This window comes from Talpa europaea (genome assembly GCF_964194135.1).
Source record: "Talpa europaea genome assembly, chromosome: 12".
NCBI classification, from domain to species: Eukaryota; Metazoa; Chordata; class Mammalia; order Eulipotyphla; family Talpidae; genus Talpa; species Talpa europaea.
Window position 1 is genome coordinate 89,701,765 of NC_140079.1, and position 62,440 is coordinate 89,764,204.

A 62,440-nucleotide genomic window follows, 5' to 3' on the forward strand; every position below is an offset into this window, starting at 1 on the left:
CTTCAGCACTGGACTGTTGCAGTTTTTGTCATTTTACTGGCTCTGGGTGGTTCCCAGGGATACTCACCCCAATGCGGTCTGAAATGCTCCTCTCTCCTGACCGGGAAAGACTCTCCTGAGTCTTTCCCCAGACAACCCAGACTCCATCTTTTCCTGGGGGGTTCTCATCAAGGACCCTGCACCCCTCCATGGTCCTGCTGTGACCCTGCTTGCACCCGCTCACGAGACCCCAGTCGTGGTGGTGATGGCTTCCTCCCCAGGCCACTTGTCTTCATGCCAGCAGATGCCAATAATCCTTTGAGGGAGGAAAAAGAGGACAGTGACTCCAGCCCTGGTTCAGCCAGGACACTTGGTTATATTAAATACCTAAACTTTGGCCTCCCCTGGTGGCGCAGCGGTTTAGTGCTGGGCTGGGAAGCTGCCCGCAGCCTCTGCAGCGCCAGTTAGATCCCCGGCCACCAGCGAGGGTCCCACATGGCGCGCAGACCTCTCCTGCCGCCCGCTGCTCCCCTCAGCAGTGTACTTCGGTCCTTCTGCCTGCTCTGCTCTCCGCTCTGGCTCTGGTGAATTCGCTCACCCTCCCGCGCTTCTGACTGTACTCAGTGCTTATATAAATAAATAAACAAACAAACAAATAAATAAATAAATCTTTAGGAAAAAAAAATACGTAAACTTCTATGGCCACTATAAGAAAATAAAATGATAACTGCTTTGGAATAAGAATCCAAGAAAACAGAACACCCAGATGGAGCCTGGTACCTTTTTTTTTTTTTGTAAAGATTTATTTATTTATGCATACAAGAGTTGGGGTACAGGCCAGAGATGCGGGGGGGTGAGAGAATTCACCAGAGACAGAGTGGGGAACAGAACAGGCGGAAGGACGGAAATACACTGCTGAGGGGAGCAGCGGGTGAGACAGAAGAGGTCTGCTGTGCCTTGGCCGGAGATAGAACTCATGCTGCAGTGGCTGGTGATAGCTTGATAGTGCTGAGACTTAACCCCTGCACCACCAGGGAGGCCCAAACCCGGTACTTTTGTGACAACACTGGATTTCCTTTATCACTTAAAGAAAACCACTCTATTTCTATCACTATGAACAAAGTATAAATGCTTTACTTTGGCATTTTCGTGATCTCTAGGCAAAGCCTGGAGAGGACTGGCAGTTATTAGTGGTGATAAAACACTGTGAAATCAGCTTCAACTAACAGGGGAGGTGGAGGGAGCATGGCAGAGGAAGGAAAGAGAAACCTGGGCAGAAAATGCTGAAAGAGGAAGAACAATCAGAGGAAAATATAGCAAACCTCACCCCTACTCCTTCTTCCACATATTCCCTTAATCCTCACAGTAATTTTATATGGGGTCATTTGTGTTGGCCCTGCTTTGCAGATGAGAAAACTGCAGGCACAGTGCTTAAGTCCTTGTCCAAGCGGCTGCGGAGACATTGACCTGGGCAGGCCAGGGGGCTGAGCATGATGTGGGGAGTGCGGAGGGGGGTGGGGGTGACAGGCGAGTCTGGACTGGGCAGGGTGGTAGCTGTGGGTGGCGAACAGAGGCTCCTGAGATGCTGCCATCCTCTCCCCCTAGCTGAGCAGCTCACCGTGGTGGGGAAGATTTCCTTCAACCCCAAGGATGTGCTGGGCCGAGGGGCAGGCGGGACTTTTGTCTTCCGGTGAGTGGCAGCCTGGAGCCCAGGAGAGGTGGCATTCACAGGCCTTTCAACTGCTGTCCCCTAGAAAGTCACCCCTCTTCAAGAATTCCCAAGGTGTGTACCAGCTGGTGCCTGACTCACCAGAACCTTTTCCCTCACCTGCTTCTCTGAACCTCGGCCTGCCCACCTCCCAGCGGACAGTTTGAGGGTCGGGCAGTGGCCGTCAAGCGGCTCCTCCGGGAATGCTTCGACCTGGTTCGGCGGGAGGTCCAGCTGCTGCAGGAGTCTGACAGGCACCCCAATGTGCTCCGCTACTTCTGCACTGAGCGGGGACCCCAGTTCCACTACATTGCCCTAGAGCTGTGCCAGGCCTCATTGCAGGAGGTGAGGCCGGAGATCAGGGAGGCAGGAGGGGTTTGGGGAGGCCCAGGCTGCGGTGTCACTCTGTCCCTTGCTTTCTCAGTACGTGGCAAACCCAGAGCAGGCCTGCTGGGGCCTGGAACCAGAGATGGTGCTGCAGCAGCTGATGTCTGGCCTGGCCCACCTGCACTCCCTCCACATAGGTACCGATCCACCTCCTGCTCTCTGCGCCACCCCCGTCCACCCCTCCCGGGTGCTCAGCCCTGCTCTGCTCCACCCTCACAGTGCACCGGGACCTGAAGCCAGGCAATGTTCTCATCGTGGGGCCCGACGGCCAGGGCCGGGGCAGGGTGGTCCTCTCAGACTTCGGCCTCTGCAAGAAGCTACCTGCCGGCCGCTGCAGCTTCAGCCTCCGCTCGGGCATCCCTGGCACAGAAGGCTGGATGGCACCCGAGCTTCTACAGCTTCTGTGCCCCGACAGCCCAGTGAGTACGCCCACTATCCAGGCTGTAGGACTCCCTCCCAGACCCGGTGCCAGTCCTGCCCAGGCCCTGAGTCACACTCCAAGCCTTTGTCCTCAGCTGGAAGGGGGCATAATCCCGCCCCCTTACCTGGCTGGAGCAGTGGCTCTCAACCAGGGACTATTTTGCTGTCTAGGGGACAAAGGGCAATGTCTGGTAGGAAAGGGGCTTGGTGGGTGGAGGCCAGGAGTGCTGCTGAGCATCCTTCAGTGCACATGGAATTATGTGCTCCCACGTGCAACAGTGCTGAGGTTGAGAAACCCTGAGCTAGAAAACACTTTCACCCACACTGTGCTACAGAATCATGGCAGAACTTAACGCCAGATGCCCAGAAGCTACCCCCAGTGGTTCTGACCTGACTGGCCTGGGGTGGGGCCTCTGGGGGTTTTAACGTGCAGTCAGGGTACAGGCCACTGGGGCTGAGGGGCGGAGGGAGCTAATATACTGGACCACTGAGCTGTATCTGACCCCAGAGACATTGGAATTCGGGACCCCAAGATTATAGATTGGGCTGTGGGTGGGAGAAATTACAGCCACAGGCACAGTCACTAGGCAAAGCCACCCCCAAATATCCTAAAGTTGAGAGAGAGCTAAAAGTGGTAACTTGGAGGCCCAAGGACCAAGTACAACTTGGTTATGATGTGTTGAGCCTGTGTAAGTTTTGTTTTTTAATTGGTGGCCAACGTTATAACTTTGGGGAAATTCCACATAAAAACCTGGATTTCTGCATTCTTTTGGAAAATCAAAGCTCTGGGCACTCCCTGGAGGCAATCACTTAAGTCCCAGCTCCCCCTGCACAGGATCCTAGTCCTCACCAAGGCCAGCCTGCTCAGCTACCTGCTTAGCTCTAGCGAAACGAAACTTGTTACCTGCACTGGAAGCTCAGCAGGAGCAGATTTTGGAAGAAAACCACTCCTCTCAGTGGTGCAGAGAGGGGATCACAGGAGGCATCCTTGTTCGATGCTGCTGGCTCAGCCCATGGGAGAGGTTAGCCAGGCAGACTTCCTGGAAGCGGACTTCCTCCTTAACTCCCTCTGGCCCCCAGACCAGCGCAGTGGACATCTTCTCTGCGGGCTGTGTGTTCTACTACGTGCTTTCCCGTGGCAGCCACCCCTTTGGAGAGAGTCTTTATCGCCAGGCAAATATCCTCGCAGGGGCTCCCTGTTTGGCTCACCTGGAGGAAGAGACCCACGGTGAGAGGGACCTGGGCTGGGCAGAGAAGGGCAAAGCAGAGCCTGAGGCTGGGTGGGCATGCGGCCATCCCTGCCCTTCTCCCCTGCAGACCAGGTTGTTGCCCGGAACCTGGTGGAGGCCATGTTGAGCCCGCAGCCACAGACTCGTCCCTCTGCGCTCCAGGTGCTGGCCCACCCTTTCTTTTGGAGCAGAGCCAAGCAACTCCAGTTCTTTCAGGTAAGGGGGAAAATCTTGGGAATGACCCCACCAAGTCCAAAGTTTGGGTTCTGAGCAACAAGGAAGGGCAAGCCAAATTATTTGGGCAAAAAGACAACCCCCTGTTCTAGGCAGCCTGGTTCCTTCTCTAAAGCCAGATGGAGCCAAGACTGCAACATGCTGCCCTTTGGGCACTCCAGCCCATTCCATACCGGCTTCCCACCCCATTCCCAGCAGCCTGTCACTCATCCAGACAGTCCATTCCACCGTGTGACCTCGAGCACAGGACTCCATGCCTTTGAGTTCCCCACTTGCTTATCTGTAATAGGGACAAGAGTACCTACCTCCCAGGCTGGGATAATGGGGGACTGGCAGAGAAGCTGCTCCCCACAAGGGGCAGCTATCCTTATCTTAAACCAAGCAGCCATGCTGCTTCACCCCAAGCCCCAGGACACTCCTGGCCTTGGGGCCACATAGCAGTCATGAGGCTCATGAGCTGTGTGGGACCTCAGGACGTCAGTGACTGGCTGGAGAAGGAGTCTGAGCAGGGGCCCCTCTTGAGGACACTGGAGGCTGGGGGCGCTGCTGTGGTCCGATGCAACTGGCACATGCACATCTCAGTGCCGCTACAGACAGGTAAGGGCCAGACTCAGGGTGGGCCCGGGGGCAGAAGGGAGCTCAGCAGGGACAGCGCTGCCATTAATGTCCCTGCGCACAGATCTGAGAAGGTTCCGGTCATACCAGGGGACGTCAGTGCGGGACCTGCTTCGTGCTATGAGGAACAAGGTATGCTCTAGGCTGGGGTGGGGGGGCCCTGATTCTGGGGAGGCCGATCACAGTTGAATAAGGTTCCACTCTAACCCCTCCAGAAGCACCACTACAGGGAGCTCCCGGCTGAGGTTCAGCAGGCGCTAGGCCACATCCCCGACAGCTTTGTCCAGTACTTCACGAACCGCTTCCCGCGGCTGCTCCTCCACACACACCAGGCCATGAGGAGCTGCGCCTCCGAACGCCTCTTCCTGCCCTACTATCCACCGGCCTCGGGAGCCAGGGAGACATGTCTGGGGGCTGCTGGGAGCTGACAGCCAGAAAAGGAGCTGGGCCTGTGGCTGAGGCTGGTCTCTGCCTCAGAAGACTGGCAGAGGCTTGGCAAACCAGGCCAACTAGAGGAAAGATGCACCAGGCACTCCACAGGAAATACAAGAAAAAGGTTCATGTGTTTAATGTGTGCAAAGGCAAGAAAGGACAGTCCCGGATTCAATAGCAACATTCTGTACAATTCATATGGTGGGGTTGAGAAAAAGAGGCCGTGGAACCCACACCGAACATGTATAAAAAATAACTTATACAGCAACCCCCACCTGCAGGGACGATGAGGCTCCCGCCCAGCCACTAGGGATAGGGGCCCATGACAAAAAGCAGCACCTTGGAGTTAAATCAGATGGACCAAGGTACTGTGGGGGTAAGGAGGGGCACCAGTCCAGAAGGCAGGGAGGGCTACGAGGAGGCCTTGAGGCGGTTGGTGGCTGAGCGTGAGCTCAGCAGCTTGTCCACCATGGTGCGGGCGTAGCGGAGCCGGCTGGCCAGCTCTTTGGAGCAGCCAAACTCTTCCAGGAGGCTCAGGCGGTACGTGCGGAAGTCCCGCTTCTCATCAATGTAGGTCACGGCCGCCATCAGTGGGCACAGGATGAGTTTGGTGTGGTCCTATGAGGGGCGAGGGGTGGCCAGATGGAGGCTGATCAGTGGCTTGAAGATCCCAGCTGATAGGGGGGTTACCCCATTTCATCCCCTTCCTGCTGCAAAGGTCCTGCACCTCCCTGCCCCACCCAACTCAGTGGGCCTTCTGACCACAGACACCCCAGCTCCAGTTCACCAAGGGCTCACCTGGAAGAAGTTGATCTGCACGCAGCCGTTACTGAGGTGCAGAATGATGGCGCTGCGGGTGCGGAACCATGTCCGCAGGTAGGGCAGGCGGGCCAGCTCATCGCCTTCCCGGGGCGTGATGTTGGCACCTGCCTTCAGCAAGTGTTCACTCATGTAGTTGCGGAAATACTTAAGGAGGGTGATCTGGTTGGAAAGTAGGGGAGGGTCTGAGTCAGAGCCTGCCCTCCTACCCCGGCCTGGGCCTCCCTCCCAGCCAGCCCCGCGGGAGGCCAGCACACACCTTCTTCATCAAGGAGTTGGGGTGGGCACTGACTGTGAGGTAGGACTCGGTGCCATCGCGCTCTATGTACTGCAGGCTGTCCCCGTCATTGTAGAGAATGAGGCGTGTGGAGTCATTGAAGAGAACCCCCACGCTGTTGTCACACAGCTGATAACCTAGTGATAGGGGAGGAGATCTCAGAAAGGGGGAGTAGGGAGCAGGGGGGCATTGGGAACCAGAACTGGGAGGCCTAGCACGGAGACAGGAGAGTGGTGAGAGAAAAGGACCTGGGAGCCAGGAAAGGCAAGAGCCTGCCAAACACTAGGCTGACCCAGAGCCACCCGACAATTCTGGAAGACACCTACCGAGGCCGTACTTGTCTGAATAGTCCACCCACTTGCTGACCCAGAAGATGGGGATGCAGGCGGGATCCTCAGCCTCCTCTGAGACAGAAACAGAAGATTAGTTAGGACCTGCCTCTTCTCCACTGGTTCACAGAGAGGCTTAGTCAACAGAGCTGGGGCCACAGAGGACAGAGCTCTGCCTCCAACAAGCTCAGAAAAGCAGCAGGATAGATATTTAAGCAGAAAGTTGCAGCACAGCACCAAGTTCTGTTCCATTCATTCATACACTCATTCAGTCGAACCATTTATCAATGGCCTACTGTGTGCCAGGCACCAGCATAGTCCAATGAGCAAGGACCAAAACCCAGCCTACGAGGAGCTTGTTTTCTAGTTACAGGAACAGAAACCAATCAAACTAAATATGGACCAAATATTGAAGTTACTTCTACCTGGTGAGAGTCAGAGATTATCTAGTTTTCCAGTTTTGAGTGATTCAAACTTGTGAGAAGGAGACAATTAAAATACATCAAAATGTCCAGTGCGTGCAATAATCCCCTACAAATGTAACAGGGAAACTTGAGATTATGTCAGGGACAAGTATTATGGAGAAAGAGAAAGCAGGTGAGGGGGCTGAGAAATGCTAGGAGTGGGTGGGCAGGAAAATGCTCCTGAGATGACAATGGGGCAGACATTTGAAGGAGGAGAGACTGTGTGCCATGCAGTTATCTGGAGGAAGTGCTTTCTAGAAGGGAACAACTCAAGCAAAAACCCCAATGCTGGGTTTGTTAGTGTGCAACATACTACCAGAAAAAGGCAGGGGCCAGGCGGTGGAGGGCCCTTGCATGGCAAGCTCACTCATTTGAACTTAATCTTACAGGAAATGGGGGACTAAAAATACCATAGACTCAGGGGCCTGGACAAACCACCAGCACTCTGCTGGTATCTGCCTTTACCAGATGCCCCGGCCGAGCGCCAGCCACCCCACTCCAGGGCCCCCAGCACCCACCTTGCCTTACCAGCCCCCGCTCTGAGGGCTTGGAGGCGTTGACACTGTGTAGCTGCTGCAGCATGTCGCCCAGGTGGCAGTCAACAGCCTCGTTGTTCTCCCGGACCACGGGTTCCTCTTTTTCCCGAGGACGGTCGGGTATGGGGTTCTCCGTGCCTAGGAAGAAGATGAGACACTGTCATTAGCTGGGCACAAAAGGAAGATGAGGACCACATTCCCTTAGCTGCTCTTCTCTCCAGAGAAGAACTGTCAGCTGCCATTGCCTTGGGTAAACTGAGTCAGTGCCAGGTTATTAGAGCAACAGCTGCCACACTCATGTGACAGGAGCATGATACTCACTGGTACCTCCAGGGCCAGGCCACATCCTGTAGGAAAGCCTCATGGCCATACAGCCACAGAGCTTCAGGCTTCTGACCAACACTGGGCCTTGCAGGCCACCACTGCTCATTCAGAAAGGACAGTTTGAAGGCAACAGCAGTGGGGAGCTGCCCAACTTCAAGCTAAGAATAAAGAACATCTTCCATATTTAGTAAATCATAGCTTATCAGCAAGATAAAAAAAAACCTAACATAATTTTCCAACCTAAAATGCTATGTACACACAGACACACAAATATATCTCCAAAGAGAGTCTGAAAAGACACACATTGAGGGCCTCCCCTGGTGGCACAGGGGTTGAGCACTGGGCTGCGAAGCTGCCAGCAGCCTCTGCAGCACTGGTTTGATCCCCGGCTGCCGGCAAGGGTCCCCCATGGCGCGACAGATTTCTTCTGCCGTGCCCACTGCTACCCTCAGCAGTGTATTTCGTCAGTCTGCCTGTTCTGTTCCCCACTCTGGCTCTGGTGAATTCTCTCACCCTCCCGCGCTTCTGACTGTACCCAGTGCTTGTATTAAAAAAAAAAAAAAAAAAAAAAAGACACATTGAAATGTTAACATTGGTTGTATTTGGTGGCATAAACACTGTTGATTTTTATTTTATGCTTAAAGGTTTAATTCTTTCCCCACCAACATGTACTAATTCCTTGTATAATAAAATTTTTCTTAAAATATTTCAAGATCAGCATTTTCAATTAAAAAAAAACTATGCTGTGATAAGGATTCAAGGGCGAAATAAGACATTTAGGAATTTCCTTAAAGACTAGCAATAAAAGGTGGGGAGCGGAACTGATAAAAACAAGTGTGGCAAATGCTAGCTATCAAAAATGGGTCACAAAAACACAGGGCTTCACTATATAGCTCTCCCTACTTTTGGGTAAATTTTTTTAAACAAGTATATGTGTTCAAAAATGAAAAACCAAAAGAATAAGAGCAATCCTTAAAAGCTCAAATAATAAATTTGCAAGTCCATACTGACATAAATAACCCAATAAACATGTGGGAGAGAAGCAAAAGCTCTTCTTTACAGAAGAATTCCAGAGAAGATATGCAGGAAGGTGGAAGGGGAAGACTCACCATCAGAACCCCAATAATAATTGCAAGATCAACCATGGATGCTTAACCGGTAGGCAAACGTTTGAGGAGAAGCAGGAGCCTCTCCCAGTGGCTCCTGGCAAGGGTTATGAATTATCAAATACAAAGGGGGAAATGACCCTGCAGTGGAGAAATCCAGCAGATTCCACGTTCAGCAAGTGACCAAAATTATCACCAATCAAAAGAAATGTCAAAAATTAAAACCCAGGGCCTCCCCTGGTGGCGCAGCGGTTAAGCGCTGGGCTGCGAAGCTGCCCGCGGCCTCTGCAGCGCCGGTTCGATCCCCGGCTGCCAGGCGAGGGTCCCACATGGCGCGCAGACCTCTCCTGCCGCCCGCTGCTCCCCTCAGCAGTGTACTTCGTCCGTCTGCCTGCTCTGCTCTCCCCTCTGGCTCCGGTGAATTCTCTCACCCTCCCGTGCTTCTGACTGTACCCAGTGCTTGTATAAATAAATAAATAAATAAATAAATCTTTAAAAAAAAAATTAAAACCCAAAGGAAGAAAGGACTATAACTGAAATAAATGAACTTATGTATTAAATTGTGCTATATCAACACAAAGGAAAGTATTTCAAGTAACTTTTTTAAAACTATATATCCTTAGTGAAATATATCCTAAGGACAAATACAAGAAAATAAAGCAGGAAATAGCAGGAGCAAATTTACATATGCTGGAAATTGTATGTGTATTAGTGTAAGGAAATAAGATTGTCAGTTAAAGAGAAAAGAAACACAATTATAAAGTGAAACAAGTAAAAACCCTAAAATATTATGTTTGAATCAGGCACTTAAATTACCAAGAGAAAAAAGTAACTCCACAGTGAAGAAAAGGATTGTTCTAAGACAATATTGTATCAGTGTTAATGATCCTGAACTTGATAACTGCATCAAGTGCTATGGTTATGTAAAAGAATCTTTGTTTTTAGGAAATATATACTGAAGTATAAAGCAGTAAAAGCCAGGATGCAGACAACCTCAAATGGTTCAGAGAAAGAAAAAAATAAAAGAGAAGGATCAAGGAAATGTGCGAAAAATGTTAACTGATAGAGGAAAGGGGCGACAGGCTACGGATTTTTGTCTTTCTTACACTTTTTCAAGTTTCAAATATCCAAATAAAATGAAAAAAAAAAAAAAGTGGATCAGAAATATCTGCATTAATTCAGCGATGTCCCCACCCCCCAAATCTCCAAATTCTGTCCTGTGAAGAGACCTAGAAAAGACAACCTAAGTAGCATCATGTGGCTTAAAAATGCCCATCCTTTTAAAGAGATGCATACTGAAGTGTATGAGGGTGAAATGGCAGGATGCCTGGGATTAACCTCAAAAATACTTGAAATAGGGCCTCCCCTGGTGGCTCAGGCGGTTGAGCGCTGTGCTGTGAAGCTGTCTGCAGCCTCTGCAGTGCTGGTTGGATCCCGGCCGGCCAGCCGACGAGGGTCCCACATGGCGGGGCAGACCTCTCCTGTCTCGCCCGCTGCTCCCCTCAGCGGTATATTTCGTCAGTCTGCCTGTTCTGTTCCCCGCTCTGTCTCTGGTGAATCCTCTCACCCTCCCACGCATCTGGTCTGTAGCCCGGTTCTTGTATAAAAATAAATAAATCTTAAAAAAAAAAAAATACTTGAAAGAAACAAAAAAGGAGAGATGACACATGACAAAATCCTAGTAACTGCAGAAGCTGGTGGAATGTGGGGGTTCACTGTATTGTGCTCTGAATGCAGATTTGAAATTTTTCTTATTTGTCAATGAACCATCCAGTTAGGAGTTTTTTAAATAAGAAATACTAAGGTGGGACATTCAGACTCTCTCTCCTTGACCTCAGGGTCTGCTCCAGTGTTTTTCCTGACAGGCTCACAGGAAGAAGGCATCTGGCTGTGGGAGGATGGGGGCTGGAATTCAGGGAGCAGGGCCTGTCCGACTCCATCCACTCGTCTGAGGTCTGCTGTCCACCCAGACCCTTCTATTACCTTTATTGAGGACCGTGAGAGGCTTCCGGTTGCTGGGGTCCAGACTGCTGGGCGCAATTGAAAACCTGGGTGGAATGGTGAGGCAGGTAATGGGGAGTCGGGCAGGGATGTAGCCAGAAGTAAAGAACTCATCGTTGAGCAGCTCGTGAATGGTTGGGCGGGCAGTGGGGTCTGTCTGTAGCATCTTCTGGATGAGGGAGGCGGCCACAGGATTTATGTGCTGGAGCGGAGAAGGAAAGCCATCAGCTTGACAGGACAGGCCCAGCGTGCAGGAGGGAACTGCAGGCCTCCAGCCCACACGCAGCCCCCCAGCCTCACCTACACCACCTTCAGTGGCTATAAACACTGCCAAGTTGCCCACTGTCGGCTTTACTGAGTCAACCAGTGCTAGCCTCACTTGTGAGAATGCTCATTTCTCCTTCCTTCTGAGACTCACAAGATTAGTCTGAGTCATTTGAATCTGCTATTAGGTAACTCAAGTTATCACTACAGGTGCCACTGAGAACGGAACATAGGCTTCAAGGTCATAAACCAGGGTCTCAACCCCAGTTCTTTCCTTTAATAACAGTGACAGGTACCCCAACCCTGGGGTCCTAGTGAGAAGACTCAGTGGGCTGTAACCTAGCGCAAGACAACTGCGAGCTGGAATGTAGCTGTGCGCTATGTGCCAAGCTCCTGCAGCAACGGGCTGTTTGTTTCTCAGTGCACTGCTGCTGGTGGTTGTGGACTCACAGTGGCTCATACTGGGTGAGCGTTTACTGCACACAAGGCACTCTGCAAGATACTCCATTTTATAGATGGGGATGTGGCAGGGCCCAATGGAATCAAGACAGTCCCTTTCCCAAGTCTAAGCAGCACTTCTACTCCTGCCCTACTCCCACCCACCCTCCCCCCGCCTGCTTTTTTTTTTTTTTTTTTTTTTGCTTTTTACGTGTCTTTTGGATTGACTACTCAACCTTTGACAATCTATAAATTTTGTCCCCAGGAAAAAAATACTTTTGTACACAAAAGTCAAGTTCTCTAGGCAATTTCAGGTACAGACCCGCTGTGGCCACCTGAGGGGTAGGGGGCAGACCCATCTCTGTTCCCAGGATATAGCTGGACTCAGCAAAAAGCTCTTGGGGAAAAATAAATAAGTAAATTTAAACTTAAAAGTGTTTCTGGTCACCTTGGGAATACTGTATTCATTCTTCTTGATCCGGAGGTAGGTCTCTTTCAGGCACGAGGTCTCAAAAGGAGGTTTGCCCACTAACAAGGTATACCTGTAAGTACAAGGTGGGATTCAGCTCAGGACCAGAATGGAAGGAGAGCATCCTCTGGACACTCACTCTGACATTGGGGTCCCTTCGGATAGTCCCCAAGACCACAGAGCAGCCCCACCAGCCAGGACACAGATCCTGATGAGCCATCAGTAGCATACAAGCGATGAGGTCAGTGGTTTTTCAACTATTGTCTGCAGTTATCTAGGACCCCAGAAGCTGCCAGCCCCTATAAAAAGTGGTTCAAGGGGTAGCTACCCACTCCCAGAGAGGCAGCTGTACATTTTCACTTGCAAAAGCTCCACCGCAGAGAAGTATGAGAGCCACTGCTACAACCCATTTCTAACATGTCAATATCCATGCAACGACATAAAACCAATTAGTGTAACACAAAAAGCATAACACATGAAAAGGCCTAAGCCCCTGCCCACCACCCAGTCCGCTCTGACAGCCTCAATCTGGACAAACCACAGACACTGCCTCCTGCCAGCTCCAGTACCCGGCCAGGCCCTCCCACCTGGTGTTGCTTTCTAGATCAATGTGCATAGGAATCCCAGGGTTCTTGTGAAAAATCCAGATTCTCACCCAAGAGCCAAAGCTTCTGCATTTCTGACAAGCTCCCAGCTGATGCTGCTGGACTGTGGCCACACTTTGATAGCAAGAGGCTAGAGCAGATTTGTGAAGACCTTCCACCCCCCTTCCTGGAACCCACTGTCTAGGCTGCAAGAATCCTAGACCGTATACCAGTGTAGAGAAAGAGATGGAAATTAGTCTTTGTTTTTAGACAATCTGTCATCTGGAGTAGCAGAAATGTCCATGAATAAGCTCAACCAGGTAAGATGTCCCAAAGGGACCCTACTGGGGTCAGGTGGGTCCTGAGACAACTCCCAACTTACATGATGCACCCAATGGACCACACATCCACCTCGAAACTGTGCCCTTTCTTGCTCAGCACCTCGGGAGCTATGTAATTAGGAGTCCCGCACAGAGTCTTCTTCCGCTCCCCATCATATTCGACTTTGGTTGCCAGTCCAAAATCCCCTGGGACAGAGGGAGGAAGAGGGGGGTACTCAGATGCTAGCCTCTGTCATCTGTCAATGCAGACAGCTGTCAATGTTTTACCAGCAAGAACCAAGGTCATTTGAGTTTGCAAACCTATAGTCATTGCACACAGCAAGGTTGCCCAGGAATCCATCCTTCCACCATGCTGGCCCTAGGGAGGTGCCTTGCCATGACCCTCTTCGTCTTTCTCCCCTGGTAAGGAGGGCAGTTTTTTTTTTTTTTTTTATCTTTTTTTTGGGGGGGAAGATTTATTTATTTATACAAGCACTGGGTACAGTCAGAAGCGCGGGAGGGTGAGAGAATTCACCAGAGCCAGACCAGAGCCAGAGCGGAGAGCAGAGCAGGCAGAAGGACCAAAGTACACTGCTGAGGGGAGCAGCGGTGCCAGGAGAGGTCTGCGCGCCATGTGGGACCCTCCTCCGGTGGCCAGGGATCGAACCGGCGCTGCAGAGGCTGCGGGCAGCTTCGCAGTCCAATGCTCAGCCGCTGGGCCACGGGGAAGGCCCAGTTTTTCTTTTAAGATTTATTTATTTATGCATAGAAGAGCTGGGGTGCTGGCCAGAGATGCAGGGGTTGAGAGGATACACCAGTGGCTGAGTAGGGAGTAGAAGAGGCAGAGGTACTGAAATACACTGCTGAGGGGAGCAGTGGGCAAGACAGGAGAGGTCTGCTGCACTGTGTGGTTCACCTCCCTGGCTGGGGATCGAACTCGTGCTGCAGTGGCTGCAGATAGCTGCATAGAGCCGTGTCTTAACCCCCTGAGCCACCAGGGAGGCTCCAGGAGGGCAATGTTTTGAGAAGGGGATTGACGGGGTTAGCAAAACTCAAACTTCTTTAGAAATCAAGAAAGACTTACTTGGCAAGATATGGAGGATAACAGGGAGGACAGCAGCAAGCCAGAGGGTATCTAAGCAAAAGCTGCTTTTCAGTTAACAAAGAGCTGCCCTGGGGAATACTGTCCTTGCTGTAATGCTGGAGCTTTTAATTGTTCAAAAGGAGTTTCAAATCCAAAATTTCACATCAAATCTCCCAATTTACAAAATGGAAACTAATTCAAATTCTTTTTTAGAAAAATATTGTGTAGGCTCCCCGACCCCACCCCCGCCAATGCATCTGCAGCCAGATACCAGCTTGTGGCTCTTTGTTTTGAATGTCTGTACTGAAGGGTTCTAGAGACAACAGCCCAGAATTCCTGCCCTCGCTTCCTCCCTCATCTCCTTCCTACTTCCTCTCTCCCAGTCTTCTCATTCCCACTTCCAGTGTGTCGAGCGCCCCTGCAGCCCAGCACCTCACCTATTTTCACCTCCAGATCCTCGTTCAGGAAGAGGTTACCCAGCTTGAGGTCTCGGTGAATCACCCTGTTTCGGTGCAGGTACTGGCAGCCAAGGACGATCTGGCGCAGGTAGTAGCGGGCCTCGGGCTCGGTCAGGGCTTTCCGCCGCTTGTGCAGCTCCAGCAGAGACTGCGAGGGGATGAAGGGGAGGAATGAGGGCTCCGTGCTGGGTGCAAGGTGAGGGGCCGGAGCCTTCAGGTAAAGCAGCGCTCCCTCCCATTCCTTCTCCGGGACAGGATCTGGACTCTCCCCGAAGCCTGGCCACAGCCCCCCACAGCACCACCTCTCCTACTGGGCCCCTTCCCAGCCGTTTACCTTGGAACCCCGTCTCAGACCCACCCTGGAAGCTCTGTGCACCCATTATCCCCTGCCAGGATCTCTCAGCAGCAGCAAATTCCTTCCAGGGCCCTCTCTCTCCCGGAAGCGCCCAAAGCCGCCCGCACCACCCCTTCCCGACCCGCTGCGGAAGCTCCGGATGCGCAGCACCCGGGCCGGGCCTGCTCCCGGCGCCGCCGGAAGCCCCAGCGTCCATCTCCAGGGCGCCCCGGCCCCGCGTCTCCGCACCCCCCTGCCCCAACACCTGGCGTCCGGGCGCCGCCGTCCTCAGCCGCAGGGCTCCGGGGCCGCTGCACGGGAACCGCTCCCCGGGCCGGGCACCTCCACCCGGGCACCTCCCTGCCCCGCAGCGCCGGCTCCGAGCTCCCCGCCCCGGCCCCGGCGGCCCCGGCCCGCCGCTCACCCGCCGGCGGCAGAGCTCCAGCACCACGAACACGAAGTCGTTGTCCTCGAAGAAGCCGTGGAAGCCCACGACGTGCTGGTGCGCGAGGCTGCGGTGGATGGAGATCTCCATGGACATCTTCTCCTTCTGGTGCGGCTTGAGCAGCAGCGACTTGGGCACGATCTTGCCCGCGAACACCTCCCTGGAGTCGGCGTCCGAGATCTCGAAGCACTTGGCGAAGCCGCCCTTCCCGAGGAAGCGGCCCCGCAGGTAGCGCCGCCGGCTGCGCGGGTCCACCAGGACCTCCGGGATCTCCTTGGCCGGCGGGGCGGCCGGCGGGGCGCCGGGCGCCGCCACCTTCCCGGGCTCGGCCGGCGCCCGCGCCAGCTTCCCTGCAGCCGCGGCCGCACTCATGTCGCCGGGACGCGGAGCCGCCGAGCAGGTCCGCGCAGGCAGGTCCGCGCAGGGTGGCTCCGCTCTCCGCTCCTCCCGAATTCAAACGCGGCGCCGGGAACGTTACAGCAGCCGGGCGCCCCTGATTGGCCGCGGGGATTTAAAATCCAAACCCGCCCGCCGCGCGGCACCATGGGAGCGCCCCGGCGCCGCCTCTCCCCACCGCCCCGAGCCCCGGCCCGGGGGGCGGCGGGCGGCGCACTCGGGGGGCCGGGGAGCCAGGCCCGGCGGGGAGGCCGGGACCCCCGGGCGGGCCGGGCGCTCTGGGACCGGCCCTTCCTCCGCGGCCGGGGAAGCGCGCGGTCCACTCGCCACCTCCTCCGGGAAGCCTTTCCTAACTCCACCCGCCACTCCTGCCCCCACCCACCGCACTTCTAGAATATAAACTTCGAGAACGGAGACCTGGCAGCGCCCAGCGATAGTTTGGAAGAGCTTCAGCTCCCGCCTTCCATGTCATTCTTTCAAGTTACCCGATAAACTTGAAATCGAAGCATGCACAGGAGGCTGGCCAAGCCCAAGCACCTTCCTGGTAAAACCCCTATCCCCTCCCTTCCACTAACCCTGAGCCCCTCTGGATCATAGAGCAATGCGGCCCAAAGGAGGGCTCAGGGACCACCGGTATCACCATCACCTGGGAGCTTGTTAGAAAGGCAAGATTCAGGGCCCTACAGCCCACCTCCGGAGTCAGAATCCGTCTTTCAACACGACTGTCCAGCTGAATCAACACATACTGAAGACAAACGAGGAAACAGAGCTGCCCCCCACCCCGCACCCCCCATGCAAGAAAGCTGCCTGACTGGCTCCCGGCTGTATTTCCCCGCACCTAAAATAGTGGGCCCTTTATTGTTTGGGGAGGGAGAGATGGCTGTTTGGCAGAATGCCTGGCCAACTGGTAGGTCACCACGAAATTTGGCCTCCAGGGGGGTTTTGTTGGGTCTCCCACTCTAAAATTTGGATTTATGGCACTTAAAAATCAAGCGAGCTCATGGGCCTCCCCAGTGGCGCAGCGGTTGAGCGCTGGGTTGTGAAGCTGCCCGCGGCCTCTGCGGCGCCGGTTCGATCCCCGGCCACCGGAGGAGGGTCCCGCATGGCGTGCAGGCCTCTCCTGCCGCCCGCTGCTCCCCTCGGCAGTGTCCTTCGGTCCTTCTGCCTACTCTGCTCCCCGCTCTGGCTCTGGTGAATTCTCTCACCCTCCCGCGCTTCTGACTGTACCCAGTGCTTGTATAAATAAATCTTAAAAAAAAAAAAAAAAAGAATCTTAAAAAAAAAAAAAAATCAAGCGAGCTCATGTGTGGATTTTGGTGTGTGCGCATAGTGGTGGGGGGAGGGGAACAATCATCAGCTGGCAGCTCTATGCCTACATACTTCCCGAGTTTGCCAGAATTCCCAGCTATCCCTCTTTGTTAATTTGCCTGTCTACCTTCAATGTACTTGCGTGGCAATCCCTGAATGGCAAAATACCCAAGTTAGAAGCCCTTTCTGCATGGTAGCGTTCTGTGTGTTCAACAGAGCCCAGCAAAAATCAACCACGTGGTCAGCATCTCTTTCTCTGCTTCCCAACTAACTGAGGTTAAGGATGCCACCTTCGTACCCACGTCCCAATCTCCTAGTGCAATGCCTAGCTAACGTGTTTGCTGGATGAAAGAAGGTTGTTGTTTCATTAAATTATTATTTACTATGCCCATGGTGTTTGATCTTTCTTCTTGAAGTTGAATCTACATAGAGAAAAAGTGAGCATAATGTACAACTATGAGTTGTACAACTCAGTGAAATTTCACAAACTGAACACACCCATGTTAGCAGCACCCAGACAGAAAAAGTGAAAGGTCCATGCAGGGGGCCGGAATGCAGGAGCCAACCAGGAAGCCCACCTGGGGGGCAGGAATGCAGATACCTGCCTGGAGGACAATGAGCCTCCCCCCTCCCCCTACAGTCTCTTCTCAGACAAAAAACCTCTACCTGCCCCACAAACTTTTCCTGCCATACGAGCCCAACTACCCACACCTGACCTCTCCTCACCCTATAAAACCCTGCTTCCCCCTAACAACGTGCGCGGCTTCACTGACCCCCACCTTGGGTGCGTGAGGTCCGCCCGGGGCGCAATAAACTTTCCCTCCCTTTGAGAAATGTAGCCTGGCTCTCCTTTTCTTTACCGCGCCGAACCTTTCAAAAAGAACACAGCCAATGCTCCTATGTCCCCCTAGTGTGTGTGGGGGGTTCCCAGGACCACTCTGGACCACTCCCCCAAGCTGGATGGTTTGCTAGAAGACTCACGTGATTCAGCATATACTGATTATATATCTGCACATAATACTCACTGAGAGCTATGATTTATTACAGCAAAAGGCTACAAAGGCATATGGAGTCCAGACCAAACCACGAACAAGCTTCCCCAACTCCACTCCCAGTGCAGCCACACTTAAATCTTCCAGTGATGAGTTAGGACAACACATATGAAATATAACCTACCAGGGAGGCTTATTAGAGACTTTGTGTCCAGGGTTTTTACTGGGGACTGGTCAAATAGGCATGCTCTGCCTAGTGCACACCAAAATTCCAGTTCCCAGAAGGAAAGCAGGTATTCTGCAGACTCTATGGTTTGCACAGCTCAGGCACAGTGAGCAACTCTTCTCAAATAGGGACTGGTGAGAACACTCCCCAGATCTAAGCACCTAGACACCAGCCAAGTGCCAGGCCTGCAAATAGGCCTTTCTAAGGAGAGTCTCAGACCTGCTTTATTCATTCTTTTTTTTTTTTTTAAAGATTTATTTATTTATACAAGCACTGGGTACAGTTAGAAGCGCGGGAGGGTGAGAGAATTCACCAGAGCCAGAGCGGGGAGCAGAGCAGGCAGAAGGACCGAAGTACACTGCTGAGGGGAGCAGCGGGCGGCAGGAGAGGTCCATGGGACATGCGGGGCCCTCCTCTGGTGGCCGGGGAGCAGCCGGGGATGGAACTGGCGCTGCAGAGGCTGCGGGCAGCATCGCAGCCCAGCGCTCAACCGCTGTGCCACCAGGGAGGCCCTGCTTTATTCATTTTTTTCTGCACAATTCACCCCCTATTCTGAAGTTGTTATCAGTAGGAGCCCACACAAAAGGAGGAGCCCAATCTGCAGTTCTGATCTCAGCCATACATGGTAGGGGTCTTGGATTTAGCCAACTAAAATAAATCCCATTACCCACAGAAATCTATCTTAGAAAGTCAGGGGGCTTCCTCCTTAGTTTCTGTGTGACTGGTTTTTACTTGACCCAAGGCAATAGCTCAGACACAGCAAGCTCTGGCAAGTTCAAGCTGACCAGAAGCCTTCCAAGGCCGAGGCAGCATGGTGATGGGTACAAACAGACGTGCAATACCATCAGACACATCTAGTCCCCCTGAATACAAGTTTACAATGTCAGGGTACCCCAAGCAGGATACATTAGTATGCAGTAGAGGTTGTCAGGTCTCCCAGTGCAGGCCTCTGACCTGGGGTTTCTGGTCTAGAAAGGAAAACCCAGCCCGTGCTTGTCTTCAAGGGACTGCCTGAAGGCAGTCAGTTCTGATCAGTTTTGCTTGTTCATCAGAGTGGACAACACTAGAAGGTGTTCCTTGCAGAAAGCGCAGGAGCCAGGCCCCCTCTGTTGTCACATGTGAGGGCTGCCAGTGGATCGCAGGCTCAGTAGTGCCAATTCAAAGCCTAGCAGCACAGGCAAAGAGGCTGCTCTAGGAGTTGTCCTTCAGGAGGGGAAAGCCCACTCCCTTCCCCAAGGTGCTCCAGGTGCCAGGGTTTTGCTTTTTCTCCAGGTACAAAATGAGTGTGCCCCCTGCCGTCCAGGCGGGCAAACTTCACATTTCTTCAATCAATTCTTACTCTCATCCAGTCCTTTCATCTGGAAGGGTTGTATGCCAATGGCATAAAAGCACTTTTGTAGATAAGTAATTTTATACAATTTAACCAGAAAGATATATTCAGGAACTGATCAGGATGTGCTATGGGCTGAACTGCAGTGCCCCAAAATTCATCTATTGAAGCCTTAACCTCCAATACCTTTGAATGTGACTGTTGGTGGAGACAGAGCCTTCTGTGGTAATTAAGTTAAAATGAGGTCAGTAGGGTGGGCTCTAATTCAATGTGACTGTGTACTCAAGAGATTAGGACACAGACCACACAGAGGAGTGATTCTGTGAGGACACACAGAGAAGATGAGCATCTGCAAGCCAAGGAGAGCAGCCTCAGGAGAAACAAACAAGGAACTGACACCTTGATCTTGGACTTCTGGCCTCTAGAAGAAAATGTTACTGCTTAACCCCCCCCCCAACGCCCCCACTTCCAGTCTGAGATATTTTATTATGCCGTCCTAGCAAACAAATGATGAAATCCAGAATATTCAAAAATTTCAAAATGAATTTACATAACCTGCCCCTTTGATCCAGAGAGCAGCCTAGAAAAGATCAATCCATTTCTGGAGACAGCTACACTTGAATAATCACCCTACCTTGTTAAGTGTGTACACAGAGGAAGTGAGGGAGTAAGGCTCTCCGCCCAGGTGGCAAGCTGCCATGAATCCAGAAAGTCGTGCAGGAGTGAGCTGCAGTGAGATATCCCCCGAGTCTGATCTGTGGAAAGCAGGTGGAGGGGTCACAGTCTGTGATGCAGCTTGGGCAGGGACCACCAGGGAGGATGCACGCAGACTTCAAACTGGAGAGGAGGTTTCAGAAGTTCCCATCAGAGAACAAGCCATTTCCTGGGGCATTTGCAAGTGACAGGCTGGCCCAGCCAGCATCCACCATGTATGTTTTCATGGTTTAGAGCTCCACGGAAAGGGGCTGAATCTTCAGCGTTCCCAGGTCAGTCCAGGTCATGTAGCCTGTCTGCTTTCGGTTCAGCAAGGTACCTGGTGAGAATGGAACAGCTCACGGCAGCCAGCATCAGGTTTCAGGTCCTATCCAGTTCTAGGCAATTAGTCAGTGAAAATCTGGATTTCCAAACAAGCCACATAGGCATGGTGCGGTGCCAGAGAGGCCTGCTTCCAGTCGCAGTGACAAGGTTTTCTTTTCCTCTTACAGTCTTTCCATGTGGACAAATTCAAAGGAAAGCACATCAGACTGGACAGTCATCAGCCTCAAGTGCCAGGCATTTGATTTCAGCAACGCCTCACTAGCCATTTAACGGCTTTTCCAAATCCCAGATGTGTACTTCCATCCTGAGATTGCCTCTCTTTATGCTGTCTCTTTCCCAGATTCCAATTGGCATGATTCATAGCAAAAATCATCACTTATGGAGAGCTGTTCTGGTTCCAGTGCCCTTCAAATTCACACTCATACCCACTTAATGGTGGGGAAAAGCAAGGAGGCTCAACTCCACCCACACCTTCTTAGTTTAATATTTGTTGTGTATTTCTTCGACTGGGATGATCCCTCAAGGGTTGATGCAATTATAAGCCCATGACATTTTAAATCACTTTTATCACACATCCACATACAATAGCCACAAATACAGAGTTACTATTTTTACATTTTCCTTTTTTCCTCATTGCCAAATTACTCAATCCCCTGGCAGTCAATTCAGCATTTACAGGGTCATCCTCACAGGCTTATAACGCTCTTTTCTGCACAGGCCCCCTTCCAGAAACAAATCCTCCCCGCCAGTGTCCACTGCATAGAGTACTTTATAAGCATGTTGGTGTTTCTCATTCATACAGTGAAAAGCCATTAAGTATTTACTCCAATTAGGAACATTTACTGAAAAATGAAGCACTTACAGATGGCAGACTTACAGCAGGGGAGGGGAGGGCAAGGGATCACAATGGGAGGGAAGAGCACAAGGGACTGTGGTGAGGGTTCACTGGGTGATGTGGTGGTGGCAGATTTATAGGGATTGCACCTGGGGGGAGAAATCAAATTTGTACAAAAATGAACAATGAGGTGAGAAAATAAAAAACAAAGCACTGAAGAAACTTTGCTTTGTCCATTAATAGCTTTTTTGTATTATCATACTTCCTTACAGTCCTTGTCAACATAGAGTTTCAATTTATTTTTTAAAGCTATTTATTTATTTATTTAAAAAAATTATTTATGCATTCAAGAACTGGGGTATAGGCCAGAGGAGTGGGGGTAAGAGGGTTCACCAGACAGAGTAGGGAGCAGAACAGGGGGATCCACTGAAATACACTGCTGAGGGGAGCAGCGGATGAGAAGGAGAGGTCTGCTGCATCATGTGGGTAGCTCCCTGGCCAGAGATCGAACTCATGCTGCAGTGGCAGGCAATAGCTTGATAGCGCTGAGACTTAACTCCTGCACCAACTGGGAGGTCCCGAAGTTTCAATTTTATATAGCTAAAATTATGCCACGTTCATACAGTCCGTCTGCCTGGCACCAGAAATAATACTGACCGTAAACTCTTTCTGAGCAGTAACTAACTAGACCAGGCATGGGGGCACGTGGGGACTAAGAGCTTTACAGAGATGCTCTCATTTAATTCTCACAAATTCTAGGATGTTTATTCCCATCTTGCAGATGAGGAAGTCACAACTTCAGTATTAGGTTACTTGCCCAAGATCATAGAGCCGGGAGGTGGCAGAACTTGAATTCCAACCCAACTCGTCCCACTCCAAAGTCCACCAGCTTCTCTGCACACTGCTTCCAGAGGGCTTGTCTGCCTGGCAAGCCCCAAATCCCAGACTTGCTCACTCACTTGCCCTCTACCAAAAAGCAAGGTAGTGTATTGAACTCACAGACTAAAGAACCTTGGGTTCAAATGCAAGCTTCTCCCCTTACCATCTCTATGACATTGGACAAGTTACTTCTCCTTGTCTCAGTTTCCAGATCTATAAAACAGCACCTTCAAATGACTCGTTTCATGTGTCAATCTTTTAATGTACAAACATTTTAAAATGAGATCGGAAAGCAGTTTTACATTGAACTAGCGGAGATGATTACACATCACTGTTTTTGTAAGCCCCACAATCGGATATTAAGTTAAGACAGATCTTGCTAGATCTTAACCATCAAAGCTGAACTGTTCTACTCTAATCATGGCAGAGCCAGAGCATTAATCAAGGCCAACCTCCACTTCCAAATTTTTCTAAACCAAGAGCAGAACCAGGAAGGGCTGCACTGTTACCCACAGGAGACGGTAAGGACAGCACTGACAATCTCATTTACTCCTCAGGGCTTTGTGCCCACAAAATGATTTCAGAAGGCCCCCTTGTATACATATGACTGTGCCAAGTAGAGATATTTTGATCTGAATTGTGAGGTTTATGGCGAATAGAGTGGGTTGAATGGTCGAGGCCAGGACCTGAGTATGACAGAAGCAAGGGGTACACTGCTGCTTCCAAATGTCCAGGAGCAAGGAGTGACTGCCACACTAATCCATCCACCTGGGAGACTCAAACGTGAACCTTTGCAAAAATAAAATCTGGGTGTTAAGAGCCCCCTTTTTGTGAAAGCCAACAGCCCTACAATAGAATTCTAGAGAGGCTTCTATCAGTCGCCCTGGGTCAAAATGACAGCTAAGGTCATTTTAGGAAGAAGAGAAATACCAACTACCTTCCCTTCAAGTTTTAGTAGCCAAGGAATTTGGGCTCTGAAAAGACAAAAATGCTTGTTTTTCAAGATTATGAGCAACTGTGCAACTGGCCAAACTGTTAGCAGCAGAAAAGCTGCCTGGGAGCTATGGGAACATGCTCACTGGGGTAGCTTCTGGCCGCGAGCAGCACACCAGCTTCACAACCTCCACCTCAGGTCAGAGTGCTCCCAGTCTGCAGGCCTGTTCCAGGCAGAATCCACACATCCATAGGTTCAAGGTTGGGGTTGGGGCTGGGAACAGAAGATTCTGTGTTCTACAGATAATGGCTAAGAGATAAGATAAAAGCACATCATTTGGAGACAATGCCCCCAGACCTTCTGTTACTCAAGTCTCAGAGCCTGGAAAGACTGGAAAATTCTTTTTTTTTTAAAAAAAGGAGGCAGGTGGAAGGTGTCAAAGACACAAGAGCTCTTTGGAAATTCTGACTGGCTAACTTTGTCCCCAAGTTTATCTTAGAGCTCATGTGAAGTGAAGACATGAGGCAGAGATGTTAGACTTGTGTCAAGGGCAAAAACTTCTGGTAGTAGCTCTTAGTGACGTCAATCATCAGCTCCTGAGTACATTCTGGGAGCTCCCCCGAGAAGAGTCCTAGGGAAAGAAAAACCAGTCAAACCATGTGCAGTCAGGGAAGTCTGCAGCTCTGATTTCTGTCTAGGCTTCCAGAGGGCCCTTTTCTTTAGTAATGAGGAAATGCTAGGTTTTCCACCTTCAGTGCTAACAGAACTGACCATATATCTTCTAGACAAAATTGTGTGTGTGTGTGAATCAAATAGTACAGTTCCCAAAATGGAAAAATATATTTTAGGAAAAAGAGGTCAGTACGTTATTGCATGATCTGAAGAGTTAAGGGTATCTGATTACATGGGAGGTTGTTCCAGACAAGGATTTGTGCATCCCCAGGATTCTTGTGTGACACTTACTGGGCAAGCCAAGGTGACCACCCTTGAGGTAAGAAATTGCCCCGTCACTCACATAACAAAACTGAATGCAATGCCTGAACATGCTAGTTACAGATAAAACATGATGGGAGCAGAACAGAAATGTCCCGCAGAAAGACAAAAGGAGGGGCAATGAAATTTAAGAATTTCTAGGAAAGAGACACTCTTGTATACTGTGGGCAAAAGTGTACACTCACCACCATTTTGAAGAGCAATTTAGGAACATCTACAAAACTTTAATAAGTTTATACCCTGTGACCTGATGATTCAACCTCTAGGAATTTATCCCCCAGATAATCCTGCCCAATTGCACAGAAATATGTACAAGAATGTCGATGCTGCAAAGTTTCTAATAGTGAAAAGCCAGACACAACTTCTAATGACCTATTAATACAAGGAGATTGATTATTTATACAGTGGGGCATTTATGCAATGAAAATATGTAACAATTAAAATGAACAAGGTTCATCTCTACATAATTGACAAGAAAAGATGCCCAAGACATACTGTTAAGAAAGCAAGTTTCTGCAAGGGAGGCATGAGGACAAGGGACTGCGGGGTGGATCATGGGTGCCATGGTGGTGGGAGAACTACAGGGACTGCACCTGAGGGGAGAAACCAATACTACCCCAAAACTAACAGAGATGCAAGGAAATAAACACATTAATTAAAAAAGAAAAGCATGTTTCTGAAGAGAACAGAGTGCAAGTCTGTTTATATGAGTATAAACAATTTATATATCCATATTATTTACATATACACACACCTATACAGTCACTCACTCTCACACACACACACGTAATTATATTGAAAGAAAGTAACAGGGAGGATAGAAAAAATGGTTTAAAAAATATAAAATTCTCATAGGTACCTTTTACAAATTAGCCCACCGTAGATTTGCAAATACAAAGTTTGGTCTGCCCAGTGTTTAATTAATGCCAACATTTGAAAATTCATATATTATATAAAAATTCATATATTCAGCTCCTCATGAACCACTAGAAGATCTTGTAGCATCGGATCTAGTCTCAAACAGCTACAATGGGCTATCACCCCATTTCCAGGACCTGCCTGGCTCCTGCAGATCTGAGTTTTTAGCTCCCTAACCAGATCCCTTCCGGATGGTTTGCTGTTGAGCCCTCCAAAAATAGTGCCAGTTTTCCTTAAATCCTTCCTTAAATCTTCTTTAAAAGATGGAGCTTGCCAACAGCGAGAAATAGATGATTAGCACTTAATTGTGAAACTACATAAAATAAACATGCTAAATATCGTACGGCAGTGCAAAAAGTACTAGACTCTAGGTAAGGGGTTTAACTGCTGTCAAAGCTGTCCTACTAACCAGGTGAGATCCTGGACACGCAGTGTGCACTGAGGCACACCACAACTTCATAGGTAGAAGACAGTATAGAGAAATTGATGATGTATGTTAACTGCCAATGGGTGGTTTAACCGCATTTCCAATTACAGAAAATTTCATCACTCAGATCACTCGGATTCTTTAGGGAGGAAAGTGGTCATTCTGCTGTTTCATGCATCTCTGCATTTACAGAGGAGGAAGAAGAGACCCTTGCTTAGTAATTCTATGTTGGGTTCCCACTGTGAAAAGGTTTAAATGCTCTTAGCAAGTGCAAGACCAGAAGAGCCAGAGATTGTTCTAAGTGACTGTCATACGAGCACCCGACAGTGTGAAATAGCATATAGGAGAGAGTCTCGGGGCGGGGTAGGGAGTGTGAGGTTTTCTTCTTCCTCCTGCCTTTCAGTGTTTTCCAAGCTTCTGAGGATAAGCGTGCTGCTTCGTTTCCTCAAATGTTTTGTAATTTGGAACCCTGAGCTCATAAAGGGCTCTCCCCGTGGGCATTCTGCCAGCCAGTCTAGATGAGGTGTACTCACTTGTCTCAGGTGAGCTAGAACTGTCACTGGTTTTTGATCATGGTGTACACACATTAACTTTTGAGTATGGGGATTTCTGGACAGTATAGGAAGGAAAAATTCAAACCCCTTACCAATGTGAGGGTAAGACCATGGTTAGAATTCTCTGGAGAGACTGTCTTTTTCCACCCTGAGCCCAGGCCAAGAGACATCTTTCTTTGAACTTTTCCTGTGCTAGTGGCAAACTTGCTCTTCGTCAACTTTCATTGAGGGGTCGCCTTCAAGAGGGTCTCTGTGCCATGTTTGGGTGCAAGATTTTGTGTCTTCCCAACCTTTGATACCCAGGATTGAGTATAAAACCCTAAACCACCTATTCATGCTCATAGGGTAGGTTTAGTTTTCTCTTTGCTCTGACCCTTGATAATTTCTTGGTAAGCCCTATTATGCATTAAAAAAAATGCCTGTTATATTTTAAATAGCATTTCTAGCAGGAGACTTTTTAAGTTAGCTAGTCCAACATAGTTAGAGACAGAAATGGCATACATTTGTGATGGAAAATAAACATAAGTTTTAATAATCAACATGCACAGTTACCTGGGCAGCCTGAGAAGACAGTGAAGGGTGGGACCACGGTTTCTGGGGGTAGCACTGTGTTATCAAGAATTTTGCAACAATCTTTCAACACACACCGGCGTCCCTGAAAATGAAAATCTTGTTAACAGGAAACAGGTCAAAAATGGGAATGAAAGTTGTCTAGTCTGCTATGTGAAAGGCTATTTTATATTTTCTTAGCTCATGATATTAAATAACCAGGGCCAGTGACAAAAGGCTTGGCTGCAAATCCCTACTTCAGGTGGTACCTGTCAGGGAGGTGGTAAAGGGGTAGACAGCTGGGGCAGGGAGGGCTATATGCAAGGGACGGCTCAGATGATCTTGGGCATTGCAGACATGAAATCTGGTTGGTTTTCCAAGAGTTCTAATTTTTTTTTTTTTAATTTAGTACACATCTGCTGTTTTGTTTCTCCAACATCCTTCTCCTTTCTTTTTACAGTAGAACTTGTATTTTTCTTGGGAACGACCACTAGTCCCATCTCAGTCCATGTGCTGCTTTACCTCCCATCCCAAACCCCAAACTCCAACTCTGGCCACAGCTACTGGTTTAGGGAATCAGCATATGAGCCCAAACAGTCTGATGATCTCATTGTCAGGGCATCTGCTGTAACACTGGGAAAAGCTCTTTCCAGTGGTATTCCTGGAAGACAGAAGTCTGAGCCATCTTTTTTCCTTGACAGAAGGAGCTGCCTAATAAGGATCTCCCAGAGGAAAACTAAAAAGAAATGGAGACTAATTCTCATGACCTCAGTTGAACTCCTGGAGCCATTTGTGCATGAAATTAGGATCTACTTCTGTACTCCTGGTTTATACTAGACAATACATTCCATTTTACACTTAGGAGTTTATGGTTTGGTTACTCTTTTGTCCGATTCCAATTGGACCACTGTGGACAAATTCATTTGGGTATGAAGTTATTAGTTCCTTTGCTCTCCTATAGGCAAGTGGTGTTTTTGAAGCTTTAGGCTGAATCGTCATCTTGCCCTTACCCACTGTCATCATTTTTCAATTCTGTCACCACCCACCACATTTTGACAGTAAGGAATTAGATCTAGAGATTGATCTATTCATGGGCTAAAGGAGAGGCGAGGCTTCTGTACAGAGGTCAAAGTTACTTACTGGTTCTTACTACTGGCTGAGTAAATGGAAGTTTCAGTCTTTACAGACTGCATTCCATCACCAGGGTGCGCACACTCACTTGTGCTCTGGGCATATGATCTGATAAGATATACCCGGGTGAGACTGTACTCTTAACAAATACTAGGCCAGTGCTGACCTGCCCAGATCTCAGATTTTACCCAAGAATATGAAAGATATTATGATTTGGTTGTGTTCAAGTTTTCCCCCATCACTAAAGACACAAATCATATATATTCCTAGAAATGTCCAGGTGGATTGCCAAACGAATTTTTGAAAAAGTTTATACCTTTAAAGTATGAATTTTTTAAGTGGCTAATTTGTCTCCAAGTGGGTTGACTGCTTTGGTAATACTCTTGGTAATACTCAGCAACATCTTGAGCTCAGAAGCAACTTAAGACTACAGCTCTTCATTCCTTCTTGGAAAGTTCTCTTCCATGGATTACCGGCTACTGGCAGTTTCAAAATTATGGCAACTGGCCAATTCCTCTGGTGAGTCCCAAATTAACTCAAAGATGTCCTAAGATACTTACACCTAATAACCTAAGTTCGTAGGAACCAGATTGAGCACATGGGGCACGGAGAAACAGCACGGCTGAATCAGGCATGACACATTCCCAGGCAGGGATCTGTGCACAAAGGGCCCTGCACAGAATAGGGTCAGTCTTTTCACTGTGTACCAACAGTCACCACACAGCCTGTAAAAAACTGCTTCGTCTACTAGCTGGTCATTCTGCCCTCTCAGAGAAATGAGGCTTACTTGGGTTTCAGAGCATTTGAGGTAAACTGATTAAACAGGAGCAAAATAAAAAATGCAGGTACTTCTTGGCATGAATGAATTAACAATAGTTGAAGAGATAAAATGCTAAAACTTCTTTATTCTTTCCTGGATAACTTTCTAAAGAGGAGGCTAGAACTCCATGTTGCTAGTAGTACAGCTACCTATAGGTCCTCATGCAAGTGATTTAGCATCTCTAAGCCTTGGTTTCCTCTTTTATGAAGCAGAATATAAAACCAAACCTGCAAGGATGCTGTCAGGATTATAGATAATAAACGTAAAACTCATATCACAAGAACAGTGCCTATTAATAATGTTTGTTAGGTTTCCTGGAGGCATTTGGGCAATTCTGATTAATACCCATACCGTCACATATTCAAACAGAAGTCAGACTACCAATCAGTATGCTACAGGAAGGACCTGTATTTTATGGGGATAGCTGGACTATAAAAGAGCTCCTACTAGATCTGACAATCCAGAATGTTCTAAAAGAATTTTTCTCGATCTCCTCACCCCCATTAAACTGTCAGATGATTGACATAAGACAACAGAAAGGCCATGCAGTGGCATGACTACTCCTACCACTTGGGTCTGAATTCTAGTTCTACCACTTATTAGCCTTGTCAACTCTAGTATCTAAGGCCTTCAATCTTCTGATATGCAATTAGGGATAACAACAGTAGCTGCCCACCCCTCAATCATTGTGAAGATTAAGAGAAATAATCGAAGCAAGGAGTCTGAGATCATATGGAAGAGATTTGATAAAGGTTAGCCATGCTTATGAATGCTTAGAACTCCAAATCCAACAATAAATTTGGCAAAACAGCACACCGGAAACTACTTCCACCCAGCTTGGTCACGGAAGTAGAGGCCTACTGACACAAGGGATGAGAGCGGGTGGGAAAGCACGGCTGGTTGGCCAGCCAAGTCACATACTCACAATCACACAGTTCTTGCCAACGTGAACATAAGAGCCAATCTGGGCTGCGTTGACCACACAATCTTCCTCAATAAAGACATGGTCCCCGATATGTAAAGGAAAGAATGCGACACTGGAAAAGAAAAAGGAAGATGAACAAAGAAAAAGGTCAAGATGATACATACTTGGTCAAGGTCTATAGAACTATAGATCTACAAATTATAATCTCAACTTCATCATCTTGTTCCTGCAAGGTAAGACTCCTAAGGCTAGAGGAATACCATAACGTTGATGAAGATGTACATAACTACTAGCTCAAAATCAGAAATATGAGAGAAAAGAAATGTGCAAGAAAACAAGGCAGAAGGGGCAAGACATTCTAAGCTAAGAGCTGGTGCCAAATAAAAATGAACATTTGCTCCTTCCTGCTTCCTTTGATAATGCTCCCAGGTTACATTTTCAGTAGTCTGCTTTATAATGTTTCAAGAGAATAACATGAGGCTCATAAGACATAATTTCTAGCAGCCAATATTCTTAAAATTCTGTGTTGACTGATTTTATTGCATGCCTTCAGTATGCCAGATTCTATGCTAGGAACTGGAGACATAATACAAGCAAAAGGGACACAATCCTGCCCTTGAGCAGCTTATCATCAAAAGAAGAGAGTGAATGATTATAAGTAATTACTTACAAATGTGATAAGTGCCACAAGGAAAAAACACCAAGCTATGAGAGTATATAACAAGGAGACTTTTTGGAGATTAAGATTTGATAAAAGCCTGAGACGTGATATGTAAGTCAAGACTTGTACTAGGAGTTAGAAGACTTTCTTCAGGCTTCTAACATTATTCCTATCCTCCATGATTCTTCAAATGTCACTGCCAGTGGTTCTGTGATCATATTCAGTGCCCTAGGATATAAAATATTTGGACTGCAACTAATATAAAGTAGCTGATGTTCACTAGCTCTGTTGTCCAGTCCTGTTTTCTATTTTGTCATGAATGTTTTGTCAGAATTGACCTGCCCTTTACGGGCCTATACTTTATTTAAATCTTCCTTAATCTGTTTGTATTTTTAGTCTGTAACCAAGGGTCGCAATGGATTATATGCTACACAAGTCTATGGCAAGAATGCCAGTTCTTCCATTTTAAATTAAAAATTCCAAACTTTAAACAATTATCTGGTTCTGGTATTAGGATATGTAAGGGAAAGGAAATCCACATTCTCCTTCTCTTTATGTGTTGCTGTTTTCACTTATTATTTATTTCTCATCCAGACTATTCTTATTATACATCCCCTTCAATCACCAATAAATTCCTACTTCATTCTGGATGTTTTTTCCTCTGGTCCATATCCTGCCCAATAGTGCCTTTATCAGAAGGTAAAGTCAACTCTAGCAGAGATCAATCCCTATATGAAACCACAAGGTTTCCTGGTTTCCCTCCAACAGTCTTCTGAGCTAATGAGTGAATGTTTTCATGTGAATGATTTACAATGACTTCCTGCTTCTCCTCTGCATGTAATGGAAAGCCTGGAGCCCAACACCATTATAGAAGATGTAGGATTATTCCTGCATGATATTCTCCTAGGTATATCTAGTCTGAATTAGTTGCTCTTCTCTCTGTTCCTCCTTAATCATGTTCATACCCTGTGAAAGGAAGATTAAGCCAATCTGAAAGAAAGGAGAGGGAAGTAATAGTGCGGAGAGGACAGATAACAAAAAAGTATCATCTCAGAGACAGGCAGCAGTAGATGGGATGGTTGTCTTGATTCTGACTAGTTGTCTGGGGTATGGCCCTTTTATCTACCCTTAGGTACCATGGATTATGCCTACATCTGTGAACCAGATGTTTTTGCCAACTTAAGTGGATTTTGTTTTTGGCAACCAACCTTCAACTTGATGAGATAACCACCTCCAAAGCTGTGTTCATTATGGGGAATTCTTACTCAGTGTCCTAAACCACAGCATACACCTGTTCCTCACATCGCAACTCAATATATGAATAACACCACCAGTAGCAGTTACTTGCCCAAGACCGAAACAAGGCAATTACATTACATACCCTTTGCTGAATTTCTTGAATGGTGGCCTTATGACACTCCGACTTTTCACCACACAATGGCGCCCCACTCTTACATTTGCCAGATCCCCTCGGATAATACAGTCATTCATCACAATGGTCTATAAAACAAAGCACATTTAAAAACATTACCAATAGAGGGCCTCCCGGTGGCGCGAGGTGTTAAGTCTCAGCACTACGAAGGTATCGGCAGCCACTGCAGTTCGAGTTCGATCCCCGGCCAGGGAGCTACTACGCACATGGCGCAGCAGACCTCTCCTGTTTCACCCACTACTCCCCTCAGCAGTGTATTTGAGTCAATCTGCCTGTTCTGCTCCCCACTGTCTCTGGTGACTCCTCTCACCCCCACCCCTCTGGTTTACACCCCAACTCTTTTTTTTTTTTTTTTTGGTGGGACCCTCGCCAGTGGCCGGGGATCGAACCGGCACTGCAGAGGCTGCAGGCAGCCTTGCAACCCAGCGCTCAATCGCTGTGCCACCAGGGGAGGCCCTACACCCCAACTCTTATGCATAAATAAATAAATCCTCTTTAAAAAATTACCAACAGAGCCTAAAACCTAACAGAAAAAAGTAGGTAACAACATACTCTGAGATTATGCTATGCTTTACTGAGTCACGTGTTCTGTCAAACGGGATAACCCGGGAACTGCCCTCACAGTATTGTCTGCAGTTTACCATGTCTCCAGTAAATCACAAGCTTTGCCCTTAATATTCATGAACAGGACTCGTTGAATGAGTAAACATTTGTCAAGAACACCTGCAGCAGATGCAGCTTATGTACTTTCTCAGATTCACTTGATTTCCAAAGCTTTGACCACTTACTCAAGAGTCCTAACTGCTCCTACCTTTGTCTAATCAACTAACACAACTGTCTCTAATTTCCTGCTCCCAGAGGTGGACCCACTGATGTTTTGGTTCCTCTCCCAATTTCTGGACTCAGATTAAGTGCTACACCACTGGGCGTGATATCCAGCTTTCCTAGAGATTGCCTGGAGGGGTTGAATAACGCAGTCCAGAAGTTTGGGAGAACTAATGTCCCATACTTGGTAAAGAGTAGGCATTCTTTTTTTTTTTTTTTTTAAAGGGATATCATTTTATTTATTTATTTATTTGTTTGTTTGTTTGTTTATACATGCACTGGGTACAGTCAGAAGCGCGGGAGGGTGAGAGAATTCACCAGAGCCAGAGCGGGGAGCAGAGCAGGCAGAAGGACCGAAGTACACTGCTGAGGGGAGCAGCGGGCGGCAGGAGAGGTCTGCGCGCCATGTGGGACCCTCCTCCGGTGGCCGGGGAGCAGCCGGGGATCGAACCGGCGCCACATAGGCCGCGGGCAGCTTCGCAACCCAGCGCTCAACCGCTGCGCCACCGGGGAGGCCCCAAGAGTAGGCATTCTTGAAATTTTTGGTGAATAAATGAATAAAGGGGGTGGGGAGAATGACTTTGGTTGGGATTACAGGTAGAAAAATAAGCCAGAGACCAGATCGTGAGCAATTGTGTGTGCTACATGCAGAAACTTTAACTTTTTTTTCTGGAAGATACTGAAATCAATGGGAAATTTTAAGCCAAGGATTAACACAACTGAATATTCATTAGAACTATTCCTCTGGAGTCTGAAAGGAGTCAAGTAAGACAGAGGGGAAAGTGACCCTTTAGAAGACTACAGTGGTTTTAGGTAAAAATAATCAAAGTGCCTTATCTCAGTCAATAGCCATGCATAAGAGAGAAATGAACAGGAGATGGAGGAAGATGTCAAATCTCTAGATTTAACTACCAATATGGAGAAAGGAAAGGGGGATAAAGACCACATTAAGCAACTGCCTGTAAATAAAGTAAGCCAAAATCAAAAATTCTAGGATTCTATGGGGCAAGTGAGCCAGGTTTTTCAAGATATAAATGGCAAGGAAAGGGGGAAAATATAGGATAGGAAAAGAGAACTGTTAACAGATTAAAAGAGACTTGGGCCTCCCCTGGTGGCGCAGCAGTTGAGCGCTGGGCTGCAAAGCTGCCCGCAGCCTCTGCAGTGCCAGTTAGATCCCCGGCTGCCGGCGAGGGTCCCACATGGCTCAACAGATCTCTCCTGTCACGCCCGCTGCTCCCCTCAGCAGTGTATTTCCGTCAGTCTGCCTGTTCTGTTCTGCTCTGGCTCTAGTGAATTCTCTCACCCTCCCACGCTTCTGACTGTACCCAGTGCTTGTATAAATAAATAAATAAATAAATAAAAATCTTTTAAAAATATATTAAAAAAAAAAAAAAAGACTTAAAACACCTGTCAACCAGACACAACATGTACGTGACCCTGTGTGGATCTTCTCTGAATACTGCAAAAAAAAAACAAACAAAAAAAAAACAATTCAATTGGGAAATAATGCTTGAAACTGGATTTCTACATTCAAAACAATTAATTAGAACCTATACATCATTCCATAAACAAAATTTAACTCAAAATGGATCAATGACCTAAATACAAGTGCTAACATCTTAAAATTTCTAGAAAGAAACATAGGAACAAATCTTCATGACCTTGGGTTTAGCAATGGTTTCTTAGACACCAATAACTTGAGCAACAAAAAAAGCAACAAACTGGACTTCATCAAAATTTTAAAATTCTGTGTATCAATGGTGCTGGGAAAACTGGGTCGCTACATGCAAAAGAATGGAGCTTGACCACTACCTCACACCGTACACAAAAATCAACTCAAAATGGATTAAAGAACTAGACATAAGACCTGAAACCATAAAATACATAGAAGGAAATATAGGCGAAACACTACGGGATTTGCACATCAAAGACATCTTTACAGACACATCACCCAAAGCAGTGATAGTGAAGACAAAGATAAACAGCTGGGACTACATCAAATTAAAGAGCTTTGCACAGCAAAAGAGACAATAACAAAAACAAAGAGAAACCCCACCAACTGGGAGAACATTTTTGCACCCAACACTAATGATAAAGGACTGATCACAAAAATCTGCAAAGAGCTGATGAGACTCAGCAACAACAAAGAAAATAATCCAGTCAAAAAATGGGCAGAAGAGCTAAAAAGAAACTTCTCTGAAGAGGAAATGCAAATGGCCAACAGACATATGAAAAAATGTTCAACATCACTTGTCATCAGGGAAATGCAAATCAAAACTACCATGAGATATCATCTCACACCAGTGAGAATGGCACATATTAAAAAAACTAGCAACAACAAATGTTGGCGAGGGTGTGGAGAAAAAGGAACTCTTCCGCACTGTTGGTGGGAGTGCAAACTGGTCCAACCACTATGGAGAGCTGTGTGGAGATTTCTGGACCTACTAAACATAGAGCTTCCATATGATCCAGCAATTCCACTCCTAGGTATTTACCCAAAGGACACAGAAACATCAATTCCAAAGAGCACCTGCACCCCTATGTTTATAGCAGCACTGTTTACAATAGCTAAGCTTTGGAAACAGCCCAAATGCCCAAAAATAGATGACTGGATCAAGAAGATGTGGTACATATATACCATGGAATATTACTCAGCATTCAAAAAAGATAAACACATGCAATTTGCAGCAACATGGATGGCGCTGGAAGGGATCATGCTCAGCGAAATAAGCCAAAAAGAAAAAGAAAAATACCGGATGGTCTCACTCATAGCAGGAATCTAGAAAACTTAAATAAGGGACCAGGAAAATGAATATAAGAAAGTGAAAATCAAAATCAACAAAAAACTATGAACCAGAGACACTTTTTGGGGGGTGGGGGGCGGGAGGGGAAGGATTGGGGTCAGAATGGGGCGTTTGCAATTGTATGGGGGAATATAAAAATAAAATTTAATATTAAAAAAAATAAAATAAAATAAAATTGAGTTCAAGTCTTAAAAAAAAAAAAATTCTGTGTATCAAAAGGCATTATCAAGAAAGTGAAAGAACAGGGCCTCCCTGGTGGAACAGCGGTTTGAGCGCAGCACTGTGAAGCGGTCCACAGCCTCTGCAGCGTGGGTTTGATTCCCAGCCGGCCAGGGAGATTCCCACATGGTGCGGCAGACCTCTCCTGTTGCACCTGCTGCTGCCCTCAGCAGTGTATTTTGGTCATCTGCCTGTTCTGCTCCCCGCTCTGTCTCTGGTGAATCTTCTCACCCTCCTGTACCTCTGGCCTGTTCCCCAGCTCTTGTAACAAAATAAATAAATCTTAAAAAAAAAAAAAAAGTGAAAGAACAATCTACAGGGTGGAAAAATAGTGCAATCTTGTATCTGATAAGAATCTAATGTCCATGAATATATAAAGAACTCCTACAATTTGACAACAATGTAAAAATAGACAAAGGACTGAATAGACATTAAAAGGTGTTCATCATCATTAGTCATTAGGGAAATACAAATCAAAACTACAGTGAGATACCTTTACAAAAAATGGAAAACAAGTGATGGTGAAGTTGAGAAATTGGTAATCTCTTGAGCTATGTTGGGAATGTAAAATGTGAACCCTTTGTGGAAAACAGTTTGACAGTTCCTCACAAAACCATAGACTTAGTGGATGACCTAGCAATCCCACCTCTAGGTAAATACTCGTAAGAACCAAAAACAGGGACTCAAATAGATACCACATGCCAATGTTCACTGCAACATTACTCCCCATAGCCAAAAGGTGAAAACAATCCAAGTGGATCAACAGAGGAACAGACAAAATGTGTACATACACACACACTGGAATAAAATTTTCTGATCTGTGCTACAACATGGATGAACCTTGGAAACATTATGCTAAGTGAAATAAGTCAGACAAAAAAGAACAAATATTATCTCATTTCACTAATATGACATATCTAGAACAGATAAATTCACAGGGACAGAAAGTAGATTGATGTTCCCATAAACTTGGGGGGAGAAGGAAATGGGAAGTTATTCTTTAATGGGTAAAGTTTCTGTTAGGGTGGTGAAACAATTTTAGAAATAAATTGTGGTGTTGTGAATATAATTAATACCGATGATTTACATGCTTAAAATGCCATATTTTGTCTTTTATACCTTACCACAATTAAAGTCAAATCTTCCCTACAAAATTACAAAATATTCGGATTTAGCTCAGGAAATTTTTAAAAAACCTCCACACATCTTCCAGTAAGTCAGAGGAGTTTACTGAACTTTCTAAGTCTGTGCAGAAACAGTATATCTATAATTATTAATTATATTGAAATATTATATTTCTTTTCTATTAAATTTTGATGGGCTAATGAAGATCGTTACTATCTCTATTGAAAATATTTGTGACTTCTTGATTACAGTGAGACTCTTTCCCTCCTGGAAGCTAGAAATGGAACACCTTGAGTCATCCAGGTGATAGGAAAATACTTTGGACTTCAGTGGTTGTTAAGCTCAAATATATCTTGATAGTTCCTCTGGTTCTGAAACATTCTAATAATATTTTCACATATATACTCATACTCTACCATTTCAATATATTCAGACTAAAAGATTTCTGAGTCTTTCATATTTCATTTTGTATATGTCTCCTATTAAATCTGTCTCACATCTTAACAGTTTCAGTTAATGAATCATTATTATAGAACAGATAATTATATTATTACTACTTTAGTTTCTACCCAAATTATTTTATTGCCTATTTGTTTTACATCCAGTAGTTTACGGAGCAACACAATATTGTATAATAATTTCAGTTCTATGTCACTGTATTTTGTTCCTGGCATAAAAGGAAAAAGGCTTTTTGTTGCCTTATTTTATGGGAGTTTTTTCATTGCCCAAATTGGATTTCTTGAACAGAAAAAAGGTAAGATAATTTAAAACGTACAACAATAAAAGGGACACATGGCAACGTTTTATCTGCAGTGCTAATACAATTAGTGGGTAGAAACCAAAGGTATGCATCCTGGAGCTGGTTTTGTCCCTTACCTTGCCATTGAGAACGATGTTTTGACTTCCACACAGCACTGACTGCCGACTCACTTTGTTCCCAGACGCCTGAAAGGAAATAGCAGAAAACACAGTGAGCAAACTGAGTGCGTTCTGGGGTACAGGTTCCATCGAGTTTATATCAGAGAGAAGAGGACTTGAAACAGGGAGTAGTCTGTCATGAAATGAATCCAGGAGTTTAAAAAAAAAAAAAAAAAGCAAGGGCAGATGAGGAAACTAGGGATTCACGGAGTAGATACAGAATCTGGATATGGCAGGTGTGTAGTCTAGTGGATTCTAATCTCAGTTCTACACTTTGGCTTTAATGCCTACAACCAGGGCACTGATTGTAGTAACACCGTATTATAGAGTTGTGAGAATTCGACGAAAAACAAAATAATAACGGTGACAGTCGTTGGTTACCTGTTTCAAGCAATTTACCACATCAGGTATGGACCATAAAAACTGTAAGTCTTTAAAACACAGTAATGTTAAGAAATGTTCATTTAGGGCCTCCGGGTGGTGCAGCGGATTGAGCGCAGCGCTGTGAAGCTGACCACGGCCTCTGCAGCGTGGGTTCGATTCCTGGCCGGCCAGGGAGCTACCCACATGGTGCGGCAGACCTCTCCCTTCTCCCCTCAGCAGTGCTTTCGGTCTGACTGCCTGTTCTGCTCCCCTCTCTGTCTCTGGTGAATCCTCTCACCCTCCCATGCCTCTGGCCTGTACCCCAGCTCTTGTATAAATAAATAAATCTTTAAAAAAAGAAAAAAAAAGAAAAGAAAAAGAAATGTTCATTTAAAAAAATAGCTTAAAAGGGTCCGATGCTTGGACTGGATGTAAGGTTGGATATTCTGCTTTCTAGAAGGCATTTTGTCTCTACGAGGAAATCAATAATAAATAAAAACCCTAAACGGGCCTTGCAAGGACGAAACCCCGAAGCCAGCCCCACACGCCCATGCACGTCAAAGGGAGCCCGGTGGGGCGGGCGCTGGAAGGGGCGCCGCCCTCAGAGGGACGCGGGCGTGGGACGGGGAGGACAGACGACTGGGCCCGCGCACCGTCTCGATGTACTCGGACTTGTTGTAGAGCAGCTCGCCCAACTCCATGGTCGCCAACGCCTCTCGGCAGCTCTGCTCCTGTCAGCCTGTCAGACAGTCCGGGCGGCCGGGATTCCGGCTACTTCCGGTCGCTCCTTCACTTCCGCTCTGGGTGGCCTCTGGCCTCATCCACAGCTCGGCCCTCCGCTAGGTGGCCCCGCTCCATTGCTCGGCCGTCTCTGGCTGCGCGTGCGCAGTTCGAACTGTGGCTGTAGTTGGCGGGATTGACAGGCAGCCCGGCCCGCGTGGGGGCTGCCAGTCCCGCACTGGGGGGCTCCCGGGTCCCCCATTGCTTTCTGCCCGCCTCTGGGGCCCGGGACCAGCCTCGGTCCTTGTGTCTACAGCCGCGGGGCTGGCGACGGGTGTTCTCTTCGGTCGGTCACCGGCCCAATGGAAGAGCCTCCCGGGAAGCCCCTCAGCTTTGAGGAGAAGGAAAAGGTGCAGGATCGGGGGTGCGGGATGCGGGAAGGGCTGATTCAGAACGCTGACCCCCCCCCCCCCTTTCCCAGGGTCGTAGGCCCTCTCGGCTTCCTCGGCCATTTGAGGGCGGCAGTGACCTCTGACTTATGCTCTTTGGATTGAGGGAGTGTGAGAGCACTGGGCGCTGGTGGTAGTGTTTACAGAGCAAGTTTTCATTTCATTAGTAATGTATAAATGCAGAACACAAAATTTTAGCTAAAGCTAAAGTCCCCATTGTCTGTCCCACTCCCTCTTAAGCTTGGCTTCTCCCATCCCCTTAAGTAAACCTCTTAAGTCTTGTACTTCACACATTAACCGTCTGTGCGTATTCCCCAGACACCGGAAAGTAATATGTTTTTTGGGGGAGAATATTCCTAACTGGTATGATCTAAGCTTTTCTGCAACTTCCGTGTTCTCCCTGTTTAACATTCATGTTAGAACATGTCTATCTTATTTTTTTTTTTAATGTTCTCTAGTGGAATTCTATAGTTGGTTTAGATATTACTCGGACTGTTAGGTGGTTTCCTTCTGCAACAGTGCAGCACCAACCATGTTGTGTCCATCCCACCGGGTCCTTGTGCTGGCTCTTCATGACCATTCTTATCCCCAGCCTTCTTTTTAAGGAAAGATCATTTACAAAGCAACAAAATAAATCCTAGATATTGATTAGATCGGTGATAAATAAAACCCTGTGAGAAGCAATCTAGCCTAGAGGTTAAAAGTAGAGGTTAGAGTTGGAATGCATGGGTTTAAATCATGCCATTTATAAACTGGGATCTGATCTTCCCAGACTAGTACCTTCCTCCTTCAGGTTTAAGTGGTAGTCCTCAAAAATGCCTCCCTGGCCATACTATCTAAAAGTCCATTACCCTAGACTAGGCACTTACATCTCTGTTGATAAGATGGAATCATCTTATCTGTTATTTGTTTTCTTGTTTATTATCTGAATCCCTTGCTACATGTAAACTTGACCACTGTGTATCTAGCACCTGTATACATACTGTTAGAGATACCTGGGCCAATAACTGACAGATAAGAGATCCATTTTTCAAGTGAATATCTGAGGATGACAGCTCCTGCTACCTCAAGGATCTCACTGTGAGATGGAAGGAAACAGAAGTAAATACAGCAAAGCAAAAGTACTATGATAAGGGAAGTACAGAGGAGAGATACAGTGTCTATCCTGCATTTGGAGAAAGGCCTAGAAGTCTACCTCAGGAAATAAAAATCTAAACTGAAGCTGGAGGAAATAGCAAAATGAGTTGGGGAGGAAATGTTCCAGGTGGTTGGAGTGTATGCAAAGATACTGTGTTATTTGAGAGCTTGGTGCTTTGTAAGTATTAAAATCTGTATGCTCAGTGTCTGCTGCCTCTTGTTGAGCACCACACTCACATCTAATAAGTGCTGTACCCCTTCCTTGTGACTCCACCTTTCCACATGCTTAGTATTGCTGTTTTCTTCCAGTTGAAGGAAAAATTAGCATTCTTGAAAAGAGAATACAGCAAGACATTGGCTCGTCTTCAGGTAAGCAAATCTTATTCTCTCAAACTGACCTGTTATAGCACAAACTATATAAACAGTTCTTTACAGTGACAAAGCTTTAGATTTTTTCTTAAGTTTCTTAAATTCCTTGAGCTGCTTTTGTTTCTTCAGCGTGCACAAAGAGCTGAGAAAGTTAAGAATACTATTAAGAAAACAGTGGAAGAACAAGACTGCTTGCTCCTGCAGGATATTTCACCACGGCTAAACCACTCAGGTAAAGCAAGCCCTTTTGCTTATGCTTCCTTTATTATTGATTTCTTAGGTATATTTGACTGTGATTCTTTTCCTCACACTCAGAAGAGAAGCACTTTAAGTGTACAATCAGCAGTTCTTTGTATATTCACAAGATTATACAATCATCATCACTACCTAAATCCGCAACTTTTTCACCACCCCCAACAGAAACCTGTACCCTACCTACTCTTAGTTCCCAGCAACCACTAACCTACTTTCTATTTTTCTGACTCTACATATTCTGGACATTCTGTATAAATAGAACCAAATAACATGTGATCTTTCATGACTTGCTCCTTTGACTTAGAATGTTTTCCACACTCATCCTGACATTCATTCATCCAAGAATGCATTAGTACATCAGTCTCTTTGAAGCTGAATAATATTCCATTGTATAGATACCATAATTTGTATATACATTTGTCAGGCAATCAACATTTGGTTTGTCGCGACTTTGGGCCTGTATGTGGCTGTGAATTTTCATGTACAAGTGTTTGTGTAAACATGTTTTTACTTTACTTGGGTATATACCTAGAAGTAGAATTGCTAGGTCATATATTTCTATTATTAACTTTTTGAGGAACTGCCAGACTGTTTTCTACAGTCATTGTACCATTTTACATTTCTGCCATGATGAACAAAGATTCTGATTTCTCCATATCCTCACCAATACTTATAATTTTCCATTTTCTAAATTATAATCTTGCTGGTGGATGATTAGAACTGGAATCTAATCATGATTCTATTTCACATTTCCTAATGACTCTTGATGTCTGTGTGTTTATTTGCTGTTTTTATATCTTTTTTTGAGAAAAGTCTATTAAAGTCCTTAGTTGGTATTTTAATTGAGTTTTATGTCTGTTGTTGAGTTTTTTTTTTTGTTTTTTTTTTCTTTTTTTTTTTTTAGAGGCATATTTTATTTATTTATTTATTTGTTTGTTTTTGTTTATACATGCACTGGGTACAGTCAGAAGCGCGGGAGGGTGAGAGAATTCACCAGAGTCAGAGCGGGGAGCAGAGCAGGCAGAAGGACCGGGGTACACTGCTGAGGGGAGCAGCGGGCCGCAGGAGAGGTCTGCGCGCCATGTGGGACCCTCCTCCGGTGGCCGGGGAGCAGCCAGGGATCGAACCGGCTCCGCAGAGGCTGCCGGCAGCTTCGCAACCCAGTGCTCAACCGCTGCGCCACCAGCGAGGCCCTGTCTGTTGTTGAGTTTTAAGGGTTCTTCCTGTGTTCTAGCTAATAGACACTTATCACTTACATGATTTATAAATAGTTCCCCTCATTCTGTGAGCAATAAGTTATGCTTTCAGTTTAGATTGTTTAACTTATTGCTCATTTCCCCTCCAAACTTTTAGAAATTATATTCCTTAAATCTTGGTAAGATGGCTTTTAAAAAATTAAATATCTAAATATGCACAGAGTTTATCCGGTTATTCTTTTCTCCTTCTTATCTTTTAGAAATTATATTTATGTTTAAATATTAGATGATATCGTTTTAAAATGTAAGTATTTTTATATGCACAAAAGAAAGTGAATGAAAATACTCTAAAACAGCAGTGGTAGTTCCCATTTTAAAAGTCATGTCATTTGTATTGTAAAATTGGAGACTATTGAAAGAGGAAAGTAGTGTTAAAGTTATTTGAGCCAAAAAAGAAAAAAAAAAATGATACAAGGAATGAGATGTAGGGGAGCTGGGAATTGTTGGTAGAGGGTATAGCTGCTCGGTTGTACAGAATGAGTAAGTTCTGTAGATCTCAAGTACAGCATGATGACTACTGATAATCCTGCATTGTGCACTTGAAATTTTTGTTTTGGGCCTCCCCTGGTGGTGCAAGCCTCTGAGCACCACGCTGTGAAGCTGTCCGCAGCCTCTGTAGCGATGATTCGATCCTGGCCTGCCCAGCGAGGGTCCCACATGGCGAGCAGACCTCTCCTGTCTCGCCTGCTGCTCCCCTAAGCAGTGTATTTCTTCAGTCTGCCTGTTCTGCTCCCCACTCTGTCTCCGGTGAATCTTCTCACTCTCCTGTGAATCTGGCCTGCACCCTGGTTCTTGTATAAATAAAACTTTTTTTTAAAAAAAGAAATTTTTGTTTTGTTTTTAGTTGTTGTACACTTGGAATTTAATAGGAGAGAGTTGATTTTTTTTCTTTAAGATTTATTTATTTATGCATACAAGAGCTGGGGTACAAGCCAGAGGTATGGGGGGTGAGAGGATTCACCAGAGACAGAGTGGGGAACAGAACAGGCAGACTGACTGAAGTACACTGCTGAGGGAAGCAGCGGGCGAGTCAAGAGAGGTCTGCTGCGCCATGTGGGTTGCTCCCTGGCTGGCGGGGAATCGAACTCGTGGTTCATTGCCTGCGAATTGCTTCATAAGTTGCATCTTAACCCTTGCGCCACCAGGGAGGCCCAGGAGAGTTGATCTTAAATGTTATTACCATACACAAAAAAGCCATAACTGTGTGAAATGATAGATATGTTAATTAACTTAATTATAGTGACATTTCATAGTGCTTATGTATATCAAAACATCTCACTGTATACCTTAAATATGTAAAATTTTTTATTTGTCAATTATATCTTAGTAAATCTAGAAAGAAATTAAGGGATATGACTACAACAAAGAAAAATTTCTTTTTGAAAAGCATGTTTCCCAGAATAATTTTATTTGCTTGCATTTACTTTAAAATTATACTTTATTAGATTTTTTTTTAAGTTTTTAAAATAGATTATTAAAAACTTGGATCTGCCTGAATGAAATACCATTGACTCTTTCTTAAATAAATGTTTGGTAGTATTTATATATAATATTTTAAAATAAATATGAACTTTTTGTTTCATTTTGAAAGGGAAACATTAAGTATATACATTTTTTTCATTTTCAGAACCTAAAAATAAAACATCTCCTTGTGATGTCTTACAAATCAATGGCCATCTCGATGAAGAAACTGGAGAGAAGACACCTCTCATACTTGACATTGAGCCTGAGTCCTTTAGCCCTGGGGATGACCCAGAGGAAAGATTACATTTACAAAGAGCGGATGTCATCCAGAAACATTGTCTCCATAGGGTCAATGGTGCTGATGGTGAGAAAAGGCAGAATAAGCTGACAGGAAGAGGAAATAAGCAGCAGAAGAGAACATTTACTTCACAGGAAAGAGAATCTCTGTTTGACACTGATGTACTCACGCTCTTTGGAAAAAGACTAAAGGAACAGGAAGAGATCAACAGAGAATATCCTAGCACACCTGTCAGTGAAAGTCCTAAATCTGACATTCTGGATTCTTCAGCAGTGCTTACAGAAACTTATGAAGAGAGTGAATTAATTCCACCAACTGCCAATCCACAAAGAATTGTTGACACAACCTTAAGAGGACATCATTTTTCTGCATTGACTCCACTTCCTTTGCATACCCCATCAGATCCCAGTAGTGGTCAGCACCTTGAACATAACCCTCCTAAAGGTAACCCTGAACTTAGTGCTCACGGGTTAGAAAACATTGGCCCTACTTCACCTGTAAACTTAGAGACACAAGACAAAAGAATGACTATCTTAACCAATACTCCAGAGGTAAATAAAGCTGTAAATACAAGTGTTCATCTGCCTCTCAGTCCTAATTTAGAGGCAGATAATTCATCTTCTCTAGATGAACTCTCTTACAATAACTTACTGGCCCATGTAAACCAAAGCTTAAAAGAACAAAATCACATAGAGAAGTCTTTTGAATCTCTTGATATTAGAAATGAAAGTCTTCAGGAAAGTGAACTTCTAAGTCAATCTGAGAGTGTTAGCCTGAAAGTAATACCTCCTGATTCTGCAGAAGATCAAGTACATTCTTGCACAATGCTGGAAGGCCTTATGTTTCCTGCAGAATATTATATCAGAACAACTCGCCGCATGTCAAATTGCCAGAGGAAAGTAGCCCTGGAAGCTGTAATTCAAAACCATTTGGGTGGCAGAAAGAAAGGGTTTAAAAATAAAAATAAAGAAACAAATAAAAATGTAAACCTTTCCAATGAAGAAATGGACCAAAGTGAAATTAGAATGTCTGACACATGCGCAGGACTATTAAGTTCAAGAAGTCCATTTCAGAAACTTTTCTCATTAACTGAAGTTAACTCTTCCTCTGGAGCCACTAACCATGACTTTTCTAGGAAGGTGGTTACTCAGCCATCTGGTAGAAGACTTAGAGGAAAAAGGAAGTCAGACTGTACCTCGGTATTAGATTATCATGAAATGCTTCTGTCAACTTCTGGCATATCAAGTGTTTGTAGGTCCAAGGAACAAGTCTCCTTGCAAAAAGAACAGAATCAGAAACCAATTATTCATGGTAAGAAGACAGTTAAAGGTAAACCATAGTGTGGCTCATGATGGCAGTGATAATGATAGTTAATGCAATGTGTCTCCAGTTTCTAGATGTCATACAGAAACTATTAATTCACTGAATCATCACAGCAACCCTCCGTGAGGTAGACATTTTTTTATCCTCACTTTACAGATGAGAAACCTAAGGCAAAAAGAGCTTAAACTGACTTTTGAAAATTTAACTTAACTAAAATGGCAGCCAGGAGTTAAAACCTGGTGGTATGGTGCCAAAGCTCACTAATGTGGTTGAACAAGCCAACACTAAGAAGGGAAATATGTTGGATATTTACCTAAAATAGGTATTTATTCAAGTACAATGTAATTTTTATCTGTGGGTAGAAGCTTTATAACTAATATAGGAACTGTTTTTGAAGTTGAATGTCAGAGTAAGAATCCACTGACAGACTCATAAGAGTAATATAGTGCAATAGGTCTGAGCAACCTTTTTTTTAAAGATTTATTTATTCATACAAGAACTGGGGTACAGGCCAGAAGAGTGGGGGGTAAGAGGATTTATCAGAGACAGAGTGGGGAGCAGGACAGATCTACTGAAATACACTGCTGAGGGGAGCAGCTGGCAAGTCAGGAGAGGTCTGCTGTGCTGTGTGGGTATCTCCCTGGCCTGGGCTCGAATCCGTGCTGCAGTGGCTGCAGATAGCTCCATAGGTTGTGTCCTAGCCCCTTGCGCCCCCAAAGACTCCCCGTGAGCAACCTTTTGAGATTAATACAGTATCTGTTGTCTGTGGAACATAAGATTTGGAGGATAGTAGGTGACATGTGATTTAAACTGTTTCATCCATTTACTCAAGAGTTCTCCCATTGGATAAGCTAAGATTAAAAACTATCAGTAGATAACTTGTGGTTCTGTATTAGAGATCAGCAAACTTTCTATAAAGGAAAAGGTCTGTAAATATGGTTTTGTGCTCTATCACAGCCTCTCAGATATGTTATGAAAGTACAGTAAACAGTATGTAAATATAATGGTGTTCCAATAAATCTTTACCAAAACAGAGAGCCAGCTGCACTCTACCACTGACTGCAGGCTTTGATCTATGAACTATGATTAATTTAAAAATAATCATTATGGGGCCTCCCCTGGTGGCATAGGTGGTTGAGCGCCATGCTGTAAAGATGTCCACAGCCTCTGCAGCACTGTTTCGATCCCTGCTGGCTGGCGAGGGTATCCCCCATGGTGTGGCAGACCTCTCCTGTCAGCCCCACTGCTCCCCTTAGCAGTATATTTCAGCAGTCTGGCCGTTCTGTTCCCCACTCTGTCTCTGGTGAATCCTCTCAACCTCCCGCGCATCTGGCCTATACCCTGGTTCTTGTATAAATAAATAAATAGATCTTTAAAAAAAATAATCATTATGATTTTTTTTAAAGATTTATTTATTTATTTATACAAGCACTGGGTACAGTCAGAAGCGCAAGAGGGTGAGAGAATTCACCAGAGCCAGAGCAAGGAACAGAACAGGCAGACTGACTAAGTACACTGCTGAGGGGAGCAGTGGGCGACAGGAGAGGTTTGTGTGCCATGTGGGACACTCGCCTGATGGCTGGGGATCAAACCGGCGCTGCAGAGGCTGCGGGCAGCTTCGCAACCCAGTGCTCAACCGCTGTGCCACCGGGGAGGCCCCAATCATGATTTTTTGATCCTCTCTTAGCTAGAAACATTCTTATACTTTGAAATAATCTATGATTTTAACAACCCGCAGCTACATTAGTTTTTTTCTTGGGGTGACATTTATATAACAAATTAAGCACTTTAAATTGAGCGAACAATTCAGAGGGATTTAATACAGCCAGATGTTCTACTCTAACCCCTGTCTAATTTCAAAACATTGTCATCATCCCAAAAGGAAACCCCATGCTCATTAAGCAGTTAACTCCCAATTTCTTCTTCTCCCCCTGGCTCCTGGCACCCACCAATCTGTATTGTATCTCTATGGATTTACTTATCATGTATATATCATATTAATGGAACCATATAATATGTAACCTTTTGTGTCATGCTGCTTTAACGTAATGTGTTTTCAAGATCCTTTCACATTACGTGTATTAGTACTTGATTCTTATTAACAGCTGAATAATAGTCCATCATGTGTATCATAGTTCCTTTCTCCATTCCTTAGGTGATAGATGGAGCTACATTTTGAATGGTATCCAATTCTGTTCACTTTAAGAGCAGTAAAGTACTCTGCTTGAAAAGGAGATTTAGCTTTCTTAAGAAGAGCCAGTATTTTGTAGTTACACTTTGACCTTCTGCTGGAATCATATTTTTAGAGGAAGGACTTGAGAGATTGTAAGTCCTGTTCCCTATGAGGCACAAGGGCAGATGAAATGAATTGGCCTGCCCGAGACAGCACAGCACACCAGTGGCAGAACTGGTCCTATTCTCTCGTCTTTTCCCAGCATTTCCGTAGTGGTTTGGCAAGAGGAGAGCCACCACTTAACCACTGATCTGTAGCTGCTGGTTGAACTGTTTACTGAGGCTTCAGAGTAATGGATGAAAAAGTAAGGAACATTCTACACTGTGTTTAAAAATTCACTCCTTGTTGGGTATTAGTATGTCTTTTTTTGGGTATCACTTTCTGTTTTAAGGGAGGGAGTTTATGGTCAAAAAGAGAGTTCCCTTCCAGTAATAATGCTTATTTAACTTCGGATAATGTGTTTGTCATTCCATTTCATAAGAATGAAATACTAATTTTATTTTTTTTAAGATTTATTTTTTTATGCATACAAGAGCTGGGGCACAGGCCAGAGATGTGGGGGGTGAGAGGATTCACCAGAGACAGAGTAGGGAACAGAACAGGCAGACTGAGTGAAATACACTGCTGAGAGGAGCAGCGGGTGAGACGGGAGAGGTCTGCTGCGCCATGTGGGTAGCTCCCTGGCCTGCCGGGGATTGAACTCTTGATGCAGAGGCTTTGGATTCCTTCATAGTGCAGTGCTTAACCCCTTGTGCCACGAGGGAGGCCCCTGAAACACTAATTTTAAAGCAACTGTCATCTTTTCTCAAAAATCACAGATTTTCAGTTACCTGATGAAGACTTTGGGCTTCTTAAACTTGAAAAACTGAAGTCCTGCCCAGAAAAGCTGATGGAGTCTTTTGAATCAAAAATGTATCAAGAAAGGCATCTTAAAGAGAGCAGCTATGTTGATTTGGAGGAATTCTCTCCTAAACAAATAGATACAGAAATGGAGGACTTGGAAGAGGAACTTGCTGTTCCCCCAAGAAAAGCTCATCTTAACATGCCAAATCTCAAAAGCAAGCCTCAGGATAAGGGTCTTTCTTCCTCCATATTGCTTTTCACTCCTGTAAATACTGTTGCAGCCGATGATGAGGGCAGACCCACAGCAGACGTGTGTTCCCCTGCTTTCCCTGTCTTGGGCACTACTCCAGCTTTTGTTTCCCAAGCACATAGTGGAAAAGCATCTGCAGAGGTTGGAAAAAGTTGCTCCCAGCTTTCTCACCTGAAAGCCACCGTCAGTCGTGATGGAAAACAATGCAACAATTGGGCCAGCCCACCTAAATCAGATTGCCTGCCTGTGTCAGGTGGGAGAGGACAGCCTGCCAATGACTGTGATTCTGGTCTTCAAGTAACACCTCTCCCCACTGACTCATTCGCTTTGAAAGAAAATCAGGGATGTGGAAATACATGCCTGGAATCATGGAAACAGTCCATTGAACAGGTATAATCCAATTCTTTGTAAAATTTTCTCGGGAGGAGTGAAATATATTAATAAATACGAAAAACAACTTTCTTACACATTTAAGAATGTTTTAGCATCTTGCTTTGATATGATTTCACTGTAAACATTGAGTTCATTCTGTGCGGAGGGGAATTAGGTTAATTTAAAATAAAATTTGATTATGGAGAATCATCTTTTCATTATCTTCACTGTAACAGTCGCATAGGGATCTCTGTGGGTGTTACCAGAGAAAATCAAACATATGAAGTAGACATTTTGATGAGTAGTGTAGGCCACCTGCATACATAAAGCATAGATTAATGGTGTGACTTTTGTTTCCACAGACTGAAATAGCAGACCTTCCTGCCTGTGATAGCTTAAACCCAGGCAACTTACAATTGGTTTCAAAGTTAAAGGTCAGAAGACTATTCTTTCATAGTAAATGTGTCTTGTGTCTTATATGTGAAAAATTTAATGGATGGGAAAAATGAGAGGAATTTGACCATATGGCTTCTCATTCTTCATGTAGTACTATTATTATTTTTTATACATACAAGGACTGGGGTGTAAGCCAGCTGTGTGTGTGTGGGGGGGGTGAGTCACAGAGTGGGGAGCAGAACAGGCAGAGCTACTGAAATATACTGCTGACGGGAGCAGCAGGTGAGACAGGAGAGATCTGCTATGCCATGTGGTTCAGCTTCCTGGCAGTGGTTGGCAATAGCTTGATAGCACTGAGACTTTAACCCCTAGGCCACCAGGGAGGCCCCATATAGCACTGTTAAATAATCTCGGTGAAACTGATTCAGAAAAACAAATTTAAACTTTGTTTTTCACTGATATTTACATTTTTGAGATCTTATCCCAAAGAATTTGATATGTCAAACTATTGCCAAGAACAACTTAAAGCTAAGGAACTCAACTTAGTATCTAAATTTAAATCAGGCATTTTGACAGGAAGAATAAAAAGAGGTATCATTCATGGTTCTTCTACCCGAATTGTGTGACGTTTATGGTGGAATCACTTATAAGAAAATGGGTAGCAGTTCTAGATTGTGACATATAGTGAATGGTTAATCTTTCATGTGCTATATATGGTATGTATGCTTCTGTGCTATATATGATATGTATGATTCTGAGAAATATAAATTGTGATATTCTGTTAATGCCATTTTAGTAAATCCTGAGAGATGGGTTGATCCTCTGGCCTAGTTAACATGTTATTGAATTTTTTGGTTCCCGTTTCATTTTTGTTCTGTTTTTAGTCTTAATAATTCCTTCTGCTTTGCATTGTGCTTATTTTGTTTTTTTACTACTTTCTTGAACTGCTTGCTTGCTTTATTTTAATCTTTCTTGTTTTCTGACAAACGGCTTTATGATTATAAATTTCTTTGGGAAATATTTCCTTGGCCATACTCTGTGTGTTTGGATACACAGTGTTCCCCTTGCTGTTTATTTAGAAATGGTATGTTGCTTCAATTTAATTCCCTCTTCAATCCATGGGTGGTATATCAGGATGTTTAATTTCCAAATTGACTATTTTTTGTGGTCAAATCTGAATCTGTCCATTCTGGAGCAGGATATTTTAAATCTATCATGATATAAGTGCATGTAGGCAATTTTTGTAGTCATGTAAGTCCACAAAGCTCAATGTTTTGACCTGCATAAAGCCATAGTTACACTCACCTAGTATTTCACCTTGTCCTTGTATTCTATCGGTTTTCCTATTTAGTCTTTTCATAAAACAGACCAGAAGTATCTCCTTAACATAAAAGTTGTTGCCTTCCATATCAGAATCCTTCAGGTTCCTGTTCTGTGGATGTGAGTGCCGTGTGGTGGGAAATAGCCGGCTCCAAAGAACCGTGTATCGTAACTGCTTGTGAATATGTAGTTTCTCTTTGGAAACCTCTGGGTGCTTGGCAATGGGAAAAGACTTATTCTTGGCACTTCACAGAGGTAAGTCAGAAGCTTAGAGATGTAAGAGATCTTTGCAATCTTATATATGGTAATACAGCTTATCTAAAATGGCTCATGAGCATGCATGACAACAGAGAGTTGAGATTTCCCAACAGTTCATTCCCAGCATTTTATTCCCAATATTTTATTTATTCCCAACATTTCATTGTGAAAAGTTTCAGACAGAGTTATAGAGTGAGCACCTGTATACCTGCCATCTAGACTCTGCAATTACTGTTGTGTTTTATTTGCTTTGTCATGTTTATGCCCTGAGGGAGTTTTACATTAGACCTGCTGGAGGAGCCTGGAACTTCATGTCTATTCTTACTTTGAAACTTGCTGATACCTATATTCTTTATTCTCCTCTGGAACATGATTTGTACTTCTTTTTCTCTATATATATTTTTCTAATCCTTGTCCACCTTCATACATCTCCTACGTGCTTGCAATCCTAGCATGTTTAAAATTTTTTAATCTTCCTTTTCTCACCATTAAACATCTTCCCTTGTTTCTACATATTCTTCATACTTAAGTGTTTTGAATTTTATGTATTTATTTTTCCAGCTTTAATGAGGTATAATTGATAGAACTGTACTATATTTAAAGTATATGGCATGATGATTTTATATACATATACCTTGCAAAAGGATTCTCATAGTCAAGTTAAGTAACATATCTATCACCTTACATAGTTACCTTTTTGGGGGGAGGGGAGAATGAGAATGTTTAATATCTACTTTCATTCTTGTTCTCTAGTATATCCCCAGCTTCTAACACTGCGCCTCTGTGCATGAAGGTGCTCAATAGTTGTTCAGTGAATAAACTTTCCTAAATGTCTATGTAATATTTCTTTTGTTCACATTCTAGAATTTACTTATTTTATTCCCTGCTTGTTAGAAGTAAAGACTTCTATGTATAAGTGCTGCAGTAAACACTGTTGCATACAGAGCTTTATTGATTTATAGCTTGTAAAAAGAGAAGGTTTGCTGAACCTTATCATACTTGTTCAGATGTGGAAAACTATCCTGCTATTGAGATTAAAAAGCAGTGTGACGTATTTTAGAAAATTTATTTTTTTAAAAAATATTTATTTATGCATACAAGAACTGGGATACAGGCCAGAGGTGTGGATGGTGAGAAGATTCACCAGAGACAGAGTGGGGAACAGAATAGGGAGATTGACTGAAATACACTACTGAGGGGAGCAGCAGGCAGGTCAGGAGAGGTCTGCTGTGCCTTGTGGGTTGCTCCCTGGCTGGCCGGGGATTGAACTCGTGCTGCAAGTGACTGCAGATGGCTTTATAGGTTGCATCTTAACCCCTTGTGCCACCAAGGAGGCCCCAGATTTTGGAAAATTTAGATGAATTAAAAATGAAACAGCAAGAAGTGAATTCTGTTTTTTTTAGATGGTTTTGTTTTCTTTAGGTTCCAGTGTTACAAATAGTTCCAGTGCCTGATGTTTGTAGCCTTGTGTGTGTGGCTTTGGGGAATTTGGAAATCAGAGAAATCAGGTATGTCATTCTTTTTTTTTTTTTTAAAGATTTATTTATTTATGCATACAAGAACTGGGGTACAGGCCAGGGTTGGTGGTGGGGGTGGTTTGAGAGGATTCACCAGAGACAGGGTGGGGAACAGAACAGGCAGACTGAGTGAAATACACTGCTGAGGGGAGCAGCGGGCAAGACAGGAGAGGTCTGCTGCACCATGTGGTTAGCTCCCTGGCCAGGGATTGAACTCATGCTGCAGTGGCTGTGGCTAGCTTCATAGGTTTCATCTTAACCCATTGCGCCACCAGGGAGGCCAGGTATGTCATTCTTAAGGAGTCATCTTATTTCTTTCCCTTTACTTTTGTCTCAACTTGTTGTGAGTAAAGTTTATAACCTACGCATAAATATTGGAAGAATATGAATTTAGATCTAAAGAGATACTTGTTAGTGCCTCCCCTGGTGGCGTAGTGGTTGAGCGCTGGGCTGCGAGGTTGCCCGCAGCCTCTGCAGTGCTGGTTCGTTCCCTGGCCGCCGGCGAGGGTCCCACAAAAAAAAAAAAAAAAAAAAAAGAGAGAGAGAGAGAGATACTTGTTATATTAAAAAAAAAAAAAAAAAAACAGTAGAATGACATCCCTGACTATAGTTCCCAGTTAAAATTTGAACATATTCCTTTAATATTACTTTAATATCACTTCTTTACATTTTTCCTTATATTTGGTTTAGGGCATTACTTTGTTCCTCTGATGGTAAAAGTGAAAAGCAAGTACTACTGAGTTCTGGAAATATAAAAGCTGTGCTAGGCCTGAGCAAGAGGAGACTAGTGAGTAGCAGTGGGACCCTCTGTGATCAACAGATAGAACTCGTGGCGCTTGCCGAAGATGGCAGGTAAGGAGAGCATGGGTGATTTTAACAATTAGATAAAGAATTACTTTATCACAGGGTTTCAGGAAAAATTGGAGCACTTGCATCTTGTTTTTCTGTGCTGTGGGTACTACCTCCACACTATAATGTAGAACCAGTTTAGAGGGGTGGAAGTAGACATGAAGGGAAGAAGTCAGTGGAGTAGAAAAGTTCAGCAAATGTGATTTGTTCTTTCTTCAGTATTCAGAATTTCTGTGTGTCCCTTATATATTATAACCACCTGAAGATCTTAGACCCTTTTCTTATTCAACATACTTGATTTCCATTGCTTCACTTAACCACCTAGAGGTTGACCACTTGCAAGCACATATTTCTAACTCTGAACTTTCTTGCCCTCTAGACCTGCCTGCTTATTTATGATGGGTGTCATGGACACCTCAGATTCAGCACTCCTCATACCATCCTCTCTATGCCATGTGCTCATTACACGGACTGTGATTACTGTCATCTTTCCCAGTAACAAAGGGCATAGGACTTAGTTGTCTTATGTACTCATGACCTATTGCAGTAATCTAGACAAGAGATAAATGATTGTTGACTTAAGTTAAGAAAGTATTAATGGAGGGTCTCCCTGGTGGCACAGCGGTTGAGCGCTGGGTTGCGAAGCTGCCCGCAGCCTCTGCAGCGCCAGTTCGATCCCCAGCTGCTCCCTGGCCACTGGAGGAGGGTCCCGCATGGCGTGCAGACCTCTCCTGCCGCCCGCTGCTCCCCTCAGCAGTGTACTTCGGTCCTTCTGCCTGCTCTGCTCCCCGCTCTGGCTCTGATGAATTCTCTCACCCTCCCGCGCTTCTGACTGTACCCAGTGCTTGTATAAATAAATAAATAAATCTTAAAAAAAAAAAAAAGAAAGTATTAATGGAGCTAGAGGGAAGCATACAGATTTGAGAGAGATGAAATGATAAAAGGAGGAAGGAGACATGTATAACATCCAGATTTCTGAATTGGTGCAGTTCATTGGTAGATGTTGGTACAGTTTGTTGAGATAAGAATGCAGAAAAATGTTTAAAGAGAAAGATGATAAGTGTAGTTTGGGATACAGGAAATTTGAGGTGCTTGTGATATATCCAGGTAGAAAATATGAAAATAACAGGAGAACGTTTAGCATGCACCTGTTGACATTTTTTTCTGGTGCAGATTAGTGTTTATTGTGCATATGTCAGTAATGTGTAGAAAGGCATTTTAGTTCAAAGCACTGATTTTCAATGCTGTTTTAAATGCAGAAACAAGGAAAAGCAATTTTTGATGGCCCCTGAAGAAACTGTTCTAACCTTTGCTGAAGTTCAAGGAATGCAGGAAGCTCTGCTTGGTAGCACTATAATGAACAACATTGTGATTTGGTGAGCTTCCCCTCAACGTCCTCAGTTTCCTTAAGTGCAAATAAGGAAACTTTACTTCTAATTTCACAGGGTTGTTAAGATTAGGTAAGAGACTGTGTAACTAGGATTGTGGATTTGTGTGTGTGTGTGTGTGTGTGTGTGTGTGTCACATGGTATGTACTTAACAGGAACATCACATTAATTCAGACATTTTGGAAAAGATATGTCTGGGTTAGACAATTTTAAAATAAATAGATTTTCATTATTGATTTTGCTTCTGGTTAAAGTCTGTATAGTTCAATCAGACCAACTCCCCAACCTTAAATAACTCTAAATCTGAACAAAATATAAAACTGTCAGAAGGCACTGGAGAATGAGCAAAAAGAGAAAGGTAGTAGAAGTGGTTTAGCACTTAGAAGAACTGAATGTCACTGAGCAAGCTTCCTGTGCTTAGCGCTTTTATCCAGAGGGAAATATGAATTCATGGAGAAAAATATCAGGGCAACTTGTGGGACTGAAGAAACTCCTATGGGAAGTTTAGAAGCTAAGAACAGAAGTACCTTCCCAACTTCAAGTTCCTTTGTGATCCATCATATAGGAAATGCTGAAAGACAGCGATTAGTAAAGGGCAGCAGAAACTGAAGGCTGGGAGAGAAACAGGAGCGAGGAGCATGGGGTAGGTGGAGAGAAAGTTGTATAAGAAAGTTTGAGTAAATGAAAGCTCAAGAAAAGCAAACATGGGCCCCACTGAAGGTTTTATTAGGGCTCGGGAAAGGAGGGAGGAAGTCTCCTTATAAAGTAATAATATAAAGGATGACCTGCAGGTTGACTATTGATTGATGACTAGGAGACCAATTACTAGATCAGATTAGTAATTCAGGAGTCAATATTGAAGGGTTTTTTTCTTCTTTGTAATTTACCTTCTCTTTCACCTCTCTTTTTCCTTTTTGTATTTCATCTAATTTTCACTTCTCTCTCCGTTATCTGGGTCTAGCTCTAGTATAAACATATTTTATGGGGACACAATTATACCAATTTTTTCCCCTGATCATTGTCTTCCATGGAATATTTAGGCAAAACAAGAAGTATAACAAAATCATAATGATAGTGCTATATATGCACCATGTGTCTAATCTTATAAGCAATTAAATGAGATATAATGGAGAATTTTTCTCATGGAATTTGGAAAGGTTTGTTCTTTGTGGCAGAGGAGGTTCAGTGTAACCGAAGCTATCAAATTAAACAACTGGCATTGGTATAACCTAAGTTCTGTTTTTAGCTAAATCTGTTAACTAAGGTTCTGTGTCCCTTAGTTTGTCCCTGTGTCCCTTGGTCACCTAAGGATGCTGTGATAAATAACAGAATTTCATGTGTAAAACTGTTTGCTGGAAGAATGTTATCAGCTTTATTTATTTTTGGTATCTAAGGAATTTAAAAACTGGTCAACTCCTGAAAAAGATGCATATTGGTGATTCCTTCCACGCTGCAGTCTGTCACAGAGCCTATTCTGAGATGGTGAGTGATGACCTCAAGGCCAATTTGTGTCACTGTTGGTTTCCCTGAATGAGTGGTAACTTTGTGAGCTGGAATTAAATACCTCCTCCACTGCCTGCTGTTTGTTTCTCAAAATTGGACAGCAGTTTTTGTTCTTGAAAATTTATGGATGAAAATATTTGTTGGTACAGCATGATTGCTTGGTAAATTTTCTGGCTAACATAAGGGCAAACTTTGGCTCCTAGTTGAGCATTTGTGCTGAGTAACATGCCTGTGGTAGGCTTGACATCCAAATACACTGCAATAAATGCTTTATGATGTGAGTGAACACCCTTAGCAAGGACGATTACAGAGTCCTGGACACATTTTCCTCTTAGGCTTCTCACGTAGAAATGCAAAGTTTCTTAGCCATTGCGTGAGTAGACTTGATTTACAGTCTTACTCTGATATCTGAACAGGTTAAAGGTAGTTGACCAGGAGTCCTGGCAGCCTCTTGAGCGCCACCGTTGAGCCAGAGGCAGTAGCAGCCAGCTCGGCGCTTGTGCAGAGAGGGATGAGCACTGGCCTCAGCGGCAGCCCCAAAGACCTCAGCACCCACTTTCCCTAGCCCAACAGCAGCTGTGGAAGTCTGTGATCTCCTACCACATTGTCTTGAGGCCAACGTTTTTAATCCTAAAATAAGAGGATTGTATTTTTCTCTGAAATTATAAAATTTACTATTAATTTAGGTCCTTAAATAATTCCATGCCTTTATTATGATAACAATAACACCTACTTTAGTATTAAGATATTAATCACAGGAATGTATAAGGTAGTAAGTAGAAGTCTCCCATAAAGTCAGCCTATAGAAATAACAGTGAATAGTTTAGTTTTGGGGTCAGCAAAAAGGGCCAGATAGTAAATATATTCGGGTTTGTGGGCCACATGGTATCTGTCACACTACTCTCCTCTGCACTGAGCACAAAGTTTGCCGTAGGTAATATGTGAACAAATGGATGTGGCAGTGTTCAGTGAAACTTTTTAGATAATAAAACTTTCGAAACTTGGATTCATATTATTTTCAAATATTCTTCTGTTGTCTTTTTCTTCACAAAATATTCTTCTGTTGTTTTTTTTTACCCCCCCAACCATTTCAAAATGCAAAAGATACTCTTAGCTCATCAACTGTGCAAAAATAAACATTGAACCAGATTTGACCTTTGGGCCATAGTTTGCCAACCCCTACTTAAGCTTATGGCACGAACCATTTTTGACACTCACACTCAGTTGGTTCATAATTCTAAATGTAATTTATTCTCACTTCAAATATTTAATCATTCTAGAAATGCATAGTTCTAAGGTGGCACTATAGTTAGTTTTACCAATTTTTTTTAAAGATTTATTTATTTATACAAGAACTGTGGTACAGGCCAGATGCGCGGGAGGGTGAGAGGATTCACCAGAGACAGAGTGGGGAACAGAACAGGCAGACTGACACTGCTGAGGGGAGCAGTGGGCGAGACAGGAGAGGTCTGCCGCGCCATGTGGGACCCTCCCCTGCCAGCCGGGATAGAACAAGCGCTACAGCAGCTGCAGACAGCTTCACAGCGCTGCGCTCAACCCCCTGTGCCACCAGGGGAGGCCCTAGTTTTCCCTATTTTACCCCCAAAGAAAATGACTTCCAACATGTTACAAATATGTGTGTATATGTATGTATGTGTGTGAGATATATATATATATATATAGAGAGAGAGAGAGAGAGAGAGAGTGCGCACTACACACAATAATATTATTAGAAAATATAAATGTAAAACTGGGAGAGGTCTGTGACACATTTTCACAAAAACAACCATAGGTGGTGGTGTCTTTTTTTTTTTTCTTTTTTTTTTTCCTTTTCTTTTTTTTTCTTTTTTTCTTTCTTTCTTTCTTTCTTTTTTTTTTTTTTCTTTTTTGCTGCACTTACTCTGTAAGTCCAGCTATTCTAGACTGGCCTAAACATCCAGTTACCATTTACAAAATTATTTTTGTGGGCAAATGTGATCTGAACTTTCAAAGACCAACTTATAGTAAGCCTTTCTAGTTTGAGGACTTCTCCTTGTGTTTATATGCCCTCTCTCCCTATGCCACTGTTTCCCCAGAGGGATAGCAAGAGGTGTTAGTTATATCTAAGGTGGAGGAATTTGATGAGTCGGCTAGATTCATGCCCCCGAGACTGGCTGAGAAAGCCTTGGGAGCCCTGTGCTAGAGGAGCCACAAGTCCACCTCAGTGATCATCGCAGCAGTTCCTCCCTGGAAGCAAGTGAGCCAGTGATTCAATCTGGATACTTAGAGAACCTGTGGATCATTCCTCTAATTCTTTGGTTCTGTCTCTGCCAACCTTTTCTTTTTCCTCTTCAATTAGGGACTCCTGTTTGTGGTGCTGAGTCATCCTTGTACTAAAGAGACTGAACCTTTGGGAAGCCCCGTGTTTCAGCTGATTGTGATCAACCCCAAGACTGCCCTGAGCATGGGGGTACTGCTCTACTGTCTCCCTCAGGGGCAGGCTGGAAGGCAAGTGTGTGGCTGCTGTTCAGCACATGGGCACGTACAGCAGCCAGATATTCCTGTGTCACTTAGGTGAATGGAGACCATGAAATACTGTAGATGATAGTAAAGATGGTCAGGAAGTAGTCTAAAGCATGAAGTTTAGTAGATCTTAGTCAAACTCTGATTCCCTACTTCTTGATCCCACCAGTGTGAAGTTGAACATACATATATTTTATGTATATCCAAGCCCCATTTCTTCCCATCATGAACATGTTATAAATACAGAGTTAATGTTCTCTGCAACAATTTGGGTTCTTTCCATAATACTTCAATTTAAAAAGTTTTCAATGTACATGAGGAAGTAATCTTTACTTAGAAATGTGACTGAGCCTGTATCATATGGGCCACTGATATTTATCTGTTGATAAATATTTATCTATTGACTGATGGAAAGACCTATTAAAGTTATTGGCACCCTGGTAGCTAACTGCAAAGCCCCTGCTAAAACCAACCAGATTTCTACTTTATGAAGCACATGTTTTTGTGGGCGAGATCCCTACACTGCGTGAAAGGATAATCTCACATAGAAAAAAATGCTTTGAAGAGAAAAACAGGTGCAGTGGGAGAGGGGGTAGAGTGGATGTGTGCCCTGCCTTAGACTGGTAGGTACGACCTTTCCACAGAGATGACAGAACCCAGCCATGCGGAGATCTCTGGACGAGACCTGCCAAGGAGAGGGGAGAGCAAGAACAAAGACAGTGAGGGTTGCTGAGTTTGGCTAGTTTGAAGAATGGGAGACAGGCCACTATGATCTGGGGTGCAAAGGGTGTGAAGCACAGCAAATCCACTGGCAGGGACTGGATATGTGATTGTGTCCAAAACTGCACCCCACTAGCCAGCAGGCAATTAGGACATAGCATTGAAAACATGAGTAGACTTCCACGTTTACAGTAGCTTTGCTCTTCTCCTTGCTTCGGGGAACATGATTTCAGTCAACTTTTAAAAAAAAAATTTTTTTTTATATGAGTTAAGTTTTCTCTTCTGTTTGATATTAGGTTCCTGGAAGGTGACGTGAAAGATCATTTTGCAGCAGCGGTTTTGACTTCTGGAACAATTGCCATTTGGGACTTACTTCTAGGGCATTGTGCTGCTCTCCTTCCACCTATCTCTGACCAAAACTGGTCTTTCGTTAAATGGTCAGGTACAGATTCTCATTTGTTGGCTGGACAAAAAGATGGAAATATATTCATATACCGCTACTAAGAAGTTAGGGGAAGGTGAAAACATGGTGTTCTGGATACACATGACTACTTGATACTTTTGAGAGCTGTAACCTTAAAGGAGAACATCTGAATGACACCTATTCATTCAGATAGACTTTCTTTGTATTTTGGTGGTGGTGACACTACTGATCTTGAATGTTCATTTATACCTACTTTGGAGGAAAGGATTTTAGGTTGATTTTTATAATTCCTCAAATTTGCACATTTGTTTTTAAAGATACACATAAAACTTCTTATGTTAATAAATATTTATTTCAAAACATTTTGCTTGGTGTGTTATTTTTCCCATGCTATTAAGATCATTTTCAAAAACAAGAAACAGTTACCTTACAACTAGAATATTTAGTCAATGAGGCTTGCTTAGTAAGAGTATAAGTTGACTCACTATCCTAATATGCGGTATACTTTTTATACTATTAGGTTGTTGAAAAAATCATGGCGCATTTTTGCTTGAAAAACAGGAAAAATACATCATGACTTTTCCAATGACCCTACTTGTAATACTTTATTTTCACATTATAAGTAATACAGAACCTATTAAAATATGCTAATTTACCAATGCTGTTGTTCTTTTTCTGTTCTCACGTATGTCTTTGATACCAGTGCCTGCATTATCACTAGAGTCACTTTGAGTCAACAGCACAGTTATACAGCTTCACCTTGCCTAAGTGAACTGAGAGACAGATTGTTAAAGTACTAATCTGGTGGTATCATTGGAAATTTTATCACAAGTTACAAGTATTTGCCTAACATTCTTGTTGAGAGTATATATAGTAAGATCTATAAAATGTTATGATTTGGGGCCTCCCTGGTGGTGCAGTGGGTGGAGCACTGCACTGTGAAGCTGTCAGCAGCCTCTGCAGTGTGGGTTCCATTCCAGGTCGCCCAGGGAGAAACCCACATGGCACGGCAGACCTCTCCTGCCTCTCCCGCTGCTCCCCTCAGCAGTGTCTTCTGTCTGTCTGCCTGTTCTTCTCCCTGCTCTGTCTCTGGTGAATTCTTTCACCCTCCCATGCCTCTGACTATACTCCAGTTCTTATATATATAAATAAATAAATAAATCTTTAAAAAAAAAGTTATGATTTGTTCTACTACTTCTCTTTTAAAGATACTTTGTCATGTTTACTGTAGTAGTTTATGCTGATTTCATTATTACACTGGATAAATTTGCATAAAAATTAACTTTCCTATACTAATTCTGTTCCCACTATCTAAACTCAAATGAGAGCTACTTTATTTGCTAGCATATCACAGATAAGATTTAACTTTGACTTGAACCCAGAGAAATAGATAATATTGTTGATTAAAGAAAACTAAGTAGACTTAAGCAGTAATTCCAGTTCAGTAACAGTTGACCAAACACTGAGCTCATACCTGACACAGTAGGTATGACAGTGATTGCCCTGAGGCCCCTGCTTGTCACAAGTTCAGAGTCTGTCGAGGGAGAAGTTTATGGAACAATACATGCTATGTTTTATTAAACTTAAAGGTTGTGTTCAGAGGGCTCAATCAGACTTTTCGATGCCATTTTTTTTGCATCAGTCCATATGTAGCATGGCCATTTACTCACTGGTCATTCCCCAAAGGTGATCCAATTGCTTTTCCAATGATCAAGCACTTAAGTGGGGGAGATGAAATTGAGTTGCTGAAGAAGCCTGATATTAATTACCATAAAGACTGACATCACCAAGAGCAGGGTGACCCCGGAGGTTCCCTTTCCTTTCCTGATAAAGCCTTGACTCAAATCTCACCTCTTAAGAGGACCCTTCAGGGACCTCTTTCTAAAATAACATACTTCCTGCACTCCCTCACTATCTCCTTTCCGCTTTATTGTTCAAGTTACTCCCTGGAGTTGGGGGGATTTTGTTTTTGAAGGGAGGGGGGTGTGTATTTTTATTTTATTGTCTGTCCACAAGAATATAAACTCTGAGGATAGATTGCCCATCTGACTTGTCTCTGGTAGCCTTAGCAATTAGCATACAGACACTAAATTTTTTAATGAACACATAATTCTTACAACAGTGGGATCATACTATGTATTCTATTTTATTTTATTTTTTTATATTTAAAGAACAGGTTTATTAGGGAAAGGGACATAAAAGTAAAAGACACTTGCATAGACACAAGCAGGCGGGAAGAGCTGCCCCAGAAGGGACAGGTTTGCTAAGAGAGGCCTGCAGGGTTGCAGGTGGGTGGCCTTGACAGATCACAGGCAGGCAGGAAGGCTGCTACCCTGCAGAGGAGAGAGTTGGTGAAAAGAGGCACCTGCATAGTCACAGGTGGGCAGACAGAGTGCTGCCTATGCATTCTATTTTAAATTAAAGGTATCACATTTTATTTTACTTAAATATAACAAAAGTAAAAAAAAAAAAACCACCTAAAACTGAAGGCACTTATAACCAGGTAATCTTCAGTTTGGAGTCACTTTCTATTTTTATTTCAATCACTATCTTTGGCCTCCCTCCTAAGAAGTATGAGGCAATTAGCATGCCTGCACTCCCCCCCACTTAACCATTTTTGCAAGCTGTAGTTGCACACTGCTAAGTTTGAAAACATATATATTGCTTTAGTTGTAGTTTCACATTTACTAGTCTTAGTCATATATTTGATCTTTTATTTAAAAGATTTATTTATGC

At 44.6% G+C, this 62,440-nt stretch overlaps 4 protein-coding genes across 5 annotated transcripts in view; 2 read left to right on the forward strand and 2 right to left on the reverse strand.

Annotated features, from left to right (window-relative positions):
* ERN2 (endoplasmic reticulum to nucleus signaling 2) overlaps positions 1 to 5,000 on the forward strand; it is a gene marked incomplete at both ends in the record, with an annotated part of 15,251 nt that extends 10,251 nt beyond the window's left edge. The window contains 9 exons of the mRNA XM_084250214.1: positions 1,585 to 1,669; positions 1,843 to 2,032; positions 2,112 to 2,211; positions 2,294 to 2,493; positions 3,575 to 3,722; positions 3,812 to 3,939; positions 4,431 to 4,554; positions 4,637 to 4,704; positions 4,788 to 5,000. Coding sequence (XP_084106340.1) covers positions 1,585 to 1,669; positions 1,843 to 2,032; positions 2,112 to 2,211; positions 2,294 to 2,493; positions 3,575 to 3,722; positions 3,812 to 3,939; positions 4,431 to 4,554; positions 4,637 to 4,704; positions 4,788 to 5,000 — 1,256 coding nt within the window. The remainder of the gene's footprint in view (positions 1 to 1,584; positions 1,670 to 1,842; positions 2,033 to 2,111; positions 2,212 to 2,293; positions 2,494 to 3,574; positions 3,723 to 3,811; positions 3,940 to 4,430; positions 4,555 to 4,636; positions 4,705 to 4,787) is intronic.
* Positions 5,001 to 5,415: 415 nt separating this feature from the next.
* PLK1 (polo like kinase 1) lies at positions 5,416 to 15,628 on the reverse strand (the record flags this gene model as incomplete). The annotated part of the gene is made up of 10 exons (XM_084249201.1): positions 5,416 to 5,622; positions 5,803 to 5,985; positions 6,083 to 6,237; positions 6,427 to 6,504; positions 7,412 to 7,567; positions 10,843 to 11,062; positions 12,011 to 12,104; positions 12,998 to 13,142; positions 14,457 to 14,625; positions 15,236 to 15,628. 10 exons carry the CDS (start codon positions 15,626 to 15,628, stop codon positions 5,416 to 5,418), a joined length of 1,800 nt encoding a protein of 599 aa, XP_084105327.1.
* Positions 15,629 to 23,727: 8,099 nt separating this feature from the next.
* On the reverse strand, positions 23,728 to 38,559 carry DCTN5 (dynactin subunit 5; the record flags this gene model as incomplete). Its single annotated transcript, XM_084251175.1, has 6 exons — positions 23,728 to 23,825; positions 26,639 to 26,741; positions 29,512 to 29,623; positions 31,554 to 31,672; positions 37,454 to 37,522; positions 38,512 to 38,559. 6 exons carry the CDS (start codon positions 38,557 to 38,559, stop codon positions 23,728 to 23,730), a joined length of 549 nt encoding a protein of 182 aa, XP_084107301.1.
* Positions 38,560 to 38,940: 381 nt separating this feature from the next.
* PALB2 (partner and localizer of BRCA2) lies at positions 38,941 to 59,784 on the forward strand (the record flags this gene model as incomplete). Of its 2 annotated transcripts, XM_084248912.1 has the most annotated exons (10): positions 38,941 to 38,988; positions 40,474 to 40,533; positions 49,190 to 49,261; positions 50,637 to 50,798; positions 52,224 to 52,309; positions 53,009 to 53,170; positions 54,427 to 54,543; positions 55,950 to 56,037; positions 58,397 to 58,551; positions 59,577 to 59,784. In XM_084248912.1, the coding sequence occupies 10 exons, from the start codon at positions 38,941 to 38,943 to the stop codon at positions 59,782 to 59,784; spliced, it is 1,158 nt and encodes a 385-aa protein (XP_084105038.1). The 2 variants fall into 2 exon arrangements, with proteins under 2 accessions (XP_084105038.1, XP_084105039.1); XM_084248913.1 differs by lacking the exon at positions 40,474 to 40,533.
* Between the last annotated feature and the right edge of the window lie 2,656 nt (positions 59,785 to 62,440).